This window comes from Herpailurus yagouaroundi, unplaced genomic scaffold (assembly GCF_014898765.1).
Source record: "Herpailurus yagouaroundi ecotype Mexico unplaced genomic scaffold, PumYag 184, whole genome shotgun sequence".
Lineage (NCBI taxonomy): Eukaryota > Metazoa > Chordata > Mammalia > Carnivora > Felidae > Herpailurus > Herpailurus yagouaroundi.
In genome coordinates, this window is record NW_024412415.1 from 8,891,049 (window position 1) to 8,954,753 (window position 63,705).

At 45.7% G+C, this 63,705-nt stretch overlaps 2 protein-coding genes and 1 long non-coding RNA gene across 5 annotated transcripts in view; all 3 read right to left on the reverse strand.

Annotated features, from left to right (window-relative positions):
* PLA2G4E (phospholipase A2 group IVE) overlaps positions 1-1,821 on the reverse strand; it is a 64,613-nt gene extending 62,792 nt beyond the window's left edge. For 2 of the 3 annotated variants that reach the window (XM_040492374.1, XM_040492368.1), the window contains exon 1: positions 1,293-1,821. In XM_040492374.1, the coding sequence (XP_040348308.1) occupies positions 1,293-1,472 (180 nt within the window). In that variant the 5' untranslated portion in view covers positions 1,473-1,821. The remainder of the gene's footprint in view (positions 1-1,292) is intronic. The other variant, XM_040492369.1, reaches the window with a different exon arrangement.
* Positions 1,822-12,699: 10,878 nt separating this feature from the next.
* Positions 12,700-35,861, reverse strand: PLA2G4D (phospholipase A2 group IVD). Its single transcript, XM_040492376.1, has 20 exons — positions 35,725-35,861; positions 31,323-31,395; positions 31,020-31,156; positions 30,297-30,428; positions 29,541-29,581; positions 29,155-29,197; positions 27,762-27,825; positions 27,235-27,362; positions 26,335-26,445; positions 26,170-26,207; positions 25,854-25,989; positions 25,398-25,534; positions 23,987-24,209; positions 17,455-17,572; positions 16,907-17,044; positions 16,558-16,665; positions 16,226-16,417; positions 15,783-15,949; positions 14,721-14,907; positions 12,700-13,619 (listed from the first exon to the last, which is right to left on the reverse strand). The coding sequence occupies exons 1-20, from the start codon at positions 35,767-35,769 to the stop codon at positions 13,393-13,395; spliced, it is 2,445 nt and encodes an 814-aa protein (XP_040348310.1). The 5' UTR covers positions 35,770-35,861; the 3' UTR covers positions 12,700-13,392.
* Positions 35,862-56,212: 20,351 nt separating this feature from the next.
* LOC121041562 (uncharacterized) lies at positions 56,213-59,915 on the reverse strand. Its single transcript, XR_005795785.1, has 2 exons — positions 59,810-59,915; positions 56,213-56,413 (listed from the first exon to the last, which is right to left on the reverse strand). It is a non-coding gene; the product is annotated as an uncharacterized LOC121041562 (long non-coding RNA).
* Positions 59,916-63,705: the final 3,790 nt, after the last annotated feature.

Genomic DNA, 63,705 nt, shown 5'->3' on the forward strand with positions numbered 1-63,705 from the left:
CTCTAATGGGAATCTAGAAAGACAAAGGTCTAATCCATATGGTGGTCCTAGAGGGAAACACTTCAAGGACTAGAACAGGGGGCAGATGAGGAGCTATTTGAAAACTGATGGGTGCTCCCCAAGGACTGAAGGGTTACAGGAATGGTGGGAAGGGTGTGGGGCAGGGAGGTTGAGGGAAGCACTAGGGTGGGAGCCTTGACCACTCTTCACTTGTGACTCTGAGAGGAGTCACTGGCAGGGGTCCTGGTGATTGTATGGGGCAGTCAGCCTGGTCAAGAGGTAGAGTGGTATGCTTGGGAGGACTGGGAGGATTGGTCATCCCCCCAGCAGCCCTCAGTCGCCTTGCGTGGTGGAAGCTGGTTGACAACCACAGCTATGATGTGGGGCCTATCGGGGCCAGGCAAGTCAACCCAGAGTCAAGGCCCACCAAGCTGGGGCCAGAAAGAGGGTGAGGTAGAGACAGAAAGGCCTATAGGAGGCAAAGAGACCAGTGCTCCTTATGAGCGAGGTGCAGGCCCACAGGAGGAAGAGGCTTATGGCTGCAGAAGTCAGACTGGCACCATTGCCGAGAACGTAGCTGCCACAAGGATACAAGAACCTTGACTCCTCTCCAGTCACTGAGCCTCTGTAGGAAGCTCACACACTCACCCAGAGTAGAAGCTGGTGGGCAGATCTGGATCCACTGAGAATTACCTACAGACACTGTTCAATTTTTGTAGCCCACTAAATTACCAACGGGACTTACTTATTCAAGGTTTTCTCTTCACTAGCCGATAGATAGGTGGGGCTCCTCAGGAAGGCCAAATCTACACATTCTCCCCAACATTTATGACCCTGCTCTGCCACGGTGCTAATTGTGCGGTTTGAGCACCTACTCTGTGTCAGAGACCCTGCTAGGTCCTTGTCCACTCTCCTCGGGATCGTATTAATAGAAATATCTTCCAGCTCAGGTCTCCCTTGGACTGACGAGGTGTGTGACCTCAATCCCGCTGAGCCTCGGTCGCATCAACAAACAGAAATGCTAATCCCTCCCCAGCAGAGCGTCGTCAGGCACTTGGAATGCACTCCGTACACAGGTGTAGTTGTTTTAGTTAACAGCTCTTGGGGTCAAGGAGGCAGGTGAGGACAGGTGAGGGGGGGTGGGGGTGAAGGGATTCCTCTGGGAAAGAAGGAAATCAACAAAAATACGGCTTCTTAACTCTATGGTGATGCAGGTGATCTTATTCGGAGCCAGCAAAGTCGGGGTAAAATTTAAGGAGCTAGGAACCTTCTAGCCAGGAACGCAGACATACCTGAGAGCCCCCAAGGGCCGTGGGAAGCAGAGGTGGGAGACTGGGAGTTTCCAGGTCCTGTGTGTGCTCAAACTCACTGACATTTCTTTCCGACCTGCTCTCTTCAGCCCCCTGTATCTCCTGTGGGGCAAACACATCAGTTCCCGGGCCAGGACAGCCTTCCGAGCTCTGGAGAGTCATTAAGGCAGTGAGCGTCCCCTTCACTGGGGCTCAGCACAGGCTGTGTGGAGGTGGGGCTAGTCCTTCACGGCGAGGTGTCTGAACATCCTCAGGAAATTTGAAGGGAGTTTTGCAAGAACGTGGAAGCAATGCCATTGGATTCCTCCCGAAGATAAATAAGCCTGATGAATTATTAAGGAGGTGAAAGAAGTCAGGGCTTAGCTAAAAGAATCCCACATTTCTGTGAATATTTCAACCACTCCGGACCTATTTTGGCGAAGAGACTGTTCTTGTGCTGTGTGAAAAGCCTGGAGGGAGCTAGAATTACGCTCACCTAGGGCGGCTCTTGGTTAAGGGAGGCCTGCCTTTCTGAGCTCGGATCCAGGCTCAGAGATAGCTTCTCACAGCTCAGCAGCTATTTTTAACGTTGTGAAACTCAATATGTCAGTGGGGAGGGCAGGAGGAGGCAGGGCTGGAGGCGAAGTGGCTGAGGCTGTCTGGCCCCTGATGGAGGCGAAGTCACTCTCTGGCTCTTGGCTGACACCCCTGCATCTCTTTATTGAGCTGAAAATAGATACCTGGCCTGGTGTTCAGGGCTGACGGAGGGGGGTACAGCCCAGAAGAGAATTTGATAATTTAATCTGTCTCTCGTTTGAGCTCTTTCTTTGATTTAATACAGATGCTGTGTCTGGCAGCTGAAAGAGAATGCATCATAGCTCCGTGGTAAAAATAAAAATACTAAACTAAAAACAAAACCCAAACCCTTGGTATGTTCTGTTTACAAGTGCTTTAAAACGTACATTCAGGGGCGCCTGGGTGGCGCAGTCGGTTAAGCGTCCGACTTCAGCCAGGTCACGATCTCGGGGTCCGTGAGTTCGAGCCCCGTGTCGGGCTCTGGGCTGATGGCTCAGAGCCTGGAGCCTGTTTCCGATTCTGTGTCTCCCTCTCTCTCTGCCCCTCCCCCGTTCATGCTCTGTCTCTCTCTGTCCCAAAAATAAATAAAACGTTGAAAAAAAAATTAAAACAAACAAACAAACAAAAAAACGTACGTTCAGGGGCTCATTTGGTTAAGTGTCTGACTTCGGCTCAGGTCATGAGTTTGAGCCCTGCATCAGGCTCTGTGCTGACAGCTCAGAGCTTGGAGCCTGCTTCGGGCTGTGTCTCCTCTCTCTCTGCCCCTCCCCCGGTCACACTCTCTCTCTTTCTCTCAAAAATAAACATTAAAGAAAAGAAAAAAAAAAAAAAAAAAAAAAGGAAAGAAACCCAGCAGCAGCCAGACCACAGTCCAACTGACTAGAGTCCTGTGTAAAGTGTCACTTTTCTGTCTGTGCTGAAGGGTAGCACAATTTGCACCCACCTCTCCCCACCCCAAATCTGCCACATGGCATGAGGATTATTTCAAGCTGAAAGGCAAGTGAGGAGAAGCAGATACAGGAAAAGCTCTCTGCCCTCCCCTTATTTGCCTAAAAGTAGGACATACATTTACAAAGGTGTCCTTCCTCCCCTGTCCACCAGGGAGGATGGAAGTTAATGAGGGAAGGCAACACCAGATCCTCAGCAGCACATTGTACACCTTTTAATAATAACCTTGAGGGGCGCCTGGGTGGCTCAGTGGGTTAAGCGTCTGACTTCAGCTCAGGTCATGATCTCGTGGTCTGTGGGTTCGAGCCCCGCGTGGGGCTCTGTGCTGACAGCTCAGAGCCTGGAGCCTGTTTCAGATTCTATGTCTCCCTCTTCCTCTGACCCTCCCCTGTTCGTGCTCTCTCTCTCCCTGTCTCAAAAATAAACGTTAAAAAAAATAACCTTGAACAACCTAAGTATATATAATTTTTATTTGTCAATCGTATCTCAATAAAACTGGCAAAAAAAAAAAAAAAGAAACGAGTCAGAAGGTGACTGGGCAGTGTCCTTAGTGTCACAGTAGTTGAAACTGCCAGCCACTATGGTGGCTTATACTTGAGTCCTGGAGCCCCTCCCTGCAGACCTTCTGGGGCATTAGTGCTGGTGGGGCTCCCCCTCCCCACCCTGGTGAGAAGACCAGAGGAGCCCTCACACCTTTCCCAGATCTGTGTCAGGGAGTATCTGAATGTGTTTTTCTTTTAGAAGTGTTTGTAACAAGCACCTACCTGGGTGCCTCAGTCGGGTGAGCGTCCGACATCAGCTCAGGTCATGATCTCACCGTTTGTGAGTTCGAGCCCCCCATCAGGCTCTTTGCTGACAGCGCCGAGCCTGCTTGGGATTCTCTCTCTATCCCTCCTCAACTTGCACTTTCTCTCTATATACAAAAATAAGTAAATAAATAAAAAGAAATCTTTATAAAGAATGTCTCCAGGCTTCCCTTGCTTAGTCCCCTGCAAAATCCACCTCCTACATGTTACAAATAAAAGGCAAGCAAACGAACTTCAACCTCTGCCAAAACACATGTTCTTGCCCTGGCAGCTTGTGTCCAGAAACCCCTGAGGGCCCCTGGGCCCCCTCCCCACCAGTCCTGCAGAAGGTCCCATTCCCTTGAGCTGCAGCGTGGCCCAGGGTTCCTGGTGATGCTGGCCCAGAATGGCTTAGATCAGCATTGTTCCTAACAGAAAATGTGTTCTAAACTTAAATATATACACAATTAAATATTTATAACGGCTCCCCGTCCGCCCATTACAGCTGGTCTTGCTGAGCTCATTTCTGCCTGTGTGGCCTTCTCCCTCATGTAAGGAAGGGAGTGTGTTTGGGCAAAGTGTGCCGCCCAGGACAGGGACTTGATAAATGCTGATGAGAAAGGACACAATGGGAAAGTGGAAGATGATTCGAAGACGTAACAGCATTTAAGGGCGAGCGGTGACAGAATGAACTGAGGCAGTTACTAGGGACAACACATGTGGCCCCGCTGTGTGGCCTTAACATGCATCTGCTTTACAATGTGGAGGAAGTTTTGACTTCGTTCTGTTAAATATAAGCATCTTAATGAGAAGTATACTAGTGTTGATGAATTTTTTTCTAGAAAATGCTTTAGGAGGGGCACCTGGGTCGCTCAGTCTGTTGCGCCTCCAACTCTTGATTTCGGCTCAGGTCATGATCTCACAGTATGTGGGATCTAGCCCCAGTGTGGGGCTATGTGCAGACAGCACAGAGCCTGCTTGGGATTTTCTCTTCCCCTCTCTCTGCCCCTCCCTGGCTCATGCTTGCTCATGCACTACCCCCCCCCCCAAATATATAAATAAACACTTTTAAAAAAAGAAAAGAAAATGTTTTATGAAAAAAAGCCTAAAATTGATAATAGGAGTGGGAAATGGAAATCAGAGAAGGGGAGGGGAGGCTTATATCCCTGTCCTGTTCCAGTTGCTCATAATGGGAATGTATTTTTAAATTTATATAACAATACATAAATTTATGTAAATTTAACATTTTAAATAAGAAAGGGAAAAAAGTACTTTTCTGAGCAGATTCAATCAAACCAGTTTAATTTCTTGATCGATTTTTCAATAGAATAATATTGAGCTGGTTTTCTATTTACTTTCATTAGAATCAAGTCTTTTCAGTGGACCATGAACATTTGTCTATTATATTGGCGGGCAGGATGAGGTTTTCCTCTACTTGTCTTAAGTTCTTGGCTGGAGCTCCAGAACAAATTCAAGGCTACTAGAGGGGAGGTGGGTGGTGTGGGTGATGGCCATTCAGGAGGGCATTTTTCGGGATGAGTACTGGGTGTCATATGTAAGAGACGAATGAATCCCTGGGTTCTACTCCTGAAGCCAAGACTACACTCACTTGAATTAAAAAAAAAAAAAAAAAAGAAAAAGACAAATTAACAAGAGAAAAACACAAATTGAAATAGGTTAAAACACAAAAAATAAAAAAAAACACGTACAAGGGAACCCTCACAAGAAAAGCGAAGATCTAAAGAAATAGAGCCAAACACTTACAGACTAAGTTGGACAAAGGGTAGTAAGTTGTGAAAATGTGGCAAGATAAAGGGGTGTGAGCTAGGGCAGTTAATCGTGGAAAAGTAACTAGAAAGATAAGGTTTTAAAGCATATTTTGTGCAAAGGTTTACAGAGTGATGAGTATGCTCTGTGTACTTTCCAGTTTACGACTTCATGCCTTTTCATTTTTAGTTTTATTTATTTATTTATTTATTTATTTAATTTGTCATCGGGCAATGAAGTCCCCTGGTGGTGGCTGCCTGAACTGTAACCATGCCTCTTAGAAGTTAATTGTCTGCTTTTCAAACCAAGCATTGTATCAAGTGTCACAACCCAGGATGTAATTTTGACTTGAACCAGAGACATTTATATAAATAAAACTGCTCTGTCTTAATCTCACAATCAGGATACAGATCCATGTCGAAAATAATGATAAAACATTAAAAATAACAACTCTCATTTACTGAGTACCTGTGTGTCAAGATATTAGAGCAACTTCATCACATACAGTGTTCTGTGTAATCCTTACAGCAAGGCTATGACGTGGTTATTGTCTCCTTTTAGAGTTGAGAAAACAGACTAACAGAAATTCAATAATCCTCTCAAGACTCCAGAGCTTTCCCACAATCCTGGTCTCTAACGCCTTCTACAATGGGAGGCGCCTCACTGTTCATGGCTCACTCAAGGGTCATTCCCTCTAGACCGGACCCTTCCCTAAGGAGGGCTGGAGCTGGAGAAGAGCCTGTGCTTCCTTCTGTGGCTCTCGGGTGGGAGGCAAATGCTTCTAGCTCTTCTTCCCACATCTCTCTCTGCTGATGAGGGAGGGATAAGCACTCCCGCTTTCTCTTGTCCATTTACACAAGGGGGACACATTTTTCTATCAGTAGAGCCTTAAGACACTTATTGGGTCATGTTGTACTAGTGGATGGGTTAACACACCTAAAGGTCAAGAGTCATGTGGTGTTTTCTCCAGCTCCCTGCATCAGCGCAATGTCAGTTCAGCCTGTCCTCTGTCCTGCTTGCTGCTCATGACCAGGTGTTAGGATGACAAACCTTCCCTGGTATGCTTGGATTTTCCACATTTTTGCACTGAAGTTCCCAGGTCCCAGGAACTCCCTCAGTCTCAAGCAGGGTGACTTTCCCTTCCAGTCCTGGGCAGTTTGGACCCAAATTGCAACACAGATTCAGCTGTTCTAGAGCCTGTGGGGAGATGGGACATTCTTTAGGCCTCCTGGTTTGTGACATGTCTGCCAATCCAGTAGCTACCAGAGCTCAGCACTGGGAATGAGAATTATGGGGGGCTTGTTCAGCCTCCAAGGATGGGCTTTGGCAGTACACGGGGTGGCCCAGCATGTGGTTTCTGCAGGAGTCCTGGGTTCCAATCCTGGCTCTACCTCTCTTGCTGGCTCTGTAGCCTTGGTCAAGTTATTTCATGGACTCTCTACCCCCCGACCTACACAGTACCTACCTCTCACCCCACAACTTACTTCTCAGAACAGTACCTACCTCGTGGGGATAGTGTGAGAATTAAATAAGAAAATGCAAACATTTAGAAATATTCAGCTCGTGAGCTTCCAGATCAGGTGTGGAAACACCTTCCTGTTGGCTGCTGTGATGGCATCCCGGATATTGATCCTGGCTCTTCTATTTATTTTTATTATGAAATGTTTCATAATACAAAAGAATGTATATCATGCACACTCACATATTTGATGTCAAAAGTCATAAAACACATATGCCCAAGTATTCACCACCCCTACCACTCTAGCTGGTGACACAGTATATTGCCAACGCTTTTAAAGCTCCTGTGTGTCTCTGTGTAATCATAACTTCCCTGTAAGCATAACAACTAATCCGAATTTGTGTTTGTCATTTTCCCAACTCTTGTTGTATGTTTACTATGGATGTATATATCCCCTAAGTAATATACTGCCAAGTTTTCGATATTTGGGTACTAATCCAAATGCAATAGTACTTTCTTTTTTCACTCTACGTTGCATTTTTGAGATTCATCCACGTCAATGTGCAAAGCCATAGTTCATTACTTTTCCTTGCTGTATATTATTCTACTGTTTGACTTATTTATCCATTCCCCTATTGATGGCCATTTGGATTTAGCTTTTTGGTGATATAAATAGTGCTGCCACAGTCTCATATATGTGTCCTGGGCGTGTGTGCACAGGTTACTCTAGGGAATATACCTGATCCTAAAAGTCTTCATTGATTGCCTAGAAGCAAAGGCCTACTTTTTCTCCCACCTCAGGGTTCTGAATCCAACATTCTCCTCTCCATTAAACTCTCTCTTCTTGTATATTAGTTAGGATTCATGACTGTGGGCAACGAAACTCCCCACTCAGGTGAGATTAGGCCAAAAAATGGTGGCTGGGTCGGGGGAGGAATTCATTGGAATGAATGACTGAACAGTCAGGAAGGGGACTGATTTAAACTTGGACTTGACACTGGTGACACAGCACAGTGTCTCTACCGCTGAGCCTGATTCCTGTCTTCCCTCCATCCTCAGACAGGCTCTTCCCTCCTCAGGGCCAGATGGTGGCACTCACTTCAGCCTCACATCTGCCCAGGCTCAAGTCCAGTGGGAGAAAGTGCCCACCTCTGTAGCCCTAAAAAAGTTTCTTGGTGTCTCTCTGGCTGGCCACATACTTGCCTCTAAGCCAGTCTCTGTGGCCAGGGGAATGCAGCACGCTGTTCTGAGGGCCAGACCAGGCCACAGGCCCACCATGGCATGAGAGCTGTGGGAGAGAGTCCTAAGCTCGTGGGCTGCGTGGAGGTGAGGGGTGAGCCTCCCAAAGAAATGGGTACCATTCCTAAAAGAAGGGTAATGACCACAAGATAAACAGTAAGTGTCCTGAGCTTGTCACATGACCTTGGACGAGTCACCATCACATCCTCAGGTGTTAGTTCTCTATCTTTGGTAAGAGTGATGAGCTAAAAGGTCTGAGATCTGGTCAGGCCTGTGAACTCTGACTGTATGGGTTCTGGAAGCCTGGTCACTCTCTTCCTTGCTACTTTGTGCCTTTTGAAACCACAGCTGGGCCCGACTTCCTTAGAACTTTGTGGGTCAGCATTTGTTGCTCCCGTCCTCCAGAGCATTTCCTGAGTTTAATGCTCAAAAATGCCAGGCTGTGGTTCCGAGCACATTCCTGTAAGGTAACTCACCACGGGACAGTTTCTCAAACCAAGCCCACCACAAAGCCCAGAAGTCTAAAGCTCCTCATCTTTCTCACCACCCACGGTTCTTTCAGGCTGCAAACTCTTTCAGCATCTTCTTTGGATCTTCACCCCCAGCCCTTATATCTCTGAATCTGATCTGTCACAGAGTTTGGTCATGTTCATTCCCTAGAATGTCCCTCGGGCCCCCTCTGTGGTTCTCCTTGCTTGCTCATATTGATGAAGCCAGCTGCCGTGTTGTGACCTTCCCTGTGGACAGGCCTAGTGACAGAGAACCAGGGGACAGCCTCAGGCCAACAGCCCATGGGGACCTGAGTCTTGCCGGCTTGACCTGTGTCAGCTTGGAGGCAGACCCTTCCCCAGCTGAGCCTTGAGCTGATTGCCGGTGATGGCCTGGCCCACAGCTTGAGTGCAGAGAACCAGTTACGTCATGCCTGGACTCCCAGCCCACAGAAACAGAAATGAGCTCCAGGAAACAGTTATCAAGAAATGGAGTTGACAGGCATCCTGGTCTTCCTGAACTGTATGGAAATGAGTCTAAGATTTCACCATTCAGGATGAGAGGGCAGTTTTTTTCTTTCTAATAGATACTGTATTAGTCAGGGTTATTCAGAGAAACAGAACCGACAGGAGATACATATATAAACATATATATGAGAAAGAGAAGGAGGAAGGGGAAGGGAGAGGGGAAGAGAGAGATTGATTTACTGTAAGGAATTGGCTCACACAATCATGGAGGCTTGGTGAGTCCAAAATCTGCAGGGAAGGTTGGCAGACTGGCGACTCAGGGAAGAGTTGCAAGGGGTCCAAATGCAGTCTGCCAGCAGCTTTCCCTCTTGCTATGGTAGGTCAGTCTCTGTCCTGTTAAGGCCTTTAGTTGATTAGATGAGGCTCATCCATGTTGCGGAGAGTAATCTGCTTCGCTCAAGTCCACTGATATAAATGTTAATCTCATCCCCAAAACACTTTCACAGAAACATCTAGAATACCGTTTGACTAACTATTGGGGCATTGTGGCCCAGCCAAGCTGACATAGAATTAATCATCACGGATACTCTATATCTGGTTAAGTAAATGCCCTTCCATTCCTAACATATTAAGAGCTTTTCATCAATCTTGCATTTGTGTTGAATTTTATCAAGCAATTACTTTTATACTATTCTCATTTGGTCTATACCTTGTTAAATCAAATTTAACAGGAAAATAAAATATCCTTCAGTTCACTCGTTGCATCCCCACTGCCACAAGCCGTGTTGGTTAGAGAGCAGATTGCCAGCACAGACCCAGGAGCAGCGATGAGGCAGCTTGGAGGGCCTTCCTGTCCCTGAGACAAGCCCTGGGTCTGGGCCTTGCCCAGGAGGGGCCCACAGGCTGCAGGAAGAGCCTTGCACGATCCACATGGAGACTGTGGGTGGGCCTGACAGCTGCCTGAGTTGTAGGCCTCACTTGGATCAGGATGGGGCTGATGAGACCTCAGGTAATCAGGGAGCCTGGGGTAAGAGCAGCTAGTTGGGGGGCGGTGGCAGTGGGAGACAAACCTGCTCACACGCACACATGCACACTCATGCATCAGGGGTGGCCTTGAGCCTCAGTCCAGCTGGCTCTGGGACGCACAGAACTCTGGCTCTCTCTGGCTTTAGAGAAAGGTCCCCAAATGGAATAAGTCTTTCTTTCTTTCTTCTTCTTCTTTTTTTTTTTTTCCTACTTGTGCCCCTGTCAGTCCCCAGAACATAGGTGCCCTGAGTCAGCCAAACCTCAAGGTTGAGGGAACAGTCCTCCAGACTGCCGACTCTGCCCGGGACTTCTGACCCCACTTGCAAGGGAATTACCAAACTGCAGCTTGAGGGAACATCCCCTTTACAAGGGAGCCCTCGTGACACCAGCTGGAAGTTCAGGGGTCCCGGGATGACCCTCACTTCAGATCAGCTGGCTACCAATTCCAGGGTCCCCAGCACCTCAGCTTTGATAATTGGCCAGAATGACTCACAGAACTCAGGAAAGATCTCTACTTACAATTACCGTTTATTTGACAGTGAGAGGGTACAGACTGAAGCCAGCCAGAGGGAGAGATGCACACGGCAGAGTCTAGGAGGGGTCTAAACACGGAGCTCCCAGTCATGCCCTCCCCACACAGTCACGGACCCGACGGTGTTGCCCTCATCCACCACAGTGTGTGACAATACCCACAGAATATTACCAACTAGGGAGATTCACCTGAGCCTTTGTGCAGAGTTTTTCCTGGGGCTTGATCACATACTGCCCATGAGGCTGACTTTGGTCTCCACTGGTCTGTCAGGCTCATGGCTTTAGTCCCAGTTCTTCTAGTCCCAGTTCTTAGGCAGCAACTAATACCGACTGTTCCAGAGTCCCCATCACAAATCACACTATAAGGCTGTGCAGCGGCCAGATTCCCAGGCAAACAAAGACACTCCCGTCAGGCAGGCCATTCAAGGGATGAAGAGATCACCGCTCAGTAGCCCAGAGCAAAGGCCTGACCTCTGTTCAGGTATGGTTAATTCTTCATTGTACAGTAGGACATGCCATAAAGTAAGTACCCAAACATGCAGTGTGGTGTGACAGCCTGGCTTGATTTTAAAGCCTCCAGGGACGCCTGGGTGACTCAGTTGGTTAAGTGTCCAACTTCAGCTCAGGTCATGATCTCACGGATCATGGGTTTGAGCCGTGCATCAGGTTCTGTGCTGACACCTCAGAGCCTGGAGCCTGCTCAGGATTCTGTGTCTCCCTCTCTCTCCTGAAGTATTTCTTCCTCCCCCACTCATTCTCTCTCTTTCTCTCTCTCAGAAATAAGTAAGCATTAAGAAAGAAAGAAAGAAAAGAAAAGAAAAGAAAAGGAAAGAAAAGAAAAGGAAAGAAAAGAAAAGAAAAGAAAAGAAAAGAAAAGAAAAGAAAAGGAAATCTCCAGTTCCAGTGCTGGCTTTGCACTTTTGAGTTTAAGTTACTTAACCCTTATTCATGCCCAACAAAGTTGGAAGGCTCACAATTGCTGATTTCAAAACAGACTACATACTACAGCCATCAAAACAGTGTGGTATAACATCAGGATAGACAAACAGATCAATGAAAGGAGCACAGATAGACACCCTTGCATTCACAGCTGATTTTTCAGTGAGGGTGTCAAGACAATTCAGTGGGGAAAGAACTGCCTTTTCAACAAATGGTGCTGGAATAACTGGATATCCACATGCAAACAAGTGAAGTTGAACCCCTATTGCACACCATATACAAGAGTTAACTCAAAATGGACCAAAGACCTAAATGTAAGGGCTAACACTATAAAACTATTAGAAGAAAACATAGGTGTAAATCTTCATGACCTTGGATTAGACAATGGTTTTTTTAAATATGCCACCAAAAGCACAAATAGCAAAAGAAAATATAAATGGCACCATCACAATAAAAAACACTTCCATGCTTCAAAGGATATCATCAAGAAAGTGAAGAGGCAACCCATAGATTGGGAGAAGACCTGCAAATCATATATCAGGGATCAGGGATTTGTATGCAGAAAATATAAAGAACTCTTACAATAATAAAAAGATACATAATCCAGTCAAAACGGGCAAAAAGATCTGAATAGATAAAAGAAGAAATGCAAAAGGCCGACAGTATGTGAAAAGAGCCTTAACATCATTAGCCATTAGGGGAATGCTGATAAGATACGAAGATACCACTTTGCACCCACATGGACAATTAAAATGCAAAAGACAGAAAATAACGAGTATAACAAGTGTCAGCAAAGATGTGGAGAAACTGGAACCCTCGTGCAATGCTGACAGCAATGGAAAACGTTGCAGCAGCTTTGGAAAACTAGCTGGCGGTTCCTCAGAAGGCTAAGCAGAAAATTACCATAAGACCCAGCAATTTCACTTCTAGGTATACATGCAAAGCAATGAAAAACACTGTCCACATACAAGTGTGTATATGAATGCTCATAGCAGCATTACTCATAACTGCCAACAAGTGGAAACAACCCAAGGGCCCATTAACCAATGACCATTAGGTGAAGTTGGGCCATCTACACAACGGAATTGCATTCAGCCTTGGAAAGGGGTGAAGCAGAGATACCTGCTACAATGTAGATCAATCTTGAACATATTACGCGAAGTGAGAGAAACCAGACGCAAAAGATAGGATTCCATTTATATGAAATAGAATAAGCAAATCTGTAGAGACAGAAAGTAGATTAGTGGTTGCCTAGGGCTGGGGAGGGAGGGTTGACGTTGACAACTAAGGGATGAGGGTCTTCCTTCCGGGGAAGTGAAAATCTTCTCAAAATGATGACGGTGGAAGCCACACAAGGAAAAACCACAGAGTCATACGCTATAGATGGATGAATTATGTGGTATGTGGATTATACCTCACTAAAGTTGCTTACAAAGAGTATAAAAGGAGGATGAGAAAAAGGAGGAGGGGACGAAGAGGGGACTCTCAGGACATACTGTGATTCCTGATGCCCGGAGCCACCTCTCAGTCAGGCCATCCCTTGCCCTGCTTGTCCCCACTCCTAGTCTCAAGCCTCAAGCCTGTACCCCAAATCTGTTCTGCTCAGCATGAAAGTAATCACATGTGCACTTTTGTCCGGTCGGACTGCTATTCTACACTCTGGTCTGGTGAGGAACTCACTTTCAGCTCCTCTCAAGCCAGCGATGAAAGTGAGGGAGACTTTGGGTCGTGAGACTGGCTGCCGAGGAAGCCCAGGCCTGGGACAGCCCAGAACTCCAGCCCAGTGAGGGCTGGAGGGCTGTGGCTGTAGCCAGCTGTGCTCGGGTTAAGCCCTCAGCCCCTGGAGGGTCTTCAGGGTGCCAGGTCCCTGAGCAGCCTCAATTCTGTGCTGTTGGAGGCCTGGCCCCCAGGGCCCGGTGTTTCACGGCCATCCTCAAGGCCTGCAGAATGGCATCCTGGCTGTTCCGAACATTGTAGTCACTAAGCTGCAGCAGGCGATCAAAATCTTCCTCCTTGTAGGTCATGTTGAATAGGGAATAGGGTGAGGCGGTCCCAGTGAGATCCACCTGGCCAGCTGGGAGCTCTGTGGGGCTGCGTAGGACACCTGTCCAGAGAGGGGAGGGGTTAGGAGTAGGACCCAGAGGCCTCCAGGGGTGGGCAGAATGAAGCCTTGCGACTGGGCACAGGGCGGCGCTGTTCCTCACTGAAGGGGCTCCTTGCTGTCCTCTGCCCTCTATGTCCTTTGCCCAGAAATATAAATGTGGCTAGTATATAAACACACTATTTTGAGATCTGAAGGGTTTGCTGCTCCCCACACTTCCTCATAGCAATGCACTTCCACTATAAAGGGAACCTCACAGTATCTCTCTGTATCACCTTCAGGGGCAAGGTGGAAACAGTGGGACAACAAAGTCAGGTCAGTGAAAGATTCAGCCAAGAGTCTGAAAACCAAAGTGATTTTTGCTTTGTAAGAACCAGTCTTTGTTGACAGAGAAAGAGAATTCCGCCACGTGGGCTGAGCCTGTTAAGGGTAGAGCTGGAAGGTTTGGAATTAGAACGGGAACCAGCAAGCCAGGAATAACGTACAAAGGCAGAAGTTAAGTTTTCCCACCAGAGGAGTTAAAGGTCTGACCCATTGACAGGAGGTGAGGATTGGAAGGCCTGTGATGAGGGTTTACATTGCAGGGGCCCCAGAGTGGAGTCCCAGCTTCCTGAGAAAAGACAGCGGGCTGGGCTGGGGTGGGAGGGCAGAAGCCAACTGAAACCTCAGGTAGCTTCAGGGGAATCTGAGAGCAAGGGGCCCGGGGCCTCTCTGTCCTGGCTGTCTAGCGGTCCAACAATGTGGGGCCTAAGCACAGGTGGAGATGGCTGCAGACGGGGGGACAACGCAGACCTCTGGTACAGGGATTCCCATACACCACCACGGAACAGGACTGCTGAGGAGCCCAGGTGTAGCTAGGGAGGCCGGGGGAGGGGTGCCTGGGGTCATGACAGAGGACAGCATCACAGTGACTGTGCCAACAGAGAGCCCCTGTGAGGATGCAGCACCCACAACAGAAGTCAGCACACTGCCATGTCCAAAACTGGGTGGGACTAGCCTGAAGACCCCCTCCCTTTGCTGGCTACAGGAGTGCTGGGAAGGACCCAGGCAGTGCCTCTGAGGGTCCAGGCTGCCAGGCTGTTAGGAAGGGAGGGGATGCCTTACCAGGGGCTGAGTGGTCCTTGAAGGAGGCATTGACCAGTGGGAAGTGCAGCAGGACAGGGGTATCAGGGTGAGTGGGGTCCGAGAAGAGGTGGCACTCTGTTGGCTGGTGTTGGTCCTGAGGGTTGGGGTCCACTCGAGGGAATGGCAGTCCCCGGGCCTGGCAGTACAGCTCAGTCTGCTGCAGCGTCTGGTTGGGGAGAGGGGGGCCCAGAGAGAACCAGCTACTTCCTGGCCATCCCAGGTCAGTGCTCTTGAAAATGCTAGGACAGCTCTAGCCCAAACTGACTGCTCAGTGTCAAGACAACCTGGTTCTGACCTGCGTGGGGTCTAGTGCCTTGGAGGGAGGCGAAGGATTCCAGTGGTCTTCAATGTTGTTTGGTTAAAATCTTTAGGTGAGGTATAGACCTAGCACCCTTGCTCCCACTTGGGATTCAAATCTGGGTTATTCACAGGGCACCTGGGTGGCTCAGTCGGTTGAGTGTCCGACTTTGGCTCAGGTCATGATCTCACGGCTTGTGAGTTCGAGCCCCACGTCGGGCTCTGTGCTGACAGCTCAGAGCCTGGAGCCTGCTTCGGATTCTGTGTTTCCCTCTCTCTCTGCTCCCCTCCCCCCCCCCCCACTCATGCTGTCTCTCTTTCTCTCTCAAGAATAAATAAAAACATTAAAAAAAATTTTTTTTTTATCTGGGTTATTCAAATCCCAGAGCCTAGAGAGCCTCAGTAGGGGACCCATTTCTGTTCCTAGGTCCCCCCCAGGGGGGCCTGAGGGGATGGATGTGGACAGGCCAGGGTCTCCTCCCAGTTCTGTCTAGCTGTTCTTGTTGGGGTGGGTGTGGTGAGCTACCTCCCATCTGCCTGTCCTGGGAGCCCAGGGCCCCAGTACCTTCATAGCCCTTCTCAACCAAGGACCCTGGCAGGAGTCTGTGGGTTAGAGCCTGTCACCCTTCCTTCCCCTTGGGGACTCAGGAAGTCAGGGCCAGTGGCCCAGTGGCCCTTTGCTTGCCCCTGGAGCATGGCCTGGCTCCAGGCCCCAGAGGGTTCCCATGAGGTAACCAGAAGCACCTTAAAGGGTGAGGATAGGGAGTAGTCGAAGGAGAGTATGAGGTCCAGTCTGCGGCCTGGCCGGAACATGGAGGGACAGCTGGTGTTGAGGAAGTAGCCGCCATCTACCAGGCAGAGCTGTGGCTCCTGAGGCGTAAGCTGACCAGGGGTGGAGTCTAGCTCACAGTCTGATGGGGGAAGCAGTGATAGTCAGAGGCAGCCTCTCCACCACAGATCATCTACCTTTCATACTACATTTGCCTCCATGTCCCCTTCTAACTTCTGGAATCACTCCCTGAAAGCACACACCACCCCAGCCCTTCCCAAGACCTTCCGCAGGCCAACCGCGGAAGGGAATGCTATGACCCCACCTCCCCCCAAGTCCCCCGCCGGTCCTAGCCATGGTCCATTTCCACCTGGGAGCCTAAGCCTGTCACCTGGGGATACACGGCAGGGGCCCTTACCTGCCCAGGTGGAGAAGTCTCTCTGGCTATAGTAGTCCTGGTGCAGCTGGAGGCCCCGAAGGAAGTTGAGACTATGCTGGTGGAGCGGCCTGCCTGTCAGGAAGCCCTTAAATGCCTTGGCCAGCATTGTTCCGGGTTGCAGCCAGGAGGCCTCCAGCCGTGAGGAGGTCCTCACGGAGGCAGGAGACTCCTCTGGGTTCAGAGAAAGACATTGGTCCAGTGAAAGGCCTGGAAATGCCTGGCCCTGCCTCCCCTCTGATAGTGCCCTCCCCCAAGCACCTGAAGAGGAAGTAGACTCATTTCAGGCTCCTCGTACTGTCCCCCCTTCTCACCCAGGTTCTTAATTTTGTCCTTGACATGCTGCTTCCAGGTGTCATCAGAGCTGATGAGGTCATACCAGGCATCCAGCAAGTTCAGGGACAAAACGTTGCTCCAGATACCTGAAGGTCAAACCCCCACCGAAGTCACCCTCAAGCCTCAGCACCCTGCCTCCCATCACCTGGAGGGTGGGGACGGAAGAGGGGAGTCAGGTGGGCTGCCCCTGCAATGGCTTTTCCCCACAGCCCAACTCCAGTTTCCCCCACCTCCAGGGGCTCTGCCAGACCCGAGTATGGGAATCATGTCTGGGCAATGAGGCCTGGCCCAGGACTGGCTAGAATCTTCCGAGTGACCATCACTCACCTTCCAGAAAGCAGATCCGGGACTCAGGGAGCTTCCTCATCAGCCGCCCCATGAAGAACTCAGAGCCAAAGAGATCAGAAGGGACAAAGGCTCCATACTTCAGGAACCCCACCTCATAGGGTGAAAACTCTACCCACTCTGTAGGAATAGGAGCAAGAGGCAGGAATGAGAGGAGAGTGGGTTGAGGAGAGCCCCAGCTCTGACAGGGGCCAAAGACCCTGCCCCCCCCCCCCATAGGCCTTAGCCTCCTCTCTGCCTGGCTGACTCCTGGGCTCACCACTCCTCCACCCAGCCCCTTGACCACATCCCCACTACCCCACAACCAGGAGAGTGGGCTCTGCTCCCTGGCTCATTAGCCCATCAGAACCTCCTCCGTTCCAGAAGGCTGGGCACTCTGTGTAGGAGTTTCCTGTTTGAATCCTCTGAAGGCCTGCTGGGTGCACAGGAGGTATGCACGTACGTGTGTGTATGAGTGTGTGTGTGTGTGTGTGTGTGTGTGTGTGTGTGTGTGTGTTGGAGGGTAGTGTGGACAGGACTAAAGACTGTACCCTTGAAGTCCAGGGTCTCCAGATGGTTCTCTTTGACGTTGAGGCTCAAGTAGAGGGGCAGAGGGTTCTGGCCCCGCTCCAGTGCAGCTCTCTGTTCCGACAGCTTCTGATCCATCACCTGGGGTGGGAGGCATGAGGGCTTAAGTGAGGTAGGGAGCATCCTGGAGGCACAGGCTGAGGGGGAGGAGGCAGCTCCCCGCTGGAATTTGGGTGGCATGGGTGGGTGCATGTTTACATGCACTCCCACCCCCATATTCTGACCAGATTCAGGGTCACCATGGGGGACTATGGAGGTTGTGCACTGCACATGTCTCAAAAGAATGCCATTCACAAGGACTACCGTGTCAACAGCAATACCCTACCTCTGTTCCTATGATTCCGTTGGCCCCATCCTTATGGGTTCAAGGGTGGAGTGGATGTGGGCCCTGACACATGGACACAAAGGCACACACACACATACATTGCTTTCCAGAAAGGACACAGGAATCCCCTTTCAGTACACATTGTAAGCTCTGTCGGGGGATGGGCTGCCCCTTCTAGATTCACATGGATGCAGTTCAAGTCTCAGCCCTTCCAAAATGCTTTCCGGTCATCCTTGCCTCTCCCTCTTCACACCCTTCTTTCCTGCTTTGCACAGTTGAAGTTGTACCCCGTTGATTAGTCTTGCCTCTGTTTCCAATTTTCTCTTCAATAAAACTCCAAGTTCTGCCTTGATGGCAAGGACTGTGGCTCGCCTTATCGAGGAGCCTCCACAGAGCCTCACGGAGTTCTAGGAGCACAGAAAGGTCTCCCTCTATCCCGGACCAAGGATGCAAATAGGGTTCATTTCCAGCATCAGCAAGGCTAATGGCGGTGGCTGGCTGGAGCCCCACCTGGGGAACGAGGCTTCCACAGGTTCTGGCTGCTTCTGCCAGACACAGACACACCGTCCCTCTCTTAGGCCCTCTGAACTGGAAGGCACCGCACTCAGTAGCCAGACCTAGGGGTTTCCCAAACCGCCCTATCAGCCCTTATGATCTGATTTACTTGGAGAATGTGCTAAATTAAACATACAGATTACTGGGTTTCCTCCTGAGAATCAGCAAAAACCACTTAGGAATTTGCTTTTTCTTTGGTCTCGCCAGGTGATTCTGATGATCAGCAGATGTACGTCCCAGGATGCTAGCCCTACCTTTCCAGTGAGGAGACCCCTCCCACACGCCCGGTGTACCCCATCTTCCCCCTGCAGCCTCTGTCACTGATGCATCATCTTTTCCCCTAGTTCTGCACTAGTGCCCAATAGGACTTGAGTTCTAGGGAAACCACAGGAAGAATCCCCAAATATAGCTTAAGCCCCTGGCACTATTTGTCATACGTACAAGTCAGTCCCTCAGGTGTGAAGTGTGTATGTAGTGAAGAGAGGGGGATCTTGATCAATACCTGCAATTTCCCTTCTCAAAGGGTAATAATTCTCCAATTCTCTTCTTTTTATTTAGGCATCCTGTTTGTCTGCTCTTTTGTCTTGTACGATGAGGGAAAATGTGTCCTTTATTTACTCCAGATGAACCATTTCTGACCTGGGGGAGAGGGTCAGCACACTCCACCATCTCCTGAAATAATACCCAGCCTTCTTCTTCCTTTTTTTTTTTTTTTTTTGAGAGAGAGAGAGAGAGAGAGAGAGAGAGAGGAACAGAGAGACTGGAAGAGAGAGAACAGAGCAAGAGGGGGAGAGAGAATCCCAAGCAGGCTCCACACCCAGCATGGAGCCGCATGCAGGACTCAATCTCACCATTGTAAGATTATGACCTGAGTGGAAATCGAGAGTAGGATGCTTAACTGACAGCCACCCAGGCGCCCCTCTTTTTCCTTTTAATAGCTCACCAGGAAGTGGTGGCAAGCCTCTGGATCTCCAGACCCCCAGTTTCCAAATGAGCATCCCCAACCCTTCAGAGCACCAGTCTGATGACTCAGGAGTCTCCCTGAGGTGTGGAAGCTGAGTGCAGTGTTGGCCATGGGTTCATGTGGTCTAGGCACTGCATTGGGGTGGGGGGGGGGGGGGGGGGGGCGGAACTAAAGGCAAAGCCTTTCTGTCTAGAATTGAAGAAAAACACGTAAGACCTTCTTAACTCAGGAAAACATGAGAAAAACTGAGTTTCTTCCTGAGGAATGGTGAGTAGATTCTAAGCAGTTCAGTGCTTGCCAGCAAAAGATAAAAGAAAAATGTGTGAGAGACATAGTTTGAAAAGCACTGATTATAACTGGTGTATTTTCAAGCAGGTTTTTACAAAACCACGACAATATTATAGAAGTGTGTAGACTAATAACGTCGTTCTGTGTAAAGTTCAGGTTATACTATTTCTCTAATAATACTTAATATTAATGAAACTGTGATTTGTTATGGAGTTCTATTTTCTGACATGTAAAATGACTTTTGGAGCCATGGATTGGTATAGCAGGGAGATAATAAATGCTTCTACCCAGCAACCTAAATTTGAAATACATACTACATTTTTTCTGATTAAATAATTATTTTAAAAAGCATGCAGTGGGGGTACCTGGGTGGCTCAGTTGGTTAAGTGTCCGGCTTCGGCTCAGGTCATGATCTCATGGTTTGTGAGTTTGAGCCCACATCGAACTGTCTGCTCTCAGCACAGAGCCCACCTCGGATCCTCTGTCTCCTTCTCCCTCTGCCTCTCTCCTGCTTGCACTCCCTCTCTCTCTCTCTCTCTCTCTCTCTCTCTCAAAAATACATAAACATTAAAAAGTTTTTAAAAAGCATACAGCGAATGTTAGCTTGAAGAGATAAGGCAGATAACTAAGAAAAAAAAGACTATTTGAAAAGCTTTAATATTGAAATAAAAATTTTAAAACCACACCAGTGCTCATTTTTAAGGACACATTGTTTGTTCAACAAGATCATAAGATTTTTTTCCTGGTGAACCAAAAAAAAAAAAAAAAAAAAACCACAAAAAACCAAAAACCCCAAAACCTTATTAAGTTTGTCTTTTAAAAAAAGACTATAAACCTTGTACATAAAACCATGCATGAAGTCATTACTGGAGAATCAAAGGGTAATTAAATAAGAGTGTTCTTTATAGCCTCAGATCAAACTGCATTTTATAGCACATCATAAATAAACTTAAAAGAAGCTTCTCCCAACTCTATAGTAACTATACCTCCACCAGACGGGAAAGCCACTAATAAAACACTGTATCCTCACACCAGAACATGAACTTAAATAATAGACCTAAACAATACACAGGATATATTAATAAAATAAAAATATTTCAAGTAATTACATTGGTTTTATAAATTTAATGCCATTTCAATAAAAATTCCAAAAATTTTCCCATGAAACTTGACTGGCTGATTGCATTACACGTATAGAAGAGCTAAGGCCGAAAAGGAGCCAAGACAATTCTGAGAAAAACCAAGGTGGCAGGTGGGGGTAAGTCAGCCCTGTCAAATACCGGCATGTACTACAAATGTGGAGTCACTAAGCCAGGGTAGTGTTGGCACAGGGAATCGGCCCCATTCGAATGGAAGAGAGCTCAGGAAGGGTCCCGTGAGTGTGTGAGAGCTGACAAGTGAGACAAGTAGCAATGCAGACTTGTAGAGAAAGAAGAATCAACAAGTGGCATTAGGAAGGTTTGCTATCCATATAGGAAAAAAAAAATGGATTCAAGTCCACATAATACTTGAAGATATATTCTGAGTAGATTAAAGTTCTAATTGTGGAAAACAAATCTTTAACACTTTAATAAGGGTATATAGGAAGAGATTTTATAACTTGAGGAAGGAGAAAGATTTCTCTAGCAAGACCCTAAAGGCACAAACCATAAAGAACATAATGAGACACTGGATTATATTAAAACTATGCATCAAAATCTAATAGAACTGATAAAGGATTAATATCCAGAAATGGATAATAATATATTAATATTAATTATTATTTTAATTATTTTTAAATATTATATTTATTATTTTTATATTTAAATTATATTTCGATATTTTAATTATTATTTATTAATTATTAAATTGATTAAACATTTATTAAATATTAAATTATATATTTATATTTATATATTATATATTTTATATATTCTATTCTATACTTAGATATTATAAATTAAATATTAAATTAAATATTTATTGAATATTAAATATTCTTAATTATTAATATTAATTGCTATTAATTAATACATATATCAATATCAAGGAAATGGAAAGCTATAACAAAATTTTGTATAGCACCCATAAAATGATCAAAAAATTAAAATTTTAAAGAGCACGTAAGAAAAAGAAACCATGATACATTGATGGTAGGGGTGTGAATTAATGAAGCCTTTTTGGACAACAATTTGGAGAACAATTTGGCAATAGGTAGGAAAGCAAACGATACATGTGCCCAATGGCCTGATAAGTCCACTGCTGGGTGTGTATCTTCAAGACTCAGAGAATCTCTAACATTTGTGCACAAGGGGCCTTGTACAAAACCATTTGTACAGGGGCGCCTGGGTGGCGCACTCGGTTGAGCGTCCGACTTCAGCCAGGTCACGATCTCGCGGTCCGTGAGTTCGAGCCCCGCGTCAGGCTCTGGGCCTGATGGAGCCTGTTTCCGATTCTGTGTCTCCCTCTCTCTCTGCCCCTCCCCCGTTCATGCTCTGTCTCTCTCTGTCCCAAAAATAAATAAATGTTGAAAAAAAAAAAAACCCATTTGTACAAGCAACATTATATTTTTCTTAAGGATGTATAACAAAAGGTGTATAATAAGATAAACAATAAAAGTAAAGTATGTTATGTACTTCTGTTTTGTATTATACAATACAATAACGTGTAAGACCGAAGATATGAGTGTGATGATAAAACCAAATTCAGGATGGTGGTTCCCTCTGGGGTGGGAGGGAAGTGGGACTGGGGAGTGAGCCACAGGGGCCTTCAACTCTTTCTGTAACATTATGTTTCTGAGGCTGGTTGGCGAGATTGTGCATATTCATTACGTGATTCTTTCTGCTTTATGCATTTTCTTAGCAGGATTTTTATATCTTGATAATCTGAAGATTATCATAATATTTAAATAAGAAATACTGATTTTTATAATAAATTTTTTTTTAAATTTATTTTTGGGACAGAGAGAGACAGAGCATGAACGGGGGAGGCGCAGAGAGAGAGGGAGACACAGAATCGGAAACAGGCTCCAGGCTCTGAGCCATCAGCCCAGAGCCTGACGCGGGGCTCGAACTCACGGACCGCGAGATCGTGACCTGGCTGAAGTCGGACGCCTAATCGACTGCGCCACCCAGGCGCCCCTATAATAAATATTTTTAAACTAATAAATACAAAACAAGAATGGTTGGTAATTTCCAAATACCATTGTGCTTGCCAGCAAGAGTAACATTTAAAGAAAAATTCAAAGCAAAGCCATTTTGGGCACTCATTCATTTATAAAAAATCTTTCCTGGTCAAACTCCTGATTCCCAAAAATAAGAAAGACAAGAATCCTTTCTCTGCTAATATGTTTGATAGTTTACTTTTAATTATGAATGCTGACCTTTTGTGTTTTAGTTGTTCCACATACTTTAAAAGAAACATTTGCATAATTATATGTGGTAAAACAATAGTGGGAAAATAGTGCTTCTTCCTTAAAGAAGCAATGTAAAGGGGTGCCTGGGTGGCTCAGTCAGTTGAGCAACTGACTTCAGCTCAGGTCATGATCTCACGGTTTGTGAGTTCGAGCCCCGCGTCGGGCTCTGTGCTGACAGCTCAGAGCCTGGAGCCTGCTTTGGATTCTGTGTCTCCCTCTCTCTCTGCCCTCCCCCGCTCATGCTCTGTCTCTCTCTGTCTCAGAAATAAACATTAAAAAAATTTTTTTTAAAAAGAAGCAATGTAAAAAAAAATGCATACCCTCAGTTTTGTCTTAATGGTGTTACAATAACAGTAAAGAAATATAATACCTAATACTTAATGCTTACTCTATCCCAAAGCACTACAGAATGCTCACAACAATGCCTTGAGGTGAGAACTGTTCTCACTAAATCTCCCCTCTCTCTCATCCCCCCTGAACAAATGAGAAAACTGAGGCACAGAGAGGTTAAGTAACTTGCATAAGAACATATAGCTAGTAAGGGGTACTGAGATTAAACCCAGGGAATCTGGCTCCAGAGTCTGTGCTTTTAACACTGCCATGAAGATAGAGAAGAAGAATACATTCCATATTGCAGTATTGATAAAATAAAAATTGCTCAAGCAATCTCTCTGACACCCAAACATAATGTGAGACTTTCATCTCACTGCCGAACTGACTTTGGCATTGACTGGTCCCTAAGCTCTTGAGAGATCCATAAATTTCTATTTTGTGGCAATGAACTGAAGAATAGCCTGATTCAAAAAGGCAGCATCCCAAAGTAGGGCAGACACTGAGACACTGTGGTTCCTACTTCCTCTAACCACAGATCCCCGTCTCCCTCAACCTGTGGGAAATGCACACACAACTGCAAGGTTGCCCTGGTCCCACAGGTGCACATATGCCCTGCCTGGCAAGCAGGTGCCCTACCTGGCCATGCAGCATGGACTCCAGCACGAGAGCCCACAGGTCCACAAAGGTCTTGGGGTGGCCCTGCTTAGCCCGCAGCTCCAGCTCCCGGCAGTAGCTTGCTAGGCGCTCTGGGGAGAAGGCCTCCAGTTTGCTCTTGGCCAGGTGCTCTCTAGCACATTTGATGGGCCCTTCGAGGTCCCCCTGTGACCACTCCGGGTCCCCGTAGAGGTGGGCCATTGTCCTGGGAGAATAAAGGGACAATATGGAGGGAGACGGAGGTCCAGCTTGGGTCACCGCAACACTTCCCTCCCACTTCTCCCAACATGGCACTCCTGCAGCTAAGGCCCTGCCCATCTAGAGAATGTGTCTCAGGGCTTTCTCTCAGATCAGCGCTGTCCAATATAATGTGAGTCACATAAGTAATCTGAAATTTCCTAGTAAGTACATTTTGAAAAAGAGAAGGCTAGTAAAAATTAATTTTAATAATATGTTTTAATTCAATATATCTAAAATTTGTAATTTCAACATGTAATCAACATAAAAAATTGACATAAATTTATATTTTTCAAACTAAGTCTTCAAAATCCTTCTGTATTTTATAACGCATCTCAGTTTGGACTTGCCACATTTCACGTGGTTGCTATCCACAGGTGACTAGCAGCTACCGCATTGTATGGAACAGATCTAGACCCTACGCCCATCTTCATGGGCCTGTCCTCAAGCCCTTTAAGATGCTGCATGTCAACAGCTATCACCTAAACTCCTCAGAGTTCACTCTTCTTTTACTCCTTAAAGTCACATTTCAGTAAGACTCAAAGGAGTGAATCTCTAACAGTGAAAAGCCCCACCTCTTCATAGGCAGAGTCAGATACAGGGAGGCAGTGGTGTCTTCAGGCAAGATAGTATCTCTCCATCTAAATTTCTTCATCTATGCGTTAGGGGTAGTAAGAGAAACTACCCTAGGGAGTGTTATAAGGATTTAATGAGGTAACAACAATTAAAGAGAAGAAAGCTACCAATTTGGAGTTCCTGGTACTTATCATACATGTTAAGTGTTTTACTTGGGCTGTCCCATTACAGTCCTATGAAGTATGTACTACTATTACCCCCACTTTGGAGATGAGTCAACTGAGAATCAGAGGAAATAAGTTGCCCAGGAAGTGGTGTTGCAGAGACTCAAACCCAGCTCCTTCTGAATCAGCTGCCTTATACCTCTTCGGTAGCATGGAATGATGTCCTACAATGCCTCTCCCATGGCAGGACCTCTGTAACATCTACTTCCTCCCTTTTGAGAAAGTCACTTTTGGCACCCGTCAGACCGGACTGCTCATACCCATGTGGCTTCCTCACAGAGAAGGTTCCCCTGGTGTCTATTCCACTCCCCTCTGGGACCTGATCATCTATGTCTTCCAGTCCCCAGGGCCCTCACCATGTAGAGCCTGAGATGCCACTGAAGTAGGTCACACAGTCCAGGAGGCCCAGCTTCTGTAGGGCCAACAGGTGGCCATAGAGAGACGTCATGGCCCGGGCACCTCCTCCTGTGGCCATTATGCCCACAACAGGGACCTGGACCACACACAAAAATAGGCTGGCTTAGCAAGGACTCAGGATGAAACTACTTCCTGGCTCCAGGGAAGGGACCTCATGGCCAGGGCCTGATTGGAGTAGGGATTAGAGCTAGTACCCAGCCCCTCCCCCAGGAAGTGACAGATCTCAGCCCCAGACAGATCCCCAAAGAGAGTGAGAACCCCAGAGCTTACCCCCTTCACCACCACCCCCTACCCCGCTCCATGTCCACTCCCATGTCTGCTGACTAGAGTGTCTAGGGAGGGCATAGGAATCGGGTACTTCCTTAAGGTCATTCCAAGGTATTGCACCCCCAAACCTCATCCTCCTGTAGGTCTCTGTCCAGCTGCAAGACCTGCTTGAGAGCCTTGGCCACCACCTGCTTCCTCCTGCTCAGGAAAGCTTTCTCCTCTGCACACAGATCAAAGCCCAGGTGCATAGCCAGCTCCTTAGGGCTGGGCAGTAGAAGATCCAAGAGTTAGGGGACACCGCATAGCTCAGCCACTGGTTGGCCAAGCCCACAACAGATGCCAAATAACCTCCCTTCTCCCATCCCCAAAGGCCAGCCTTTGCACAGCTCTCCCCTGCCCCATGATCATCCCTCACTGTCTCCCACAGATATGAATGTCCCTTACCAGCCCTCAGTCTTGAGCTGCAGCCTCACTTCTGGGGCCTGAAATCAAAGCAAGAGACTGAACTAGGATGTCTTAGACCCTGGAGGGAAAGTGGGTAGACCCTGGGGGCCTGGGCTCCCCATCTTTATTCTCACTGGCACTTCCCATCCAGTTGAAGCCACTTACGTTTGTAGCAGGAACGTTAATGGTCACCTCCTTTCCCATGGCCAAGGACCTTAGAGGCACAGTGAGGTGCTCAGCTGACTTGTCTGAAGTCCAGGCGTTCGTTTCCAACCTCTGGAGGGAAATATTCATTCATTCAGCCAATCCTTACTGAGTATCTAGAGAGTGATCCAGACACAGTCCCTCTCTGATAATATGAAAATAATCACAATATTTATAATTATTATAATTATGGTAATTAAAATTACTAATTATAAAAATTCCTGCTAATATTTATGGTTCTAACTGAATTATGGTATGAATTTATAATGAATTAGGTAATGAACAGATGTTAGTAAGTGTTGTAAAGGAAAAAAAATGTTGTAAAGGAAATAAGCAGTGTGATATGATACAATAACCAAAGGTGGGGTGTGTGGGGTCTATTTAAGATGGGGAGTCAAGGAAGGCCTCTCTGAAGAGGTGCTATTTGAGCTGAGATCTAAAAGGAGAAAGAGGAAGTAGAGGATCAGGCAGCCTTGAAAGGAGTCAGAGGTAGAAGAGAGAAAGCACTTGACATGTTAGAAAAGCAAGAAGAGACAAGTATGGCTAGAGCATCATAAAGAGGGGGAGTGTGGACCAAGATGAGGCAACAGAGGTGGGCAAGGGCCAGGCCTTGTGGGCACAGATATGGATTTTAATCTAAAAGCATCATTGCAGGAGCCATTGAAAAGTTCAGACAGTCTGACAAGGCATAACAGCCCCCATGCCCACTTGAGGCTCCTGGTGATTTCCCTGTCTTGCCAAGGGCTTAGTGTCTAACTGGGGGAGGCTGGCAAGGCCACAGGAGCCTGGTGTTGGCCTGAGAGGGGCCCACAACAGCTGGAGCTGGCCCAAGGCTGGGAGAGCTCCAAAGCAAAGACCTACCTTCAGATGCCCACTCAGTTCTGCCTCTTGGGCTGCCATGTAATGGAAGCGGAAGGATGCTGTGCCTAGTGCAGAGGTCTGTGTGTCTTCATATGAGCCCTTCAGCACCAACTCCAGCTCATCCTGATCTAGGGAGAAAATGGGCAGATTAGCACAAGTGGAACAAGAGCCAGGAATCCCGGCAGGGTCCCAGGGAAATCAGCAGTGCTGCTTGAACTTGGCCAAGGCCTGGGAGCCCGGGCCGGTAGACAGGATTCTGGAAAGAGCCCTCCCCAGTCTTCTGGGCCCCACAACCCCCATGGGACCCCTACCTCCTGCTACATAGCCTCCTCCAGGTCAGGGGACCCTCCTGCCTAGAGGAGACTTGTTGCCCTTGTCCAGTGCGGGCAAGAAGAAAGAGGCAAGCTCTGCTCGGCTGCTCACCTCCCACTCTGTACAGGTTTCCAGTCACCCCATCTAGCAGAGACCAGACCTGGTTCTGAGCCACCCTCAGGCAGAAGCCAGACCTGGTTCTGAGCAGGCCTCACCTGTGACCGTGGCTGTGCTCCCAATGCTGACCAGATGGACATCCAGGCATGACAGCTCTCGGGCCTGGGGCAGACCATATCATGGGCAGGGGGCTCTGGAGGGAAAGCTGAGGTCTCCTTGGCTTTGCTCTCAGAACCCCTCTGTCCCAAATCCACCACACGCAGAACGGGAAGTGAGGGCCAGAGTGGGACTGGAGGCAGAACCCCTGACTCGAGACACCTCTAATCTGCTGCACCTGCCAAGTCAGGTGTTCTGGAGCAGGCCAGGAGAGTCCAGTCTCCACCCTGCACACCCCACCCCCCAGCTTTCCTAGATTTGCCAAACATCGGGGATCCTTGAAGGCCACCCAAGCCTCAGACACCGTTCTTTCTTCTCTGTGTTTCTCTGGACTCAATCTGGAGAGTGTGTTCTACCATAACTGCCCCCAAACAGTAGCGTGCAAACCACTGGTCTATGATTGGAGAAGCCTTTACAATGTTAACAATGAAGGTACCTCCCGGCTGTCCTCCTGTTGACCTGCTGGCCAAATGAGCCCGCAGAATTCTCTGTAATGCCTGTCAGCTGACACCCACAGTCCACCCGGCTCTTGTTACCGATGCTCTCCTGTAGATCTGCTGACTTTATCAACCCACCACTGGTCTCCATCACTCAGATAAAAAGCAGCTGCCTAGGTATGATGATTTTAACGTGCATTTGTAAAAGTGATACTAGCCCATCAAACAGGCACTTGCACAACCCTGAGGGTAAATGCTTTCTTCAGTTTGAGACTCTATGTGCCTTACCTTACCTTAGGCCCAGCCCTGCTCCCAGGTCATGGCTGTGTTGCTCACCTGTGAGCTTTGAGTAGAAAGTGCATTGGTTACCACTGCAGCTTTGTGAGCTTGCTCTGTTTTAGAAGAGCTGACCAGGACTGTCCAGTGTCTCAAGGAGGAGCTGACTGACCCCCTGACGCTATCCCAGAGCCCCCAGATTGGAAGCAACCACACTGGAAACTCCCTCTGAGCCTCTGCTACTTCAGTACTAACACCCCAGCCCGGCCTGGCCTTCATGACTCGCTCACCACCTTCCAAGGCTGAGAACTTAAGTCCATCACAGGTGACAACACTGTCAGGAACACCTAAAATTCCCCCAACACTCCCTCAGCCATCCAGCCTTGGGCTACAACCTCCTCTCAGCAGAGCCTCAAACTCTCTCTCTCCATATTCCCTGAAGGCCCTGGCCCCTCCAAGCCCCAGCCCCTGATCACAGCCCCAGTAACCACCTATCTGGGAGGCCAGGGGTGGTAGTACCACAAGCCTCTGTCCCTGCCTGTCCCTTCCGCACCTCCTACCTCAGTTTCAGCTCTGGGGCCCCTCCCTCAGATGCCCTTACAAGCCAGAGGAGAGTGGTTACCACAAGGACGTTGTTGGTGATGAGGTTTTCTGGGCGTTCTGACCTGGAAAAATCAAGACATCAGGAGCTCAGCCTGGCAAAGGTGAATACTCCCTGCACTGGGCTGTCCCCTCACAGGCCAGCCTCCAGCCTCCCTGGGGCCTCCCCAGGGAGATGCTGAGGGACCCTAAGTCCTGGGTACCATTCATGAGGGGGGTGCTTCTGAAAAGTGCAAGGTGAGGAAAGAGAGGGACAGTGGGGCCAAGGAAGCAGTGACTTTCCTCTAAGACCCCCCACCCAGACTGGCAGGGGTGGGGACTGAGGGATGGTGAATCTGGGTCAAAGACATTTCCCTAAATAAATCCTGGGTCCTGAGACACTCCCCAGACTGTGTGATTGTTACTCACGTTTTTTCCATCAGGAACTCCACGTCCAGCTCCTCCTGTCCCTGAAATCAAAGATAAACAAGTCATCAACATTTACACATATCTTTGGAGTTGACACAGTTCTTTGACAACGCACTGTCTCGTCTCGAGCAGTGTCTCAGGGATGCACAGTATAACAATTCTTCCCACTTTACAGATGAGGAAATTGAGGCTTAGGGAAAGATGGTCTACCTGCCCAAGTTACCTACAGCTGATAAGTCTGCAGAGAGCAGTTCTCTCTTCTTGGCAGGGCTGAAGAGAGGGATGAGCACAAGTCTAAAGAGGCTTAAGGACACCCAGGGCCCATCTCCTGTTCCTCTTGTGGGGAACCTGACCCCAGAACCCTGCCTTCCCACTCCTTACCTGCTGGAGAAAGAGCAGAGGCCTTCATAAAGCAGGCCTTGGGTACCACGGGAGATCAGAGGCAGTGAGCAGGAGTGATGGATCCCACAACTGCCCCAAGAGTTAGTTACCCTGAGCTGTGTTTTGATGGACATTAGGAAGTTGTTCACCACTGAAACCTTCCTCCCATAGATGACTAAAATCCCTCCACGGAGTGATTCAGTCTGTAACAGTCTAGTTAAGCCTTTTCCTTTCCTATTAATGTGTCAATCTCTGGGCGGGGTTGCCATCTTTCCAGAACGAATTCAACCCAGCAGCATCCCAATAGATAGGCAAAACTGTAACTTCCTCAGCCTGGAGCTGAGAGAGGTGGGGCCCAAGGGGATCCCCACCCACCTGGGGACGCAGGGAGAAGGTCTTCTGGAGCAGCTGGCCAGGGAGGACTTCTGAGACGTCATAGAGAATCTTGAAGCAGGCATCATCCTCCGTGACTGGGTCCTCATCATAGACGTTTAGCTCCAGAATATTCTAAGGACCCGAGAACAGCAACTTGACACATTATTTACTCATTACTGTACTTCACACCTGTTGAAACTTTACTTGATGTCCAGGGTCAGGAAAGATTATTATGCCTCCATACTTTGTACTTCAAAATAAAAAGGGTAGTAAAGCTTCAAAGTAGTAAAAGGAAATCCAGCAAAGTTCCTAATCTCCCCCACCCTTTAATTGTTTTTTATAAAAAATAAAATCCTTTCAGTGTTTCCTCACCTCCAATCTCCCCCCACCCCCTGCCGCCCCCGCCGCCACCCCAGCTTGCTGGTCCCCCAGGGCACCATATGTACCAGGAGCTTCCATGCATTTATCTCATTTAACCTCACAACAACCCCATCAGGAAGGGATTCTTCCTGTCTCCCTTCCACACACGGCCTTGGAGAGGACCAGCAACTTGCCAGAGGTCAGACTCACAGCCAGCTGCTGGGTCACACATTCTCTCCCACACAGCCCTATCCAGGCTGGGAACAAAGACACCTCCCCAGTGTCTCCGACTGAGCCCTGGAGGGAAATGTGTTCCAAAAGAAGGATATAGCCTGTCCTTAGGAGGGTGGCCCTGGCCTTTACCTTGACCCGACTCTGGATCAGGAAACTGAAGGTCTCATTCCATACAGGATGACTGGAGTTGGTGATTGTTTTGGTTTTAAACTTTGTCCCAGGTGCAGTGGGCAGCTGTAGGGTCACGTAGGGGTCTGCCTCACTCACTGCCAACATCAAGAGAACAGTGTCAGAGAGAATTCCTTACACTCCTCTCCAGGGGACTCACCAAGTTCCTGCCACAACCAGCCCAGCCCCCAGGTTCTCGCCTGGGCCTTTCCCATAGGGTCTGGTCATCTCTGCACCCCTGGAGCCCAGGAAACCATTACTCACACAGGTCAGCCCAGCCCAGGTTCCTGGCCTCCAGGACCTTCACAGTAAGCCTCCAGCAAGCAGAGGCCTCCACCTGGAGAGAAATAACAGACTATTCAGTCCTTCCCGCCCAAACTCGAGCCCACCAGTCTGTGCTGAGGTTTCTCCTAAGATGCTCCACGATGCTGCATGGCATTCTGGGGCCAAATAGCCTGTGCCCACCACTGTCCTCAGGGCTGTGATTCCAGGCTGTAGCAGTCAAGGCATGGCAGGCCACCCAGGGGGTGGAATTTGTGGGATCCCCTCCCCTTCAGGGACAGGATTGCACAGTGCGGTGGTGAAAGCAGGGAAATGAGGGCCAAGGAATGGCCACCACACTGGACATGTCACTTTGGGGTTGCCCCCCACCCAGGGCCCCCAGAGAGGGCAGCCCTTTGGTGAAGCATGTGAGTCTGCTGTTCAGCACCCCTCAACCCTCTGGACAGGACATGGGACTCGACACCAGGGAGGCTGGGCCCTGGGAAGCCCAGTCATCTGTGACAGCCATGGGCACTCACCCTCTCTTGAGTGTGAAATAGGAAACTCCAAGAGCATCAGGCCATTACCGTGAGCAAGAGGCCATTGTGAACTAAGGCACTGGGGAGGCCACATTAGCCCACAGACAAAAAGCCCAGTGAGGAGGAAGAAGGAACTGAGTGGGCACAAGTGCACAGGGGCAAAAGGAGTAGAGGTGGTGAAGGACAAGCAGTAGGCAAGTAGGATGCACCAAGTCCTGCTGGGGACAGGGCACCCGGGGGCTATCCTCACATCCCTACTGCTGAGGGCCTTGCCACTGCCTAGATCCCGGGTGCCTAGGGTTTCTGTTCTTCTTGAGGCCTGGCTATGGAGCTGCTACTGGGCACCCTGCGCAAGGTTCTTAACAGCAAGTCCCTGCGGGCTGAGGTAGAGGTGACACTGTGCTTGCATGATAGACATTCGGCCTCATGTGGTGGGGAGATAGTGCTGCGATGACACCAAGGAGCTTTCTTGCTTTGTGCCCTCCCACCATCAGTCCCTTCTGTGCCCGTGATCCAGAAGTCTCCTGCCAGGGCCCATCTCAGCTCTGCACAGACGCTGCCTGCTGGGGGCTGCCTCAGTGTCCACAGACCAGCTCTCTATTCCCACAGAGAAACTTAAAGGACAATGGGCCACAGCAGGGTCGCTCAGGACCAGTGCCCCATGGGTCCCCACATCACTGTCCTGCGCCTTCATGCTGAGTATCTTTGTCATTCCTGTCAGCTTTCTGGCAGAGCATATGTGATACCCACCCCCCCCCCCCTGAACCCCCTATAAGGCCTACTTGTTTCTCCCTTCTTGGGGCTTAACTCCAGTGACACTAGCAACACTTTGACCCTACACGCCTTAAGCCAGAGCTTATAAATGGTAGATATTTCATGGCTTTTAGACACCTGGTTCCATGTCCTCCCTGCACCCAGATTCTATCACTGCCTGGACAGAGGAAGTGCTGGCTGGGGTCCTGGGGCCCAGGAGGGAGCTGTGCTTCCATGCCCCACTCCAGGACAGGGCAAGGACAGAGGCAGCCCCTGCTCCCCCTCATTCTCGAGGCCACAGCCTGTGGGCTGCTCTAGAGCCACATGGGGCTTCTAAGTGGCCCCAGTTGCTCCTTTCCGGCCAGTCACCGTGCCCAATTTGAGCATTGTTGCCCATTTCTCTCTCTGGTCACCAAAAGCCTCTCAATCGCAGAAAGCCCACTGTTCCCTGGCGGGATATTTTTCCAGGGTGAAACCCTATTTCTTGTCACACCTAAAACCATCAATGTTGCAGAGCACCAGAGGATGGGCTGTGACAGTAATTACAGTGACTAGTTACTACTGAGGGAGGTGGAGTGGGGTGGTCAAGGCAGGCTCCCAGCCACAATAGCTGGATCTAAACCCTGGTCCTCTGCTTACTTGCTGTGTGACCCTGGACAAGTCACTAAACCTCCCAGTGCCTCCAATTCCTCATATGTAGTGGAATTAGTAGAGGCTAAATGTGTTAACACCTGTAGAATGCTTAGCAAAAAAGTAAAGTTTCCAGATGATTGCTCTTATTGCTGTTTAGTAAGTGCTTGTCATATTTCTAGGTGCTGTACTAAGCATGTTATGTATTCCAACTTGATTTATCCTCCTGACAACCTCCTAAGATAGTACAAGATAGTATTCTGCTTTCCTCCCATTTTACAGATGAGAGAACTGAGGCTCAGAAAGGTCAACTTGCCGTAGGTCACAGAGTTAGTAGATGACATAGTCAGGATTCAAACCCAGATCTTTAAGGCCAGAGCTCATATCTCCTGTGCTGTTCTACCTTCCCAGGACTTTGCTTCTTTGTAAAAGCATGCAACTTTCCCCCACTGCCCTGTGGATATATAGACAGCAGAATTTCATAGATTTGTTTTAGACCAATATGAATATTGAACTAACTAATAGGATTCTCCTGAGGGCACTGCGGCTTGCCCTTCCCTTTTGAAATGTCCTCCCATCTGAAATCATCCCATCAATCCTTAATTGATGACTGACCCTGGATGCTTATGGAGAGCTTCTCCAGCAAGGACCCCCAGCCCAGCTTCCCGGAAGATCCTGGGAGTACCTCCCTGCTGAGAGTGTCAGCCACTGTTTCTCCCAGGGCCTCCTCCAGCCTCCTCCCTATGGAGAGACTCAGTGCTGACCCTGGCTCAAGACAGGAGATATGACCCAAGGAAGTTTAAGGGGGCTAGAGTCCCCATATAGGGGTCTGGAGTATCTGTGACCATGGGGTCTTCATCAGGAGGAGAAAAATGAGCAGGCTGCCTTTCCCCCTGTTGGCACCCAGGGACCTGTGTGGTAGTGGTAGAGGAGGTTGGAGAGAGGGAGGTTGGAAACTTCAGGAACAGCCTCAGGCCCCGTGTCTCCTGAGTCATGCTGAGCTGATGCTCCCAGGTCTCACAGCAGGCACGTTCCAGAGCAAGTCCTGGATGCTTCACCTGTCCTGCCAGCTCAGCTCCTGCTGCCAGGGCAGGCTCCAGTTCCCTCTTCCAGCAGGAAAGACGCTGGGTGAGGCCACTACTGAGGCTGCCCCAGGAGCCGACTTGAAGGCTGAGGGTAAAGGGTCTGGTCTTGGGGACTCAGTCAGTCCCAACAACATCAGCTGCAGGAAACGTGTTTTCCAGGCATGTGGGCCGACTCAAGCTCCCAGAGCCACTGCACCTTGAGCTTCAGTTTTGCCTCTGGGCTGGGCCTAGAGCAGGCAGAGGGTAGCAGGAAAAGATGCCCGGCCTTCCCCAGGGAGACGAGGATGAAGACAGATACTTCAGAAACTTCCACAGCTGGAGGCTGTAGGCTCAGGGGCTCAGGCTCCTGACGGGAGGAACAGATTGAGCCCGGGCTGTCCAAACCCTCCACCACCAGCTCCTGCAGCCTTGGGTTCTTCCCAGCCCCCCATCAAGGCGTTTACACTAATGTCCACCTTGGAGGGGGTGGTCTTCTAGACCTCAGGTTGACACGGGCTGGGGCAGTAGGTGTCATCCTTCAATGGAGGGGTGTCTCTCTATCCTTCCCCAGATTGCCTGGTCCCTGGCCTGAGTCAGGCAAGTCTTCTGCAGAAACACCAGTCTGGAACTGCTGGACTGGATCTGACTCAGGCCTGGGTCTCAGGGTCAAGGTTCCAGAGACCTGGCAACGTCTGAAGAATGAGGCAAATGCCTCAGGACAGTGTGCTTAGCACACTTAGCCCCTGTCATGGCCACTGCCTGGGGCACCAGGGGAGACCTGAGGAGCCAGTCCCTCTGGCCTTGGTCCACAGCAGAGGAAGACAAATCTGGGCTAAGGGGAAGCACATGGAAGGAGTGGGGCTAGTCGTTTATAGACCTCTTTGGCCTGGTTGCAGCCTCATCTCTTGGGCCCGGGAAGTAACTGGCAGCGGGTGGGGAGTTGGCCTGGCAGACCTCCTGAGACACACAGGGTGGTCCCTTGGCCCCAACCATTTCCAAGAAGTTCACTACCTGCAGTGGTGAACTATGGGCCTGGTGGGGTATCCTTTGGTGACACGTAGCCACTGTGTTCTCTGATGCAGCCTGTGAGCTTTTGTGGGAAGGAGGGTAAGAGCCTCTAAGGGGGCTACTGGCTGATCACTCACAGTGGAGAGGGAAGGCTCTGGTCTCCCAGGCCCTCTACTTTTATGAGAGCTGATCATCTATCCACCCCACCCACTCCCCACCCCCAAATACAGAACCCCTTACCTTCTACTTCCCACCCTTGGCCTCTGCCTAGGCTGAGACCCCAGCTCTGGGACCCAGGCCTTTGCCAGAGGTCAGAATTACCTCGGTGTTAGCTATGTCAGGCTTCTCAGAATGCACCCTGGCCCCAGGCCCTGCCCTGAGCGATGCCCAAGGGCTTGGCAACACTGTTACCTGGTGAGGATGGCCAGGTGGTCCCCTAGTTGTCAGTCTTTCCATACTGACACTCCCAGGCTCCAGCTCCTCCCAAGATGCCAGCTCCCTCGCTGGCTGGCAGCAACTATTCCAAGGGAATGGGACTGTGAATCTGCCAGGCTCAGAGGAGCCATGATCCTATAAACAGGTTGGGGCTCCACCCCCCCCAAGTCACTCCTTTAGCCTAGCACCTTCTCCTCTTCCCCAAGAGGCTGGGCCAACCAGCATCTCCAGAAACCTCTGGCAGGGCTCCAGGGCCCGCAGGTGGAGCACCCCTTTCAGACACGGAGCATCAGAATTGCAGATGCAGCAAGGAGGGGAGACAAGTCCTAGGAGCAGTGGCAGGAAGCTGGTTCCCCTGAGGCTGAAGGTCTGGGCCAGGGTAGGGGCAGAACTGTGGCAACTGCAGCCCAGCCCCAGCCTGAGCCTCTCAGGGAGGAGGGGAGAGGAGGGCTGAGCATACGAGAGGAGATAAGAGGCCAGACCTCCTCAGCAGCTCTCTGCCGCCAGGATCCTGGGGATGCTGGGGTGGCCGGCCCTGTGCAGAACCTGAAGAGCTACAGGGGGCTCTGGACTCTGGTTCTAAGCCCCTCACCCTCACTCCTTTCCTTTGGCTAATCCTAGGAATTTAGAGGATTTTCATTAGACTCAAATGGCAAACCTACCACGTAAAGGTAACAGAGACAAAACAGGAAACTCTTAGACTATGGATACCACAGAAGAAGACTTTGTGAAGTCACCTGTTTAAACTTTTCAGTGTACACAGTGGCACGAAGTGTTCTCCTAAAAGGACGTGAATTCGGTGTTTTCACTGTCAGTTCACTATGTAATTTAACAATATGATTTGTTTTTCAAGGCAAGTGAAACTGAATTAATGTTAACTTAGCACAAATGGATCTAAAAGGTATTATTACAGAATTGGCAAAAAAGAAGAAAGAAAAAGAAAATTAATAAGTCTCAAAAAAGTGAAAAATAATTGAATGGGAAATATTTCTAATTTGTATGAGCCAGCTATAAAATCTAATGGAAAAGTCAATGTAAAACATAGACAGCTATGAATGAAGAACAACTTATTCCAAAGTGAGTCATACATGAAGCAATGCACAAAGACCCACAGCTGGTGAGTGGCAGAGCCCAGGATTATGCTCTCTGGACTAGAAGTCTGTGTCCCCTTCACCAGGCTGGGCACAGCCTAGCGTGGAGCCCACCTACCCTCCATGACCAGGGCCAGTCTCAGAGCCATCCCTGAAAAACACATCTCGCTGAGTGAATAAACATCTCCCTGAACTGATGTGGGCCTCATCTGGAACCACCGGATTGGCAGGGGAAGCCACAGAGGCAGAGCTGAAGCGTCACCTACCATGAGGTAACCCCCAGTGCCAGCCCTCCACACATGCATGGCAGGGCCAGGCACCCCCACCTCCCCAGAGGACAGGGTCCCTGGGCTCAGCTCTTTGGACTAAGAGGAGAGTTTTGTGCTCAGTTTACTTCGCCTGTGCAGTATGGTGCGGTTGATGCTGAGCCTGGTAAAAACCATGGCATTCCTGACTCAGAGATTCTCAGCTTGAGCTAGGGCCCATGGATGGAACTTGGGGCACTCTGAATAGTTTCTGAGATTAGGTGCAGAATTACGTGGGTATGCGTGCATGAGAATGCTTCTGGAAAAAAGGCCTAGAGCAGCACTGTCTAATAGGAAAGTCATGCAAGCCACATATGTCTTACTAAACTTTCTAGTGGTCACATTTTAAGAAGTAAAAAGATATAGGAGAAATTAATTTCAATAATGCATTTATTTAACCCAATAATTCAAGGTATTATCAATTCAACTATAATCAACATATGGAATTGTTAAGGAGATATTTTACATTTCTTTCATACTAAGTTTTCAAAATCCACTGCGTGTTTTACAGTTTATAGCTTCTCTTTTTGTTCACATTTCCTAGGCTGTATTTTTCATCCCTCTGACTTACTTATTTTATAACTGGAAGTCTGTACCTCTTAATCTTCTTCACCTATTTTGCTCATCCTCCCAACACCCCCCCCACCCCAACCACCAGTTTGCTCTCTGTATTTATGATTTTTGTTTCTGCTTTCATTTGTTCATTCATTCTGTTTGTTAGATTCCACATATAAGTGAAATCACATGGTATCGGTCTTTCTCCGTCTTGACTTATTTTGCTTAGCATAATACCTTCTAGGTCCATCTCTGTTTTTCCAAATGATAAATGATAAGATTTCATTCTTTTTTCTTGCTGAATAATATTCATATGTATATTCATGTATATATATACCACATATATTCATATGTATATTCATACACACACACACACCCCACATTTTCTTTACCTATTTGTCTGTTGATGGACACTTAGATTGATTTCGTATCTTGGCCATTGTAAATGATGCTGTAAAAAACATAAGTAGGCATGTATCTTTTTTAATTAGTGTTTTCATTTTCTTCAGTTAAATACCCTAAAGTGGAATTACTAGATTGTATGGTAACTCTATTTTTAATTTTTTGGGGAACCTCTGTACTGTTTCCTATAGTGGCTGCACCAATGTGCATTCCAACCAACAGTGCACAAGGGTTCCTTTTTCTCCATATCCTCTCCCACACTTGCTGTTTTCTGTGTTCTTAATATTAGCCATTCTGAAAGGTCTGAGGTGATATCTCATTGTGGTTTTGATTTGCATTTCCCTGATGATGAGTGATGTTGAGCATATTTTCATGTGTCTGTTGGCCTTGTGAACGTCTTTTTTGGAGAAATGCCTATTCAGGTCTTCTGCCCATTTTCTAATTGTTTGTGTTTTTGGTGTTGAGTTGCATGTGTTCTTTATATATTTTGGATATTAGCCCCTTATCACATATGCCATTTGCAAATGTCTTCTCTTATTCAGTTTTTTTGATGGTCTCCTTCACTGTGAAAAAGGTTTTTAGTTCAATGTAGTCCCAATAGTTTAGCTTTGCTTTTATTGCCCTTGCCCGAGGAGACAGACACCAAAAAATATTGCTAAGACTGATATCCAAGAGTTTTCTGCCTGTGTTTTCTTTGAGGAGTTATATGGTTTCAGGTCTCACATTCAGATTTTTAATCCATTCTGCGTTTCTTTTTATGTGTGGTGTAAGAAAGTGGTCCAGATTCATTCTTTTGCATGTAGCTATCCAGTTTTCACAGAACTTATAGCATGTCTTAGTTCAGACTAGCTACCTTTGAAGTGTAATAGAGTGGCCACACATAGCTAGTGACTACCTTGTTGGAGGTCTATAGAGGGGCCACAGAGTTCAGAGTGGACAAGAGAAAATGAATTATGTGCCAAGATTTAACATTTTACTTAGTTCCTTTTCAAAGTGGGAAGAGGGAGGGACCAAGAACCAGGAAGCAAATTTGTTGGCACAAGTCCTGCTGATCTCCCCACACCAGACCTCCCTGCAAAGGTTGTGATTAAGGAGCAGGGACAGGGAGAGGTGGACCAAGAGGAACAAAGGCCAGGGTGAGAGGACAGGTGACAGGCAGAGGACACTTGGGGCCAGTCAGTCTGAAGCAGGGCCAGCAGGCGCAGCAGGGTTTGGCTAAGGCCACATGGTGCTCACCCAGGCCAGTGGGGATCCTCGGAGGATGGACATGCCTGTTTAGTCTATCAGGGCCTTACCCAAGCTGCCAAGCTGGAGAGGACCTTGGACACCTCCATATTCCATTCTGTCATCCCTTCTCCTTTGCTGGCCTTCCCCTTTCCTTCCACTCTCTCTTCTCAGAGTTTGCTCTACATTCACAGGAAATGGACATCTTTTTTCTTATTCAGCATGCACAGACCCTTTAATTTTCCCAAACTGCCTCTGTGAAAGCAGCCCCTTCCCTACCCTCAACCCCCACCGTGTGGGGAGTATTCTTCCACCTTTAGCTGCAAGAATGCAACATGAGGTGTACAATTCGTTGGACTCATGACTCAAGTGGGTACTAACAAAATCCTGGTACACGAAGTACTGAAAGAGGCGCTTTGTCTTTCCTGCTTCACAAGAACTTGGCAGGATATGAATCTGGAGCTACTGATGGTAGACATCCTGCCACCACAAGGGTAGGACTTTCAGAAAATGGAGCCAACAATAATAGTTAATGCTTAAGCAGTTCTTACTATATGTAGGCAGAGGGGGGTTTACTGTGAAGCTAATGTTGCTTACACTGGGCCTCCTCTTGCACATGCCCATCCAGGGCTCTGAGAGGACCCCAGCACTAGGTCTTTGTGTTAACTCATAGGTATTAGTAAAATTTGCAAAAGTAAGCTTTCTAAACTACAACTGGATGAGATCTCTGGTTTCCCATTCTTTCATCTCTCCTGTTCACGTTGATGTGACTATGTATTTTTAGGATCTGGCTAAGGAGAAGGTGAGTTAGAGATAAAATTAATTTTGAGTTACTGGGACATAGTTATGTGGGTTGTAGTCAGTTTCATGTATACTGAAGTTACTGTTCACCTTTGTGGTTTAGGAATAGCTTCCAAAAATACTCCCACCTCCCACTGTGCGGACTCATCTGGCATTGTGACACAGAGGTACAAGACTGGAGGTTGTTCTGAGGTATAAGAAGAATAGGGTAGAGGAAGAGAAACAAGATGTGAAATACACAAAGCCAGACACTAGTCTGTGGAAAATTCGTCCAGTCAAGACATATAAAATCCTAAGTGAAACATTTAGTTTCCATTGACACCTGATGAAAACAGAGCCTCTCCTAACAGAGATGTTTTTAGTGTCTGGAATGTCTTTTTTCCTTTATCTGATAGATATCTCAAGAAATGGAAGTTACCATATTCCTATTCTAATGAGCACATCTACAATAGCTCAGGTATAAGAGACGCTTGAAAGATGCAGCAGATTTGATTTTTTTTTTTCTGAAGATGGTTGCAACAATATCTCCCATCCTCCATGCTCTTCTAGATAGAACCTTGATACTCCCTCAGCAAGAGATGGGGGCAAATTCCCCTCCTCTTGAATCTTGGACTGCAGACTCTCTAAATAATAGGAGATAAGGAACTTGATACTGCTCAACTCTGAGGTTAGGTCATAAAATGTGAGGCAGCTTCTTCCGCTGAGAGCCATATGAGATGCCCAAGTCCTCCTGAAGTTGCCCTGCAGGGAGGAAGCCAACCCCTGTGGAGAGGCCATGAGTGGGGACTGGACTCAACAGTCCTGTCTCCAAATCCCCCAGCCCAGGTCCAGGTCTGGGGATGAATGAGCCTTCAAATGGTTCCAACCCAACTGTAGAGTCACCACCAGCCTGTGCCCCTTCTGAATTTCTCTTTTTAAATGTTTGTTTGTTTGTTTGTTTGGAGAGAGAGAGAGAGAGAGAGAGAGAGAGAGAGAGAGAGAATCTCAAGCAGGCTCCACACTGATAGCACAGACCTTGACATGGGGGCTCAATCTCATGAACCATGGGATCATGACTTGAGCAGAGATCAAGAATTGGACATTTAACTGGCTGAGCCATGCAGGAGCCCCACTTTCTGAATCTCTAACACACAGAATCTATGACCCTAATAAAGCGGTTGCTGTTTTATACCATTAGGTTTAGGGGGTTTAGGGGGTTGTTACAGAGCCATAGTGACTAAATCAGAGGTTTTCCCAAATTTGCAAACAATCCTACGTTTTATAAGACTACCAATGAAGAGAAGTGAAGCAGAAAGAAACTACTGATAATTAACTATATGACCAACAATTTTTAAGTTTACTTATTTTGAGAGAGAGAGAGAGAGCAAGCAGAAGAGGGGCAGAGAGAGAAAGAGAGAGAGAGAGAGAGAGAGAGAGAGAGAGAGAGAGAGAACCCCAAGCAGACTCCACACTGTCAGCACAGAGCCAGCCAGACACAGGGCTTGATCCCATGAACCATGAGATCATGACCGGAAATCAAGAGTCCAACGCTTAACCAGCTGAGCCACCCAGACACCCCAGATCAACAATTTTTTTAAGTTTTTATTTAAATTCCTGTTAGTTGATATATAGTGTGATATTATTTTCAGGTGTACAATATAGCCATTCCACACTTCGACAAAACACCTGGTGCTCATCACAACAAGTGTACTACTCCTTAATCCCCATCACTTATTTTAACCCATCCCACTACCCTATGACTAACAATTTTTAAAAATCCTCAAACCAGGCTAGAGGGAAGATTGCTTTCTATTTGCTACGAAGAAAATGATATTACAAAATTGGTGTTGAATAAAGAAGAATCAAAGAGTGTGCAACCAAACAGCAAAGGGAAAGGTTTAGAGGTTAATCGCAGTTTTTAGAATAAATAGTATGTTATTTTTAAGATTCTGTGCTGTTTTGGCATTTATCAGCCTTTTAAAATTTTTATTTTTGTGTGATCTCTTTTATCATTCTAAATAAATACTTTTGCACCTAATTTTGTATCAAACTTCAGGCTCCTTGGAACATGGATCTAGGTCACATATCACATTGTTCAAAGCACTTTATAAATATATATATATATATATATATATAATATGTATATATATACATACATATATTATTATATATATTATATAATATTATATATTATTATATATTATATACATAATATATATTATATATACATATATACTATATATATACTATATATATACACATATATATAAATATATATATGTAACATATTTATTCATTCCCCCCCAAGCCCTATAAGGCAGGTGTTATTATTATCCTCACTTTACAAATGAGGGAACTAAGGCAGGAATTGGTTGAGGGACTACCTCCAGATCACCCTGGGGATCTCGTCCAGAGGCAGTATTCTTAACCACCATTTATGATATGGTCTCTCTCCAGCAGAAGTGCAGGCAAGGAGGAGCATAAGAGAGTCCCTGGATTAAGCCTTGCCTGAGGGAGTAGATCTAGTTCTGGGTTTTTCATTTGGGTCTCAGCTCCTCCATTACCTACTTTAACTCCAGGGAAGAAGGGTTCAGTCACTCCCCTCCCTTTCCCTTCCCCTAGAAAAGCACTCAGTGACAGTGTCATAGAGGAGAGGATGCACCTGACAGGGGTGGAGGTGGAGACAGAGCTAATGCTCAGCTGAGTCTCAATTCCAGGCAAAAGTCCTGAAGCAGGTGGTGGGACAGGTGGCAAGATATATCGTGTAAGGCAGGGATGACACATGCTTCAGCATTCAGCACTAACCACCATGTCAAGAGCAAGGCAGTCAGGTCTGCTCTCTTGCCTCACGAGGAAGTGGTTATTCACTCTGTTGACAAAAGAGAAAGGACCATTTCCTGTCCAGGACTGCTCAAAACCAAACAGCGAAGAAGCACTGGTCGTTCTCTCCATTCTAAGGCTATTGGATTGGATAAGCCTCTCTCTAAGCAAAGGACAGGATACTACCCAGCCCATCCATTCATTCATCCAACAAATATTTATTGAGTGCCTACGATGTCCCACTGATCCCCACCTGAGGAAGCTTCTGTCAGGCATAAATCTGTCCTCCACTCCATGTCTCTCAGCCAATGGAACACATCGGTGTCTCAGAACCTGGGACATTACACTGCAGGTTCTGGAGTGGTAGGGCAGGTATCTGACCTAGAATACAGCCTCTGGAATTTCAAAATAAAGAGCCAGGAAGAGCTATAAACAAACATTATTCAGCTAATAACTTTGTCTGGAGGCAGTGGTAGCAGGTACATGAGCTTCAGGGTAAAGTTAACCAATAAGAACATTTCTCAAGAACTACTAATGTACCTGGACCAACCTCCCTTCAGGACTCCTCTGCCTCCCCCACCTGGCTTCCTCCATATTGGTCTTCTCTTCCTGGATTCCTCTTTTCATAAACCTTCCACACACTGGAGATATGTGTGAGCATTTTCAGTTTATCATATTTGTAACTTTTACATTTTAGCTCATAATTTTATTTATTTTCTTTTTTAAAATTGAAATTCAAGTTAGTTAACATACAGTGTTGTCATGGCTTCAGGAGTAGAACCCAGTGGTTCATCTCTTACATATGACACCCAGTGCTCATCCCAACAAGTGCCCTTCTTAATGCCCATCACCCATTTGGCCCATCCCCCCACCTACTTCCCCTCCAGCAACCCTCAGTTTGTTCTCTGTATTTAAGAGTCTCTTAAGGTTTGCCTCCCTTTCTGTTTTTATCTTATGTTTGCTTCCCTTCCCTTATGTTCATCTGTTGTTTCTCAAATTCCACATATGAGTGAAATCCTATGATATCTGTCTCTCTGACTGATTCGTTTCACTTAGCATAATACCCTCCAGCTCCATCCACGTTGTTGCAAATGGCAAAAATTTTTTAAAAAGATAAGTCTTTTATACATTCCAAAACACAAGTCAAAACTAAACTGTTGTAAGCATGAATAAACCCTCTAATGATTTTTATTTCTCTGGGTTAGTTTATCTCAGTAGAAGAAAAACCTTTCTCTAAACTTCATTGGTTTAGAGAATACCCCCTGACCACCACTGGATTTCGTGTGAGAACCCTACCCAGACCCCATATCCAGAGTTGCAGTTGTCCTGCTCTGCTACCAGGAGTTCCTATGAAATTTACTCTTCTCTCTCCACCCAGCACTGACTCATCTGAAATGTGATAGTTTTCCTGCAAACACCCAGCAAACCAACGACACCAAGGTGGAGGGCCCTGAGACAATGGTTAACTTGCCTGGGTTCAGGAGGGGTATATGGTATACCATGCCATCTGCAAGGCCTGGAGCCCCAGCCAGCTTGACCCTTTCCTGCCACTGAGTAGGGCAGCCCCTGAGACTTCTGTCTCGTGCCAAGAACACTTCCCTCCCTCAGGCTCCAAGGGAGCTGCAGTGAGTAACTTGGGATGGAACTGAGCGCTGGGGGTCAAGCCTGGGCCCTCATCACGCTCCTCAGCCACAGCTACAGTTGATATCTTTTCTCATGTAACAGGATTTTAAATATATATGTAAACGTGCTTTTAATGTTTTGACCCTTCCTCCTGCTCATCTTCCCCCTCTTTGGCCAATGGCCAAATCTGGGATTAATCTTTGGGATAAAAAACATAGCTAGATATTAAAATATTATGATCTATATAAAATGATAATTAACAAGTTTCAGTAAGATGGCCTCAAAGTTATCAAATAAGAGCTGGCCTTATTTGAGGGACTCAGAGGAAACCTAGAAGTTTGGAAGTTTAAAGTTTGAAAGGTTTTTTTTTTTTTTTAATTGAACAGTCAATTAACATTGACTTATATAGATTCCAAAAGAGCTTCTCCAGCACCGGGATTATTGGCTCTTGACTCCAAGATAATTACTTTGACATTCTGAGTTTCTTAAGAACATACTTCTAAAAAATATCAAATAATATTAGGTCTCTGTCAACTTTCTATTATTAAATATTTACCTTTTATATAGTATTTCTTATTTTAAATATTTTTATTTAGTTCATATGCTGACCACATATATTTAATGTTAGTATTTATGTAAATGGAGGGCAAGGAGCAGTGGGGGCAGGGAAGCAGTCATGCAGCAGGCTGACTACAGGCAGCTCAGCAGTGAGGGGCACACCAGTGTGGAGGGATGATACTGCTAAGTCAGAATGAGTCTCCTTTTCACCAGCCTAAAATCTGCTGACCCTGGAAAAGCTCTCAGTATTTGTTGTATCAAAGTGGCTTGGGGGAATGAGAAACAGAGACAGAGAAACAGACTTGCTCAGGTCAAAGGATGCATCCATGACAGAGCCAGGAATCTGGACTAGGATCTCTCATGCATGTACACATACATACTCTTTTTACACACATCATTTAGCTTCCAGAACAATGAGCCTATGTTTGCATGGGGTGGCAGCTGTACAACTGGCCCAAGTTCAAAGAGCCGACTGTGGATAATTAGGGAGGAAACTGTGCACACCCATCAACAGGAGCCATGCCAGCATGGGTCCATCACCCCATAGCCTTCAGGAGGCTGAGCAGAGAAGGTTCTGGGTTGTAAGAAGGGATGGGAGGGGCTGGAGAGCCAAGAGAAGGAGACAAAAGGATGGTGAATCAGAAGACAAGACCAGCAACTGAAAACAAAGTACCAGTATATACATAATAGTGAGTAAAAGAAGACAGACACAGACGACTATATACTACCAGGATCTATGATTACCAGGATCTGGAACAGGCAAAATTAATCTCTGGTGATGGAAGTTAAAGTGTGGTTACTTTTGCTTGGGATTATTTTCTGAGAGGAGGCACAAGGGAATCTTCAGATGTGGTGAAATGTTCTTTTTAAGAATTTTTTTTCTTTAATGTTTATTTGTTTTGAGAGAGAGAGAGAGAGAGAGAGAGAGAGAGAGAGAACACATGCATGAGTCAAGGAGGGGCAGAGAGAAGGAGAGAAAGAATCCCAAGTAGGCTCCATGCAGCATGGAACCCAGTGAGGGGCTTGAACCCACAAATTATGAGATCATGATTGACTGAGCAACAAATATTGAGAACCAGAGAGGCTCCAGATTAAAAGTATTCATTGAATACATGGAATAATAATCAACAACAACAACAAAGACCCTCACCAAAGCACATTATCATAAAATTTCAGAAACCTGGATATAAAAGTAAATAAAAAACACAAAAAAGGTCTTGAAGAGGGCATCTTTTGGGATGAGCACTGGGTGTTGTATGGAAACTAATTTGACAATAAATTTCATATAAAAAATACAATGAAAAATACTATTAAAATATTCAATATAAAAACACACAAAAAGGTCACACACAAAAAACCTGGAAATTATAATGTAATTAAACTTAACAGCAACATTGGAGGTTAGAAGACAATGGGAAATACCTTGAAAATTCAGACAGAAAGTGACTTCCAATTTAGAATTTTATTCCCAAACCATCAGTTAAAAGTGAAAGTGGAATATAGGTATATACAAAAATACAAGTTCCCAAATTATTTTTACCTTTCTTATGAGCTATCAGAGTGCTTTCTAAGCCTTAAAGTACACATGGATCAGCTGGGGAACTTGTTATAATGTAGATTCTGATTCAGTAGATCAGGGGTAGGGTCTGAGATTTATCATTTCTAACAAGTTCTTGGGGTGATGCCAAAGCTGCTGGTCTATAGCTGGTGTCCCACCAAAATGAGAGAATAAACCATGAAAGAGGAAGGAAGTGGATCCAACATAAAAGCAAGTCAAAGGGAATATCCAGAAGCATGCTGAAGGGAAATTCCAGGATATTACCTCTAAGGCAACCAGTATATTGGGACATCAAAGAAGTATCAAAAGGAGGAGGAGGTTAAAGAGGATAAAATAATGAAATTGATGAAATCACCTGACATATTGAAAGATTTATACTTCTGGTGGAGAGTTTGAGGACAAATTCTGGATAGTAACATAGAAAACTAAGCAAATGAAAAAGAAAGGCAAGTATTAACTCCAAGGAAAACTAAAAGTTAAGACTAAAAGAAATATAATCATATACTACATAGTCAAATTAACATAAACAATATATATTAACCAAAATTTATAACAATATTGAGGGAGGGTAGGATAACAGAACTAAACTCTTATCTTCCATTGTAAAAAGACAATAAAAATCAAGAAGTAACAGTATGAGGATTGTTGTTTAGAAATAAGGCAGTAAATACCAAAAAAAAAAAAAAAAAAAAAAAAAGCTAAAAGAATTCTAAGCAGCTGCTGCTAGGTGGGTTAGGGTAGGACAGGAAATTAATTTTTTTTCATCAAAAGCTTTGTAAAACTATTTGATATTTTAAATACTAAGTACATGAATAATTTTATTCAAAGTAAAAATAAAGAAAATATTTGAATGTTTTGTCATTAATGATTTGTCATTAATAATAAACCACTTACAATACACATCACAATATATTGCCAGCCTCCAGGGGCAGGAAATATTTGAGGATACATCAATAATGAGTTCCAGAGATGTCTCTAAAACTTTCTGACATCCAGGGGGACGTGCCTACTTTTTCCAAAGGAGAAACTTCCCTCCTGTGTTCCCTATTTCAGTAAGCAGTGATGTCCACCCAGTTGCCCAATGGATTAGGATTTTTTCAGTTGCAAATACCAGAAACCAAACTCCAGGGGCACCTGAGTGGCTCAGTTCGTTAAGCTTCTGACTCTTTGGCTCAGGTCATGATTTCATGGTTCGTTAGAAAGAGCACTGCGTTGGGCTCTATGCTGACAGTGCAAAGCCTACTTGGCATTGTCTCTCTCTCTGCCCCTCCCCCTGCTCTCTCTCTCTCTCCCTCTCTCTCTCTCAAAATAAATAAATAAACATTAAAAAAAAAAAAACAAACTCCAAATGACTTAAGCAAAAAAGCAATTCACGATCCCATGAAGCCCATGGGAAACCCTGGGAGAACCCCAGTTTCCAATCCTACCTTCAACATTAACCATTATGTAACTTGGACAAGATACTTAAATCACCTATAAAATGGGGGTGATAATAGTACTGTTGTGAATATGAAATGAGTTCACATTTTAAAGCACTTTGAATAGTGCCTGGTACACAGCTAACAATCAATAGATGTTAGCTATTATTATTATTATAAGCTATTATCCAGGAATCACTACAAATCTGGAGGACAAATAAAAATATTCATCCTGGACACATTGTAGTGGTAACTACAGAATATCAAAGATACAAGAAAAAAGTGTTAAAAGCTTTCAGGAAGAAGAGATAAGTTATCTACAAAAAAAGATGGACAATTAGGCTGAAGTGGGCTTCTCAACAGCAGTAATAGAAGCCAGAAGAATGTAAAATATCTTCAAAAGGCTAAAAGGGAAAAACTACCAAATTAGGACTTTAACACAGCAAACTATTTCTCAGGATGGAGTATTACGTGAAGAAGAACTTACCAGATCAACAACAAAAATCTACCAAAAACAACCCTCACCAAGCATGTCTGAAGAATTACTCCAGGAAGAAGGAACTAGAACAAAGGATGACACATAAAAAGTACATATGGGAAAATAAGTTAGGAAGTACATGGTAAATCAAAATATTGACTCTACAAATAATTACTATGATGATGACTAATATGGGGAATTTAAAAAAAGGTGGTAAAACAAAACAAAGTGATGACAAGTGAAATATAAGAACATACAAAGTATTATTAAGAATATAGAAGATTTGGGGTGCCTGGTGGCTCAGTCAGTCGGGTGCCTGACTTCAGGTCAGGTCATGATCTCACAGTCCTTGGTCCTGGGGTTTGAGCCCCACGTTGGGCTCTGTGCTGACAGCTCAGAGCCTGGAGTCTGCTTCGGATTCTGTGTCTGCCTGCCCCTCCCTTGCTCACACACTGTCTCTCTCTCAAAATAATAAATAAACATTAAAAAAAATTTTTTAATTAAAAAAAGAATATAGGGGCGCCTGGGTGGCGCAGTCGGTTGGCGTCCAACTTCAGCCAGGTCACGATCTCGCGGTCCGTGAGTTCGAGCCCCGCGTCGGGCTCTGGGCTGATGGCTCGGAGCCTGGAGCCTGTTTCCGATTCTGTGTCTCCCTCTCTCTCTGCCCCTCCCCCGTTCATGCTCTGTCTCTCTCTGTCCCAAAAATAAATAAACGTTGAAAAAAAAATTAAAAAAAAAAAAAAGAATATAGAAGATTTGAATAAAACAATTAACAAGTTTATCTACTGGACATGGATATACCACCTACAGCCACAAAATTTAGAGAATACACCTTCTCAAGCACAATGGAAAAAAATTTTTTTGAGAATTATTTATTTATTTAAAAATTTTTTTCATTTTTTTAAACGTTTATTTTTGAGACAGAGAGAGACAGAGCATGAACGGGGGAGGGGCAGAGAGAGAGGGAGACACAGAACCAGAAGCAGGCTCCAGGCTCTGAGCCATCAGCCCAGAGCCCGACGCGGGGCTCGAACTCATGGACTGAGAGATCGTGACCCGAGCTGAAGTCGGACGCTTAACCGACTGAGACACCCAGTCGCCCCAAGAATTTTTTATTTTTGAAAGAGAGAGACAAAGCGCAAGCAGGGGAGGAGCAGAGAGAGAGGGAAACACAGAATCCATAGCAGGCTCCAGGCTCCAAGCTGTCGGCACAGAGCCCGATACAGGTTTCGAACTCACAGACTACAAGATTATGACCCAAGCTGAAGCTGGACGCTTAACAGACTGAGTCACTCAGGCACCCCACAATGGAATATTTAAACACTGATCATGAACAAAGCTTTATGGTAAGTCTCAAAAATCTTAGAGATAGCATACAGATAACATCCTTTCACCAAGATGCAAAAATAATTAGAAATCAATTACAAAAATATGTTTTTTAAAAATCTATGATTTAAAAAATATGAAACACACTTCCAAAAGGAAACATAGAATAAACTTACTTTTTTTAAAAAAATGAACTTCACTTTTTAGAACAGAAAAGTTGGGAAGATAGTACAGAGTGCTCATATACCTTGTGCCCAGTTTCCCTGTTATCAACATCTTATGTGACATTTGTTACAATTAATTAACCAATATTCCTCCATTATTATTAACAAAATCCATACTTTATTCAGATTTCCTTGATTTTTACTGAATGTCTTTTTTCTGTTCCAAGATTCCATCCAGGATGTGACATTACATTTCGTAAATTATGTCTCCTTAGCCTCCTCTAGTCTATGATAGTTTCTCTGACTTTTCCTTGGTTTTGATGACCCTGACAGTTTTAAGGAATACTGGTCATGTATTTTGTAGAATGTCCCTTGATTAAAGCCTGTCTGATGTTTTTCTCATGATTAAGGATATGGCTTTTGGGGAGGAAGACCACAGAGGTAAATGCCATTTTCCTCACATCAAATCAAGGGTACATAGTATCAACATGTTTTTCCATTGTTGCTCTTGGCCTTGATCACCTGGCTGAGGTAACATTTGTCAATTTTCTCTATCGTGACTTATTTTATTCCCCCTTTTCATACTGTACTCTTTGATCACTAAGTGTAGCCCATGCTTAAGGGATGGGGAATTATGTTCCATCTCCTTTGGCAAGGATTATCTATATAAATCATTTGGAATTCTTCTGCATAGGAAATAGATTTGTCTCTTCTCTCCCATTGATATATTTATTCAATCATTCATTTGTATCAGTATGACTTTATGAGTACTTATTTTATGCTTTGGATTATAAATACGGTATTATTTTGTTACTCAAATTTATGTGTGTGTAATATGTTATATATTTAATACATTATATGTACAAGTATATATAAACCTCTGTATATGATATATATCAAGCCAGGTATATACCCATATCTATAATTACTTCTATATCTTTCTATCAATATCTATATCAAGCTAAACATGAGTTTTTACTCGAGTCTCTAGCTCTTATCCAATACTGTGTGTTTCCCTAGTCATCAATGTCTTTTTTAAACAATAAACTAAAAATTAAAAATCTAACAAAAGAGGGATGCCTGGGTGGCTCAGTCCATTAAGCATCTGGCTCTTGACTTCGGTTCAGGTCATGATCTCACGGTTCGTGAGTTTGAGCCCTATGTCGGGCTTTGTGCTGACAGTGCAAAACCTGCTTGGGATTCTGTCTCCCTCCCTCTCTGTTGCTCGCTCGCGCGCACCCTCTCTCTCTTTCTCTCCCTCTCTCCCTCAAAAATAAGTAAATAAACTTAAAAAGAAAAGAAACATCTTATTAAAAAAAAGAAATCTGACAAAAGAGAAACTCAAGGCCCAGATTGTTTTATGGCAGGTCTTACCGAGCATTCAAGGAATGGACACAATTTTAACTGTGTATTTGAAAGGCATTAGCAAAGACCTAAAAATTGGAAAAAAAATGCTATGTTTCTTCATAGAAAGACTCCATATCTACAGATGTCCATTATTTCAAAAAATAATCTATGCATTTTTTAATTTTAATTTTTAATTTTAAAAATATACACTTGGGGCACCTGGGTGGCTCAGTCAGTTAAGCATCCGACTTCAGCTCAGGTCATGATCTCGTGGTTTGTGAGTTTGAGCCCCGAGCTGGACTCTGTGCTGACAGCTTGGAGATTGGAGCCTGCTTTGGATTCTGTGTCTCCCTTTCTCTCTCTGCCCCTCCTGCTCGTGCTCTGTATCTCTCTCCTTCAAAAATAAATAAACATTACAAAAACATTTTTAAAATAATCTATACATTTAATTTCATTCCAAATGAAGCCCCAGAGGATTTTTCAATGAAACTTGACAAGCTAAATCTAAAATTTTTATAGAAGGACCAAAAAACAATAATAGCCAAGAGAATTTTTTGAGACTGACGCGCTGTCCACTGTGCTAAGAAAGCAATTAGCCAACAAAATTTTAAAGAAGAACAGGAAGGAGAGTTGCCTCACTAGAAATTAATTAGAGGCCTTTGATTTTAAAAACAAAGAGTTAGAGGGGCTTTTGGGTAGCTCCATCAGTTAAGTGACCAGCTCTTGACTTCGGCTCAGATCATGATCTCATGGTTTGTGAGTTTGAGCCTGCATTAGGCTCTGCACACTGGCAGTGCAGAGCCTGCTAGGGATTCTCTCTCTCCCCCTCTCTGCCCCTCTCACACTCGTGTGTATGTGTGTGTGTGTGTGTGTGTGCGCGCGTGCGCGCTCTCTTTCTTTCTCTCTCTCTCAAAAGAAATAATAACATAAACTTTAAAAACAAAGCGTTAGAGGGGCACCTGGGTGGCTCAGTCAGTTAAGCATTCAACTTCGGCTCAGGTCATGATCTCACAGCTGGTGAATTCAAGCCTCATGTCAGGCTCTGTGCTGACAGCTCAGAGCCTGGAGCCTGCTTCAGATTCTGTGTCTCCCTCTCTCTGCCCCTCACCCTGCTCATGCTCCGTCTCTCTGTCTCTCTCAAAAATAAGTAAACATTAAAAAATTTATAAATAAATAAAAAGAGTTAGATATTTACAGCATCAGGATAAGGAGGGATTTCTTAAGAAACATAGGCCATTAAGGAAAACAATTATACACTTGATTACATTAGAAGATAAAACTTTTTAATAAAAGAGAATTTCTAAAGTTGAGAAAATAAGCCACAGACAGAGGGAAAATATTTGCAACACATTTAGCCAAAATGTATTAGATCAAAATACATACACACACACACACACACACACACACACACACACACATATATATATATATATATATATATATATATATATATATATGTCAGTCAGAAAAAGACAAAGAACTGAATAGAAAAATGGTCAGTGTATATAACCAGGCATATCACAGAAGAGTAAACCAGAATACCAAAAACACACAAAATATATTTAAACTCACTAGTATTTAGAGAAATGCAAATTAAGTCCACAGAGAGATACTATTTCATACACACCACATTTACAAAACTTCAAAAACCTTACAAGATTTTAAAATGTACACAGTAAATTCAGTATCTTCCCTTTGGAAATCATCCAAAAGCAATGGAAGAAAATAACAGAAACACAAACCCTCTTGATGAAACTAAAAGACATTTGAATCCCAACCCATAAAATATCTGGAAAGACTGCCCAAAGCGATGAAAATCAAGTAGGAGTTCAGATAGAGGAGCAGGGACGTGGGCGAGGGAGGAACTCAGGGACAGCTGCAGACTGGGCATACCAAGGTACAGAGCATGCCCTGACTTGCAAAACCTAAGTAAGTAATGGGTGCATGGGCTTGGGGAAAGAACTTCCTTGGGATTGGCTTAATTATGAGAAATATAGGAGGTAGAGCTGATTGATAAATCCTGGAAACAAGCTCCTTGAACAAGAAGGTGAGTATTCCAAAAGCTGCCTCTCCTTTTGCTGAGTAATGATGTCCAAATACTAGGATGGATGAGGACATGGGCTAATGGCCAACTGGATGGGCCACCCTACTCATTTGTCTGGACAGTCTTTCTTCTACAACTGATAGGCACTGTCATTGGTGCACAGATGCTCTCCCTTTGAGCCCACTCCCCTAAGTCTGTCCACTTCTCCATCCATCCATCCATCCTCCTCTCCCCTAGACCTGGATGTTCCCAATCTACCTTCTCCCCAGTCTTTGTTGCTCTTTTCCACTACCCTGCACAAAGGCACCCAGCTGTGGGAGGAGTGGAGGCCAATCTACAGCTCTTGCTATAGTCATCAAGTTGGTGCCCTGGCATGGGGCTGGGTCGGAATTAAACAAGGGGCATGTTTAGTATTTTATCCACCAGAAGAGATGTTTCTACAATTTGCTGGCTCAGAAAAGGAATGGCTTTGTACTTTGCTTGTCCACAGGAAGTGTTGTATGCAATTCCTCTCAAAGGCACTGTGAGCTCATTTGATAGGGGACCAAATGAGAGGGTCTCATCATATCCTATAAACACTTTCTCATTTTAATCAAAAAAGCAAAATCCTGATTAACCAGAAACAGAAAGTAAGTCCAATCAAGATTAGTTCATTATAATATAAAGAATTATTAGCTGTGATAAAGGAGTAACGTAAGATGTAAAGAAACTTTGTATGGTCCCCTAACACTGTTGGAGAAGGCGGGTTCAGCCCACCCGATGGCTGACAAGGTTGCTGGTTCAGCCAGGCCAGAGTGGGTCTGGGGTTGCCCAGCAAGCAGTAGGTGCTGCTCCAGAGTTTAAAATGGGGAGCAGGTGACCAGCAACTGGTGATGTGGGTGTGAGGCAGGGGCTGGGCACCAGTGCGGGCAGGAGACCTCTGCATGCTCAGAGGTTCTGATTTCCTCACTAAGATGGTTGTGGAAAGATTATGGCCAGGCTGAGGCTATGAGTTTGGAGATGGCTGTCATCTGGGCCTGTGGCCTGGGCAGGCCCCTTGGGTGTTCTTACCCCCACGCCTGGTCCCCAGCCTCAAAAACAGCAGGAGAGTCTCTCCCATGCCCTCTACTCAGGAGCTTAACATCGTGCAGGCCCTAAAGGAGAGATGCTTAGGGGAATCCTGTTGTCAATCACAGGGCATAGAAAGTTAGGGGGCACCATTTGGAACCCTAAGAGACAGTAAGTTGATAACTGACAAATCATCCAGAACTTTCCAGCACCAGGTCTCCCCTCAACACCATCACTCCTTTAGTGTTAGGCCCACCTTGAGAACCATGTTGCGATTTTCCTCTCCTTTTAGTCTCTGATGTGTCACAAATTCCCATATTCCTGTCGTTCTAGAAGGACTCTGAGACCTGTGTTCTCTCCACGCTGTCTCCCTCTGAACTCTCCCCCTCTACAAGGCTTTCGAAGACGCTTCCTTGTCTCCACCCTCCATCTTCTGAACCCCTGCCTTATTTCCTATCCCTGTCACACGGACACGCGCCCTCAATGGAGAACGTGCAGGAGTTCTGACTTGTGGATCTTATTGAGTCCAAACCCTTCTGCCTCTGACTCACAGGCCTTCTACCTCCTGGCCCTTCCTGTTCTCTGCACCTCCTTTCCTCACATTCCCTGAGGATGACCTCTTCCCTACCTACTGCTCCCTCACCCTGATGTTCCCTTTCCCCTCCTCTGACGGTCCTCTGTGACCCAACTGGGCCCCTTCCTTCAGGAAGTCTTCTTGTGTGGGGCATTCTGGTGGCTCAGTTGGTTGAGCATCTGACTTCAGCTCAGGTCATGATCTCATGGTTTGTCAGTTCAAGCCCTGTATTGAATCCTCTGTCCTCATTCTCTCTCTGCCCCTCCCCAACACATGTTCTCTCTTTCTCTCTCTCAGAAATAAACAAACGTTAAAAGAAATTTTTAGAAAAAGAAATATTCTTGTGCACAACACACCCACCCCTTCCTTTTCTTCTCCTCACATGTGTAGCCAGCACCAGGCTGTTCACCCCTCAGGGACTAGCTCTGTTCTTAGCCCTGAGTGTCTTCCTACAAAAACTGTTGAATGACTTCTCAAGTTTTCCACAGGCTAAGTTCTGAGGTCCTATCCTTGGAATTTGGCCATGGGGCTGGCCCCAAAGCCGATACCTGTTTGAGGGAGGATTCTCAGCTGTGCTGCAGATTGGACAGAAACAGCCTGTGCTGGTGACTAACAGCCTGCTGGGCCTTGCTGCCCCAGGACTGAGCAGGGTTTCTCCCAGCTGGCTCTGGGCCTAGCCTAGGGTGGGCCCATGGGCTACAGGAAGTACCTTATGTAATTCTCAGGGGAGCCTGTGGGTGGGAGCCTGACAGCTGTCTAAGTCACAGACCTCACCCAGGTGAGGGTGGGGCTGAGGGGCACAGAAGAGGCTGGGACCTGGGTATAACATCAGTCAGTCAGTGTGAGATACTCACATACCTGCACCCCCCACCCCAACATATTATCCCTGAGGCTCAGCCCAACCCACTATGGGGCTGAAGGGTGTGCTCCTTAAAAGATTTGCCTATATTGTCACTAATCTCTCTTCTCCCATTTTTCTTGAGCCGTCAGGTTTCTCTCCTACCACTCTACAAAACTGCTGGTCGAGGGCCCCAATGAACCCACATTGCTAGTGTGATGGGGGGTCCACAGTCCTTCCTTACCAGGCCTCTCAGCTTTATTGAAAGTTCCCCAGGTGCAAAGTCTTTTTCTTTTCTTTTCTTTTCTTTTCTAACTTGCACCTCTCCTAATGTTCTCCACATCCACATCCAAAATAGAGCTTGCTAAAAAGTAAGTGCTCAAAAATGTACAGTGGTATGGTGATTAATTGCTGGGGTGTAGGAATAAAAACTAAGCCCTGAGTTCAAGACCTGGTTACTGGTGACCTTAGTGTTCTTGGGTAAGTAACTTGTCTGAGCCTCCGTTTCCACATCTGTAAAACAGGAGTAATAATATTACCTCCCTCATAGAATTGTTGTGAAGATAAAAGAAAACATATGTAAGATGTGTAGCACAAAATAAGCATTCACTAGAGGATATATAAATATATTATTATTAAAAATAAGAGTTTGTGATAAAAAGAGGGGAGCTTTCCCTTCGGTAACTGGAGGTCAGTCACCTATCTTCTAAGGCCAACCACCCACTTGTCTACTAGGTTCCATTTTCTCTCACCTACTCAAGGACACTCATTCAGAAAATTTCCATTCTCTCTCCCACAACACCAATTTTTCTTCTGTTGGATCATACCCATCAGTGACTAAACATACAGTAATCCTTCAAGTGTCAAAACCCAAACTCTTGCTCCCCACATAGCATCTCCCTTTAGCTACATCCCCATTTCTTTGTTCTTCTTTACAGCTTAGCTCCTCAAAAGATTTACCTATATTGTCACCAATCTCTCTCCTCCCATTTTTTCTTGACCCAGTCAGGTTTCTCTCCTACTGCTCTGCCAAACTGCTGGTCGAGGCACCCAGTGAACCCACATTGCTAGTTCAAAGATGGGTCCTCTGTCCTTCCCTACTGAGCTTCTCAGCTGCGTGTGATGCTGTCAGGGATGCTCCCCTCCTTCAAGTGCATTCTCCTCCTGGCTTTCTGCACACTGCACTAACCTGGTATCTCTCCTACCTCACCAGTTGCTCTCCTTCAGTTACCATGGCTGCTTCTCACCACTTTCCTGACATCTGCAGGTTGGAGTCCCCACAACTCAGTTCTTAAACTTCTTGTTTTCTTCCTTTTTTTCCCTCTGTCTATATTCATTCACTTAACAGTCTCTTCCAGTCCCTTGGCTTTAAGTAACATGGATACACTGGTGATTTCCAAATTTATATATTCAGACCATAGAAGGCATGTCTACCTGCTAATGGACCATGCTCTTTGGGAAACATCAGAACCTCAGGCTGATGCAGGCTGTGGTGGCAAGTCCCTGACCATACTGTCCCTCAATGAAAGGGGTCTCTCGCCCTGGGACTCCAATCTGCCTCTCATTCTTGATTCCCTAGGGTCAGCCTGACCCCACAGCAAGCCTTCTCTGGGAGTTCCAACCAGAAGCTAGATCCCAGGTCAGGCCTAGATTCCAGGATCAGGGCTCCAGAAGCCAGGTACAGTCTGGGAATGGGACAAGAAACCTCAGGATAGTGGCCCTGGTCACAGGTAGGCCACCATATGGGACACCAGGAGACCCAAGAAGGCAGCCTGCCTGCAGTAGTTCTTGTTCAGAGGAAGGCACAGATCAGGAGAGGGGTCCACCAGGGCTTCTACTAAGCATGAAACTCTGTAGGTGCACCTGCCAGCCTGGTGAGGCCAGCAAAGGAGGCCTGTGTGAAGGCTGTCACCTCAGCTATCAATCCTAATTCAAAAATGTTATGCCTGAGGAAGGCTAGGTGGTCCCTTGGGCCCATAATTCCAATTCCTTTCATCTAAGACACTATTTGGTACCTTCACTGATTGGGCATACGAGGGTCAATGTCTGCAGGGAGCTCGAGGAGAATGGTTGAGCGGGCTCCAAACACCCAGGCTCTGCCAGCCACCTAGAGTGCTGAGGAGCCCCATGTCTCCCATTCAGGAATATCAGAAAACAGCAGCCCAGAAGTGGGGAAGCCCTGCCCTTGGCTACTGGCTCATCTTTTCAGCCCTCCTGCCCTGGCTCCGGCTCCACTCCAAGCCCATCTCTTGACCAAGATACCTGCTCCCTAGGTGGCGGCAGTGATATGGCCAGCTCAGCAAGGCAGGGATTTGTGAGACTGGAACCTCCACCCTCTGGGCGGCTCCCATCCAAGGGCCTTTCCCTCACGTCTTGGAGGTCGGCCAGCACCACCAAGGCCTCTGGTGCAGCTAATACAAGGAGAAAGCACATACATGTGCACACAGGGACACACGAAGGTGGAACACCTTCTCCCAGGCCGGGAAGAGGGAGGAAATGAGGCAGGTCCATGGGGCAAGGATGAGGAGCAAGTCCAGTGAAACATCCCTAAAGACCAAGTCCTTCCCCTGGCCCAGGAAGGGTTGGGACCAGAAGTTTGGTCACTGTGCCCAGCATAACCAGCCCCCTCCACCCCAGCAGTGTGGCGGCAACAAGTCCAAGTCTGAGCCAGGCTGCTCAAATGCACCTGGCAGTGTGTACAGAGCGGTGAGGACCAAATCATTTACGAACAGCCAAGAGGCCACCTTCAGCAGCTCAGAGCACTCAGTACCAGTGTAAAAGAGTAACGCGCACGTACTGAGGACAGACAGTGTGCCAGGCACAGTCTCAGCACGTCACACACTGGGTTTCATTCCACCCACACAGAACCTTTCAAGCGGCCTCTGTGAGCTCTAGTGAGGCCGGTAGCTCTCAGACCAAGAGGCTCCTTACCCTTGAATGTGTCCGATCCAATTGGTCCCGCGGAAGATAGGACATTAGTTCAGATTGATGGTGCATTTGGGGACTGAAAAATACATTGGTGGTCAGAAAAACTCAGCTATTGTTAATAGAATAAAATGTTGCATAATAATAATGGCTAAAATTTCTTTGTTATTTAGGATGTGCAATAGTTAATTTAAATTGTTTCTTTAAAAGACAACTTCATAAAATGTACTGGGTAATTAAAAATCATCAAATTTTATGTTTTTAAGTTTTTTAATGTCTACTTTTGAGAGAGAGCATGAGCGGGGGGAGGAGCAGAGGGAAAGGGAGACACAGAATCCGAAGCGGGCTCTAGGCTCTGAGTTGTCAGCACAGAGACCAACGCAGGTCTCAAATTTACAAGCCCTGAGATCATGACCTGAGCCGAAGTTGATATTTAACCGACTCAGCCACCCAGGTGCCCCTAAATTTTTTTTAATGTTGGGAAGTGATCTTAGCCTGTCCTTCCTCTTTCTTCTTGAAATTGGAAATTCTCCTTTGTAATATTTTCCTTACCACCAGCACCAAACTCATCAGAATAACAACGGAAAAGATAAAACAGATTAATAAATTCAGAATCCATGATTCAAAACAAGAAAGGGAGCTGTTTAAGGATCAGAAACTCTGAGGAAACCTTAAATAAGAAGTCAAATCGGAGCCTGAGAGGTATGGTGGTGCCATCCTTGCCTTGGCTGTAAGATCATAGGGGATGAAGCATCTCTTCAAGGCTCTCACTCCCAGGGCCACTGCACTCCTTCCATCTCCTCCCCTGACCCCGCACTGCCACCTAGAGGCCACCATTGCCAACTGCATGGCCAATGACAACCAGGAGCCATCACAACCTAGAGCATTTATAGAATAGAACCCTCTGAGATGAGATTACAACCAAGAATTACCAAATATATAAAGAAGGCAACATTTACGAAGTAGGGGAAACAGAGAACTTACCGCAGGTAGATATTTCACAGGACAATCAGGAAAATGTTTAAAAATCCGTATGTTAGGGGCGCCTGGGTGGCTTAGTCGGTTAAGCAGCCGACTTCGGCTCAGGGCATGATCTCGCGGTCCGTGAGTTCGAGCCCCACGTCAGGCTCTGTTGCTGACAGCTCAGAGCCTGGAGCCTGCTTCAGATTCTGTGTCTCCCTCTTTCTCTCTGACCCTCCCCCGTTCATGCTCTGTCTCTGTCTCAAAAATAAATAAACATTAAAAAAAAATCCATATGTTAGCACCATCTGAGTTAAAGGAGCACCATTCACATCAATGCAGTGAAAACAGGTAGTTTTGAAGATCCTATTGGAGAATTTAAATTGAAAAATGTAATAGCCAAAAGTTAAACAAGTCTCCAACAGATGTATAAGGAGCTGACTGGATACAGAGAAATATTATATTTGTGAACCAGAAAGCATGCAAAGAAAATGCCCCCAAGAACACAGCACAAATGAAAAGACAGAATGTGTAAAAGGCAAGTTTAGTGATATAGAGATTCAATTCAGATACTTCTATATTCATTTGAAGGGAATTCCAGAAAGAGATAATGAAGAAGAGTAGCATTTTGATAAAACTGGTAGACAATTTCTTAGAGCATCAAAAAGACACAAATACAGAAATTGAGAGAGCTCACTGATAATTCTTTTTAAGCTCATACTTTAGAAAAATCATAATGTTTTTGAAAGTCAAAGACAAAGAGGAAGCCCTAAGAGTTCAAGACATTACCTACAATGGGATGAGAATTCAACCAACATCAGATTGCCTATCAGCGATATCAAATCAAGAAGGCATTAAAATCTGAGTAAATGTAAGTTTGAGTCAGGAGTTTTATATTCAGGGGCGCCTGGGTGGTCAGTCAGTTAAGCATCTGACTCTTGATTGTGGTTCAGTTCATGATCTCATAGTTCGTGGGATTAAGCCCCATATCAGGCTCTGTGCTGACAGCACTGAGCCTGTTTGGGATTCTCTCTCTGCCTCTCTCTCTGCCCCTCCGCTCTTCATGCACACACACACACACACACACACACACACTCACACACTCACACACACACTCTATCTCTCTCAAAATAAATAAACTTTAAAAAAGAGTTTTATATTCAACCAGACTATTATTTGTAAATCAGGGCAACCAAAGAAAATTCCAGACATTAAAGAACTCAGAAAGTTTACCCCCAATAGACCCTCCATTAAATATCTATTCAGTTTTGAAATCTAAGAGAAATAAAAATAAAGGAAGAAAGGAGTTATAAGAAGATATAATGGGCAAATAAATAAGTAAAACATATTGTAAAGTTGAAATAAATATTTCTATTTGGAAGTTTTTAATACATTGGAAATAAAATTCAAGTAAGAGCCCAAGGTAGTTTGTACAAAGTTTGGGTGGGTGGGGAGCCAGATGTAGGGAAGAAACATAGAAAATGTGTTAGCATGCTCAGGTTCTTGTCTTATTTGGAGAGAAAAAATGGAGACTGACTGGCTTTTTAAAAGTGCTCCTTAAAAATAAAAGTTGAGGGGCACCTAGGTGGCTCAGTCACCCAGGTAACCATCTGACTTTGGCTCAGATCATGATCTCGTGGTTTGTGGGTTCAAACCCCACATTGGGCTCTGTGAGTATACAAGAATTGAGTTCATACCGTGCATACTTTTAGACCACAATGCTATGAAGCTTGAAATCAACCATAAGAAAATGTCTGGAAAACCTCCAAAAGCATGGAGGTTAGAGAACACCCTACTAAAGAATGAATAGGTCAACCAGGCAATTAGAGAAGAAATTTAAAAATATATGGAAACAAATGAAAATGAAAATACAACAATCCAAATGCTTTGGGATGCAGCGAAGGCAGTCCTGAGAGGAAAATACATTGCAATCCAGGCCTATCTCAAGAAACAAGAAAAATCCCCAATACAAAATCTAACAGCACACCTAAAGGAAATAGAAGCAGAACAGCAAAGACACTCCAAACCCAGCAGAAGAAGAGAAATAATAAAGATCAGAGCAGAAATAAACAATATAGAATCTAAAAAAAACTGTAGAGCAGATCAACGAAACCAAGAGTTGGTTTTTTGAAAAAATAAACAAAATTGATAAACCTCTAGCCAGGCTTCTCAAAAAGAAAAGGGAGATGACCCAAATAGATAAAATCATGAATGAAAATGGAATTGTTATAACCAATCCCTCAGAAATACAAGCAATTATCAGGGAATACTATGAAAAATTATATGCCAACAAACTGGACAACCTGGAAGAAATGGACAAATTCCTAAACACCCACACACTTCCAAAACTCAAACAGGAAGAAATAGAAAGCTTGAACAGACACATAACCAGCGAAGAAATTGAATTAGTTATCAAAAACCTCCCAACAAACAAGAGTCCAGGACCAGATGGCTTCCCAGGGGAATTCTACCAGACATTTAAAGCAGAGATAATACCTATCCTTCTCAAGCTATTCCAAAAAATAGAAAGGCAAGGAAAACTTCCAGACTCATTCTATGAAGCCAGTATTACTTTGATTCCTAAACCAGACAGAGACCCAGTAAAAAAAAGAGAACTACAGGCCAATATCCCTGATGAATATGGATGCAAAAATTCTCAATAAGATACTAGCAAATCGAATTCAACGGCATATAAAAAGAATTATTCACCATGATCAAGTGGGAGTCATTCCTGGGATGCAGGGCTGGTTCAACATTCACAAATCAATCAATGTGATACATCACATTAATAAAAGAAAAGATAAGAACCATATGATCCTGTCAATCGATGCAGAAAAGGCCTTTGACAAAATTCAGCAAACTTTCTTAATAAAAACCCTCGAGAAAGTCAGGATAGAAGGAACATACTTAAAGATCATAAAGCCATTTATGAAAAGCCTACAGCTAATATCATCCTCAATGGGGAAAAACTGAGAGCTTTTCCCCTGAGATCAGGGACATGACAGGGATGTCCACTCTCACTGCTGTTGTTTAACATAGTGTTGGAAGTGCTAGCATCAGCAATCAGACAACAAAAGGAAGTCAAAGGCATCAAAATTGGCAAAGATGAAGTTAAGCTTTCACTTTTCGCAGATGACATGATATTATACGTGGAAAATCCGATAGACTCCACCAAAAGTCTGCTAGAACTGGTACATGAATTCAGCAAAGTCGCAGGATACAAAATCAATGTACAGAAATCAGTTGCATTCTTATACACTAATAATAAAGCAACAGAAAGACAAATAAAGAAACTGATCCCATTCATAATTGCACCAAGAAGCATAAAATACCTAGGAATAAATGTAACCAAAGATGTAAAAGATCTGTATGCTGAAAACTATAGAAAGCTTATGAAGGAAATTGAAGAAGACATAAAAAAATGGAAAAACATTCCGTGCTCATGTTGGAAGAATAAATATTATCAAAATGTCAATCTACCCAAAGCTATCTACACATTCAATGCAATCCCAATCAAAATTGCACCAGCATTCTTCTCAAAACTAGAACAAGCAATCCTAAAATTTGTATGGAACCACAAAAGGCCCTGAATAGCCAAAGTAATTTTGAAGAAGAAGACCAAAGCAGGAGGCATCACAATCCCAGACTTTAGCCTCTACTACAAAGCTGTAATCATCAAGACAGCATGGTATTGGCACAAAAACAGACACATGGACCAATGGAATAGAATAGAAACCCCAGAACTAGACCCACAAAAGTATGGCCAACTAATCTTTGACAAAGCAGGAAAGAATATCCAATGGAAAAAAGACTGTCTTTAACAAATGGTGCTGGGAGAACTGGACAGTAACATGCAGATGATTGAAACTAGACCACTTTCTCACACCATTCACAAAAATAAACTCAAAATGGATAAAGGA

Coding starts and splice junctions, on each gene's coding strand:
- PLA2G4D (XM_040492376.1), bottom strand. CDS start 35,769: ATGGAAAGACTGACAACTAGGGGACCACCTGGCCATCCTCACCAG. Junction 25,990..26,169: donor CAGCTCAAGACTGAGGGCTG/GTAAGGGACATT, acceptor TCTACTGCCCAG/CCCTAAGGAGCTGGCTATGC. Junction 15,950..16,225: donor AGACTTCTCCACCTGGGCAG/GTAAGGGCCCCT, acceptor TTCCCCCATCAG/ACTGTGAGCTAGACTCCACC.